Here is a 72,089-nt window from a genome sequence, read left to right as displayed (position 1 = left end):
CTAAAACTGGACTCACTGGAGAGGTTCAAATCATAGATAGTGAGAGTGTCAGTCCTCTTGTACTTAGTTCGGCAGTGTGCCTTTTGTATTAAATTCGGATGCCATTTCTGTGTTTCATCGTCAATAAGAAGGTCCAAGGGATACAGTAAACCTGAAGTGAAGCATCGGAATCTATAACTGGACTCACAGGAGAGGTTGAAATCATAGAAAGTTAGAGTGTCAGTCCCCTTGTACTTAAGTCGGCATTGTGTCTTTTGAATTTAATTCCGATGGAATTTCTGTGCTTCATCGTCAATACGAAGGTAAAAGGGATACATTAAACCTAAAGATAAGCTTCGGAATCTAAAAGTGGACTCACAAGATGGGTTCAAATCATAGAAAGTTAAAGTGTCAGTCCTCTTGTACTTAAGTCGGCATTGTGCCTTTCGTATTAAATTCGGATGCATTTTCTGTGTTTCATCGTCACTAAGAAGGTCCAAGGGATACAGTAAACCTGAAGTGAAGCATCGAAATCCAAAACTGGACTCACAGGAGCTATTCAAACCATAGAAAGTTAGAGTGTCAGTCCTCTTGTACTTAAGTCGGCATTGTGACTTTTGAATTTAATTCTGATGCAATTTCCGTGTTTCATCGTCAATACGAAGGTCCAAGGGATACATTAAACCAGAAGTGAAGCATCGGAATCTAAAACTGGACTCATAGGAGAGGTTCAAATCATAGAAAGTTAGAGTGTCAGTGCTCTTGTACTTAAGTCGGCATTGTGCCATTTGAATTTAATTCCGATGCAATTTCTGTGTTTCATTGTCAATAAGAAGGTCCAAGGGATACAGTAAATCTGAAGTGAAGCATCGTGATTTAAAACTGGACTCACAGGAGAGGTTCAAATCATAGAAAGTTAGAGTGTCAGTCCTCTTGTACTTAAGTCGGCATTGTGCCTTTTGAATTTAATTCCGATGCAATTTCTGTGTTTCATTGTCAATAAGAAGGTCCAAGGGATACAGTAAATCTGAAGTGAAGCATCGTGATCTAAAACTGGACTCACAGGAGAGGTTCAAATCATAGAAAGTTAGAGTGTCAGTCCTCTTGTACTTAAGTCGGCATTGTGCCTTTTGAATTTAATTCCGATGCAATTTCTGTGTTTCATCGTCAATAAGAAAGTCCAAGGGATACAGTAATCCTGAAGTGAAGCATAGGAATCTAAAACTGGACTCACAGGAGAGGTTCAAATCATAGAACGTTAGAGTGTCAGTCCTCTTGTACTTAAGTCGGGATTGTGCCTTTTGAATTTAATTCCTATGCAATTTCTGTGTTTCGTTATCAATAAGAAGGTCCAAGGGATACAGTAAACCTGACGTGAAGCATCGGAATCTAAAACTGGACTCACAGGAGAGGTTCAAATCATAGATAGTTAGAGTGTCAGTCCTCCTGTACTTATGTCGGCATTGTGCCTTTTGAATTTAATTCCGATGCAATTTCTGTGTTTCATTGTCAATAAGAACGTCCCAGGGAAAAAGGAAACCTGAAGGGAAGCATCGGAATCTAAAACTGGACTCACAGAAGTGGTTCAAATCATAGAAAGTTAGCGTGTCAGTCCTCTTGTACTTAAGTCGGCATTGTCCCTTTTGTATTAAATTCGGATGCAATTTCTATGTTTCATCGTCAATACGAAGGTCCAAGGGATACAGTAAACCTGAAGTGAAGCTTCGGAATCCAAAACTGGACTCACAGGTGAGGTTCAAATCATAGAAAGTTAGAGTGTCAGTCCTCTAGTACTTAAGTCGGCATTTTGCCGTTTGAATTTAATTCCGATGCAATTTCTGTGCTTCATCGTCATTAAGAGGGTCATAGGGATACAGTAAACCTGAAGTGAAGCATCGGAATCTGAAACTGGACTCACAGGAGAGGTTCAAATCATAGAAAGATAGAGTGTCGATCCATTTGTACTTAAGTCGTCATTGTGCCTTTTGTATTAAATTCGGATTCAATTTCTGTGTTTCATCGGCAATAAGAAGGTCCAAGGTATATGGTGAATCTGAAGTGAAGCATCAGATTCTAAAACTGGACTCACAGGAGAGGTTCAAATCACAGAAAGTTAGAGTGTCAGTCCTCTTGTACTTAAGTCGGCATTGTGCCTTTTGAGTTTAATTCCGATGCAATTTCTTTGCTTCATCGTCAATAAGAAGGTCCAAGGTATACACTAAACCTGAAATGAATCATCCGAAACTAAGACTGTAATCACAGGAGAGGTTCAAATCATAGAAAGTTAGAATGTCAGTCCACTTGTACTTAAGTCGGCATTGTGCCTTTTGAATTTAATTCCGATGCAATTTCTGTGTTTCATCGTCAATAAGAAGGTCCAAGGTATACAGTGAACCTGAAGTGAAGCGTCGGAATCTAAAACTGGACTCACAGGAGAGGTTCGAATCATAGAAAGTTAGAGTGTCAGTCCGCTTGTACTTAAGTAAGCATTGTACCTTTTGCATTAAATTCGGATGCAATTTCTGTGCTTCATCGTCAATAAGAGGGTCCAAGGGATACAGTAGACCTGAAGTGAAGCATTGGAAATTAAAAGAGTACTCACAGGAGGGGTTCAAATCATAGAAAATTAGAGTGTCAGTCCTCTTGTAGTGAAGTCGGCAATGTGCCTTTTGAATGTAATTCCGATGCAATTACTGTGCTTCATCGTCAATAAGAAGGTCCCTGGGATACAGTAAACCTGAAGTGAAGCATCGGAATCTAAAAATGGACTTACAGGAGACGTTCAAATCATAGAACGTTAGAGTGTCAGTCCTCTTGTACTTAAGTCGGGATTGTGCCTTTTGAATTTAATTCCTATGCAATTTCTGTGTTTCGTTATCAATAAGAAGGTCCAAGGGATACAGTAAACCTGACGTGAAGCATCGGAATCTAAAACTGGACTCACAGGAGAGGTTCAAATCATAGATAGTTAGAGTGTAAGTCCTCTTGTACTTAAGTCGGCATTGTGCCTTTTGAATTTACTTCCGATGCAATTTCTGTGTTTCATCGTCAATAAGAAAGTCCAAGGGATACAGTAATGCTGAAGTGAAGCATAGGAATCTAAAACTGGACTCACAGGAGAGGTTCTAATCTTAGAAAGTTTGAGAGTCAGTCCTTCTGTACTTAAGTCGGCATTGTGCCTTTTGAATTTAGTTCCCATGCAATATCTGTGTATCATCATCAATAAGAAAGTCCAAGGTATACAGTAAACCAGAAGTGAAGCATCGGAATGTAAAACTGGAATCACAGGAGAGGTTCAAATCATAGAAAGTCAGAGTGTGAGTCCTCTAGTACTTGAGTCGGCATTGTGCCTTTTGAATTTAATTCCAATGCAATTTCCGTGCAAAATTGTCAATAAGAAGGTAAATGGGAAACAGTAAACCTGAAGTGAAACATCGGAATCTAAAACTGGACTCACAAGAGAGGTTCAAATCATAGAAAGTTAGAGTGTCAGTCCTCTTGTACTTAAGTCGACATTGTGCTTTTTGAATTTAATTCCGATGCAATTTCTGTGCTTCATCGTCAATAAGAAGGTCCAAGGGATACAGTAAGCCTGAAGTGAAGCATCGGAATCTAAAACTCGACTCACAGATGAGGTTCAAATCATAGAAAGGTAGAGTGTCAGTCCTCTTGTACATAAGTAGGTATTGTGCCTTTTGTATTATATTCGGATGCAATTTTTGTGTTTCATCATCAATAAGAAGGTCCAAGGGATACAGTAAACCTGAAGTGAAGCATCGGAATCTGAAACTGGACTCACAGGTGAGGTTCAAATCATAGAAAGATAGAGTGTCGATCCATTTGTACTTAAGTCGTCATTGTGCCTTTTGTATTAAATTCGGATGCAATTTCTGTGTTTCATCGTCAATAAGAAGGTCCAAGGTATATGGTGAACCTGAAGTGAAGCATCAGATTCTAAAACTGGACTCACAGGAGAGGTTCAAATCACAGAAAGTTAGAGTGTCAGTCCTCTTGTACTTAAGTCGGCATTGTGCCTTTTGAATTTAATTCCGATGCAATTTCTGTGTTTCATCGTCAATAAGAAGGTCCAAGGTAGACAGTGAACCTGAAGTGAAGCATCGGAATCTAAAACTGGACTCACAGGAGAGGTTCGAATCATAGAAAGTTAGAGTGTCAGTCCGCTTGTACTTAAGTAAGCATTGTACCTTTTGCATTAAATTCGGATGCAATTTCTGTGCTTCATCGTCAATAAGAGGGTCCAAGGGATACAGTAGACCTGAAGTGAAGCATCGGAATCTAAAACTGTACTCACAGAAGAGGTTCAAATCATAGAAAGTGAGAGTGTCAGTCCTCTTGTACTTAAGTCAGCATTGTGCATTTTGTATTAAATTCGGATACTGTTTCTGTGCTTCATCGTCAATAAGAAAGTCCATGGGATACAGTAGACCTGAAGTGATGCATCGGAATCTAAAACTGGACTCACTGGAGAGGTTCAAATCATAGATAGTGAGAGTGTCAGTCCTCTTGTACTTAGTTCGGCAGTGTGCCTTTTGTATTAAATTCGGATGCCATTTCTGTGTTTCATCGTCAATAAGAAGGTCCAAGGGATACAGTAAACCTGAAGTGAAGCATCGGAATCTATAACTGGACTCACAGGAGAGGTTGAAATCATAGAAAGTTAGAGTGTCAGTCCCCTTGTACTTAAGTCGGCATTGTGTCTTTTGAATTTAATTCCGATGGAATTTCTGTGCTTCATCGTCAATACGAAGGTAAAAGGGATACATTAAACCTAAAGATAAGCTTCGGAATCTAAAAGTGGACTCACAAGATGGGTTCAAATCATAGAAAGTTAAAGTGTCAGTCCTCTTGTACTTAAGTCGGCATTGTGCCTTTCGTATTAAATTCGGATGCATTTTCTGTGTTTCATCGTCACTAAGAAGGTCCAAGGGATACAGTAAACCTGAAGTGAAGCATCGAAATCCAAAACTGGACTCACAGGAGCTATTCAAACCATAGAAAGTTAGAGTGTCAGTCCTCTTGTACTTAAGTCGGCATTGTGACTTTTGAATTTAATTCTGATGCAATTTCCGTGTTTCATCGTCAATACGAAGGTCCAAGGGATACATTAAACCAGAAGTGAAGCATCGGAATCTAAAACTGGACTCATAGGAGAGGTTCAAATCATAGAAAGTTAGAGTGTCAGTGCTCTTGTACTTAAGTCGGCATTGTGCCATTTGAATTTAATTCCGATGCAATTTCTGTGTTTCATTGTCAATAAGAAGGTCCAAGGGATACAGTAAATCTGAAGTGAAGCATCGTGATTTAAAACTGGACTCACAGGAGAGGTTCAAATCATAGAAAGTTAGAGTGTCAGTCCTCTTGTACTTAAGTCGGCATTGTGCCTTTTGAATTTAATTCCGATGCAATTCCTGTGTTTCATCGTCAATAAGAAAGTCCAAGGGATACAGTAATCCTGAAGTGAAGCATAGGAATCTAAAACTGGACTCACAGGAGAGGTTCAAATCTTAGAATGTTTGAGAGTCAGTCCTTCTGTACTTAAGTCGACATTGTGCCTTCTGAATTTAATTCCCATACAATATCTGTGTATCATCATCAATAAGAAAGTAAAAGGGATACAGTAAACCTGAAGTGAAGCATCGGAATGTAAAACTGGACTCACAGGAGAGGTTCAAATCATAGAAAGTTAGAGTGTGAGTCCTCTAGTACTTGAGTCGGCATTGTGCCTTTTGAATTTAATTCCGATGCAATTTCTGTGCAACATCGTCAATAAGAAGGTAAATGGGAAACAGTAAACCTGAAGTGAAACATCGGAATCTAAAACTGGACTCACAGGAGAGGTTCAAATCATAGAAAGTTAGAGTGTCAGTCCTCTTGTACTTAAGTCGACATTGTGCTTTTTGAATTTAATTCCGATGCAATTTCTTTGCTTCATCGTCAATAAGAAGGTCCAAGGTATACACTAAACCTGAAGTGAAGCATTGGAATCTAAAACAGGACCCACACGAGAGGTTCAAATCATAGAAAGTTAAAGTGTCAGTCCTTTTTGCACTTAAGTGGTCATTGTGCATTTTGTATTAAATTCGGATGCAATTTCTGTGTCTCATCGTCAATAAGGAGGTCCAAGGAATACAGTAAACCTGAAGTGAAGCATCGGAATCTAAAACTGGACTCACAGGAGAGGTTCAAATCATAGAAAGTTAGAGTGTCAGTCCTCTTGTACTTAAGTCAGCATTGTGCATTTTGTATTAAATTCAGATACAATTTCTGTGCTTCATCGTCAATAAGAAAGTCCATGGGATAGAGTAGACCTGAAGTGAAGCATCGGAATCTAAAACTGGACTCACAGGAGAGGTTCAAATCATAGAAAGTTAGAGTGTCAATTCTCTTGTACTTAAGTCAGCATTGTGCATTTTGTATTAAATTCAGATACAATTTCTGTGCTTCATCGTCAATAAGAAAGTCCATGGGATAGAGTAGACCTGAAGTGAAGCATCGGAATCTAAAACTGGACTCACAGGAGAGGTTCAAATCATAGATAGTGAGAGTGTCAGTCCTCTTGTACTTAGGTCGGCAGTGTGCCTTTTGTATTAAATTCGGATGCAATGTCTGTGTTTCATCGTCAATAAGAAGGTCCAAGGGATACAGTAAACCTGAAGTGAAACATCGCAATCTAAAACTGGACTCACAGGAGAAGTTCAAATCATAGAAAGTTAGAGTGTCACTCCTCTTGTAGTGAAGTCTGCACTGTGCCTTATGAATTTTATTCCGATGCAATTTCTGTGCATCATCGTCAATAAGAAGGTCCAAGGTATACAGTAAACCTGAAGTGAAGCATCGGAATCTATAACTGGACTCACAGGAGAGGTTGAAACCATAGAAAGTTAGAGTGTCAGTGCTCTTGTACTTAAGTCGGCATTGTGCCTTTTGAATTTAATTCCGTAGCAATGTCTGTGTTTCATCGTCAATAAGAAGGTCCAAGGGATACAGTAAACGTGAAGTGAAGCATCGGAATCTAAAACAGGACTCACAGGGGAGGTTAAAATCATAGAAAGTTAGAGTGTCACTCCTTTTGTATTTAAGTCGGCACTGTGCCTTTTGAATTTAATTCCGATGCAGTTTCTGTGCTTCTTGGTCAATAAGAAGTGTTTAAGGGATACAGTAAACCTGAAGTTAAGCATCGGAATCTAAAACTAAACTCACAGGAGAGGTTCAAATCATAGAAAGTTAGAGAGTCAGTCCTCTTGTACTTAAGTCGGCATTGTGCCTGTTGAATTAAATTCGGATGCAATTTCTGAGTTTCATCGTCATTAAGAAGGTCGTAGGGATACAGTAAACCTGAAGTGAATCATCGGATTCTAAAACTGGACTCACAGGACAGGATCAATTCATAGAAAATTAGAGCGTCAGTCATCTTGTACTTAAGTCGGCACTGTGCCATTTCAACTTCATTCCGATGCAATTTCTTTGCTTCATCGTCAATAAGAAGGTCCATGGTATACAGTAAACTTGAAGTGAAGCATCGGAAATTAAAACTGGACTCACAGGAGAGGTACAAATCATAGAAAATTAGAGAGTCTGTCCTGTTGTACTGAAGTCGGCATTGTGCCTTTTGAATGTAATTCCGATGCAATTACTGTGCTTCATCGTCAATAAGAAGGTCCCTGGGATACAGTAAACCTGAAGTGAAGCATCGGAATCTAAAACTGGACTCACAGAAGACGTACAAATAATAGAACGTTAGAGTGTCATTCCTCTTGTACTTAAGTCGGCATTGTGCGTTTTGAATTTAATTCCGATGCAATTTCTGTGATTCATCATCAATTAGAAGGTCCAAGGGAAACAGTAAACCTACAGTGAAGCATCGGAATCTAAAAGTGGACTGACGGCTGAGATTCAAATCATAGAATGTTAAAGTGTCAGTCCTCCTGTACTTAAGTCGGCATTGTGCCTTTTGAATTTAATTCCGACGCAATTTCTGTGTTTCATCGTCAATTAGAACGTCCAAGGTATACAGTTATCCTGAAGTGAAGCATCGGAATCTAAATCTAGACTCACAGGAGAGGTTCAAATCATAGAAAGTTAGAGTGTCAGTCCTCTTGTACTTAAGTCGGCAATGTGCCTTTTGAATTAAATTCCGATGCAATTTCCGGGCTTCATCCGCAATAAGAAGGTCCAAAGGATACACTAAACCTGAAGTGAGGCATCGGAATCTAAAACTGGACTCACAGGAGAGGTTCAAATCATAGAAAGTTAGAGTGTCAGTGCTCTTGTACTTAAGTCGGCATTGTGCCTTTTGAATTTAATTCCGTAGCAATGTCTGTGTTTCATCGTCAATAAGAAGGTCCAAGGGATACAGTAAACCTGAAGTGAAGCATCGTAATCTGAAACTGGACTCGCAGTTGAGGTTCAAATCATAGAAAGTTAGAGTGTCAGTCCTCCTGTACTTATGTCGGCATTGTGCCTTTTGAATTTAATTCCGATGCAATTTCTGTATTTCATCGTCTACAAGAATATCCAAGGGATACAGTAAACCTGAAGTGAAGCATCGGAATCTTGTACTGGACTCACAGAAGAGGTTCAAATCATAGAAAGTTATAGTGTCAGTCCTCTTGTACTTAAGTCGGCATTGTGCCTTTTGAATTTAATTCCGATGCAATTTCTGTGATTCATCGTCAATTAGAAGGTCCAAGGGAGACAGTAAACCTAAAGTGAAGCATCGGAATCTAAAACTGGACTGACAGATGAGCTTCAAATCATAGAACGTTAAAGTGTCAGTCCTCCTGTACTTACGTCGGCATTGTGCCTTTTGAATTTAATTGCGATGCAATTTCTGTGTTTCGTCGTCAATAAGAACGTCCAAGGGATACAGTAAACCTGAAGTGAAGCATCGGAATCTAAAACTGGACTCACAGGAAAGATTCAAATCATAGAAAGTTAGTGTGTCAGTCCTCTTGTACTTAAGTCGGCAATATGCCTTTTGAATTTAATTCCGATACAAATTCTGTGCTTCATCGTCAATAAGAAGGTAAAAGGGATACAGTAAACCTGAAGTGAAGCATCGGAATCTAAAACTGGACTCACTGGAGAAGTTCAAATCATAGAAAGTTTTAGAGTGTCAGTCCTCTTGTACTTATGTTGGCATTGTGCCTTTTGAATTTAATTCCGATGCAATTTCTGTGCTTCATCGTCAATAAGAAGGTCCAAGGGATACAGTAAACCTGTAGTGAAGCATCGGAATCTAAAACTGGACTCACAGGAGAGGTTCAAATCATAGAAAGTTAGAGTGTCTGTCCTCTTGTACTTAAGTCGGCATTGTGCCGTTTGAATTTAATTCCGATGCAATTTCTGTGCTTCATCGTCAATAAGAAGGTAAAAGGGATACAGTAACCCTGAAGTGAAGCATCGGAATCTAAAACTGGACTCACAGGAGAGGTTCATATCATAGAAAGTTAGAGTGTCAGTCTTCTTGTACTTAAGTCGGCATTGTGCTTTTTGAATTTAATTCCGATGCAATTTCTGTGCTTCATCGTAAATAAGAAGGTGCAAGGGATACACTAAACCTGAAGTGAAGCATCGGATTCTAAAACTGGACTCACAGGAGAGGTTCAAATCACAGAAAGTTACAGTGTCGGTCCTGTTGTACTTAGGTCGTCATTGTGCATTTTGTATGAAATTCGGATGCAATTTCTGTGTTTCATCGTCAATAAGAAGGTCCAAGGTATATGGTGAACCTGAAGTGAAGCATCGGATTCTAAAACTGGACTCACAGGAGAGGTTCAAATCACAGAAAGTTAGAGTGTCAGTCCTCTTGTACTTAAGTCGGCATTGTGCCTTTTGAGTTTAATTCCGATGCATTTTCTGTGCTACATCGTCAATAAGAAGGTCCAAGGTATACAGCAAATTTGAAGTGAGTCATCCGAAACTAAAACTGGAATCACAGGAAAGGTTCAAATCATAGACAGTTAGAGTGTCAGTCCTCTTGTACTTAAGACGGCATTGTGCCTTTCGAAATTCATTCCGATGCAATTTCTGTGTTTCATCGTCAATAAGAAGGTAAAAGGGTTACAGTAAAACTGAAGTGAAGCATCGGAATCTAAAACTGGACTCACTGGAGAAGTTCAAATCATAGAAAGTTAGAGTGTCAGTCCTCTTGTACTTAAGTCGGCATTGTGCCTTTCGTATTAAATTCGGATGCATTTTCTGTGTTTCATCGTCACTAAGAAGGTCCAAGGGATACAGTAAACCTGAAGTGAAGCATCGAAATCTAAAACTGGACTCACAGGAGCTATTCAAACCATAGAAAGTTAGAGTGTCAGTCCTCTTGTACTTAAGTCGGCATTGTGACTTTTGTATTTAATTCTGATGCAATTTCCGTGTTTCATCGTCAATAAGAAGGTCCAAGGGATACATTAAACCAGAAGTGAAGCATCGGAATCTAAAACTGGACTCATAGGAGAGGTTCAAATCATAGAAAGTTAGAGTGTCAGTGCTCTTGTACTTAAGTCGGCATTGTGCCATTTGAATTTAATTCCGATGCAATTTCTGTGTTTCATTGTCAATAAGAAGGTCCAAGGGATACAGTAAATCTGAAGTGAAGCATCGTGATTTAAAACTGGACTCACAAGGGAGGTTCAAATCATAGAAAGTTAGAGTGTCAGTCCTCTTGTACTTAAGTCGGCATTGTGCCTTTTGAATTTAATTCCGATGCAATTTCTGTGTTTCATCGTCAATAAGAAAGTCCAAGGGATACAGTAATCCTGAAGTGAAGCATAGGAATCTAAAACTGGACTCACAGGAGAGGTTCAAATCTTAGAATGTTTGAGAGTCAGTCCTTCTGTACTTAAGTCGACATTGTGCCTTTTGAATTTAATTCCCATACAATATCTGTGTATCATCATCAATAAGAAAGTAAAAGGGATACAGTAAACCTGAAGTGAAGCATCGGAATGTAAAACTGGACTCACAGGAGAGGTTCAAGTCATAGAAAGTTAGAGTGTGAGTCCTCTAGTACTTGAGTCGGCATTGTGCCTTTTGAATTTAATTCCGATGCAATTTCTGTGCAACATCGTCAATAAGAAGGTAAATGGGAAACAGTAAACCTGAAGTGAAACATCGGAATCTAAAACTGGACTCACAGGAGAGGTTCAAATCATAGAAAGTTAGAGTGTCAGTCCTCTTGTACTTAAGTCGACATTGTGCTTTTTGAATTTAATTCCGATGCAATTTCTTTGCTTCATCGTCAATAAGAAGGTCCAAGGTATACACTAAACCTGAAATGAATTATCCGAAACTAAGGCTGTAATCACAGGAGAGGTTCAAATCATAGAAAGTTAGAATATCAGTCCACTTGTACTTAAGTCGGCATTGTGCCTTTTGAATTTAATTCCGATGCAATTTCTGTGCAACACCGTCAATAAGAAGGTAAATGGGAAACAGTAAACCTGAAGTGAAACATCGGAATCTAAAACTGGACTCACAGGAGAGGTTCAAATCATAGAAAGTTAGAGTGTCAGTCCGCTTGTACTTAAGTCAGCATTATACCTTTTGTATTAAATTCGGATGCAATTTCTGTGCTTCATCGTCAATAAGAGGGTCCAAGGGATACAGTAGACCTGAAGTGAAGCATCGGAATCTAAAACTGTACTCACAGATGAGGTTCAAATCATAGAAAGTGAGAGTGTCAGTCCTCTTGTACTTAAGCCGGCATTGTGCCTTTTGAATTTAATTGCGATGCAATTTCTGTGTTTCATCGTCAGTAAGAAGGTCCAAGGGATACAGTAAACCTGAAGTGAAGCATCGAAATCTAAAACTGGACTCACAGGAGAGGTTCGAATCATAGAATGTTAGAGGGTCAGTCCTCTTGTACTTAAGTCAGCATTGTGCATTTTGTATTAAATTCAGATACAATTTCTGTGCTTCATCGTCAATACGAAAGTCCATGGGATAGAGTAGACCTGAAGTGAAGCATCGGAATCTAAAACTGGACTCACAGGAGAGGTTCAAATCATAGATAGTGAGAGTGTCAGTCCTCTTGTACTTAGGTCGGCAGTGTGCCTTTTGTATTAAATTCGGATGCAATGTCTGTGTTTCATCGTCAATAAGAAGGTCCAAGGGATACAGTAAACCTGAAGTGAAGCATCGGAATCTAAAACTGGACTCACAGGAGAGGTTCATATCATAGAAAGTTAGAGTGTCAGTCCTCTCCTACTTAAGTCGGCATTGTGCCTCTTGAATTTAATTCCGAAGCCATTTCTGTGCTTCATCGTCAATAAGAAGGTCCAAGGTATACAGTAAACCTGAAGCGAAGCATCCAAATCTAAAACTGGACTCACAGGAGAGATTCAAATCACAGAAAGTTAAAGTGTCAGTCCTCTTGTACTTAAGTCGGCATTGTGCCTTTTGAATTTAATTCCGATGCAATTTCTGTGTTTCATCGTCAATAAGAAGGTCCAAGGTATACAGTGAACCTAAAGTGAAGCATCGGAATCAAAAACTAGACTCACAGGAGAGGTTCAAATCATAGAAAGTTAGAGTGTCAGTCCTCTTGTACTTAAGTCAGCATTGTGCATTTTGTATTAAATTCAGATACAATTTCTGTGCTTCATCGTCAATACGAAAGTCCATGGGATAGAGTAGACCTGAAGTGAAGCATCGGAATCTAAAACTGGACTCACAGGAGAGGTTCAAATCATAGATAGTGAGAGTGTCAGTCCTCTTGTACTTAGGTCGGCAGTGTGCCTTTTGTATTAAATTCGGATGCAATGTCTGTGTTTCATCGTCAATAAGAAGGTCCAAGGGATACAGTAAACCTGAAGTGAAACATCGCAATCTAAAACTGGACTCACAGGAGAAGTTCAAATCATAGAAAGTTAGAGTGTTACTCCTCTTGTAGTGAAGTCTGCACTGTGCCTTATGAATTTTATTCCGATGCAATTTCTGTGCATCATCGTCAATAAGAAGGTCCAAGGTATACAGTAAACCTGAAGTGAAGCATCGGAATCTATAACTGGACTCACAGGTGAGGTTGAAACCATAGAAAGTTAGAGTGTCAGTCCTCTTGTACTTAAGTCGGCATTGTGTCTTTTGAATTTAATTCCGATGGAATTTCTGTGCTTCATCGTCAATACGAAGGTAAAAGGGATACATTAAACCTAAAGTTAAGCTTCGGAATCTAAAACTGGACTCACAGGATAGGTTCCAATCACAGAAAGTTAGAGTGTCAGTCCTCTTATACTTAAGTCGGCATTGTGGTTTTTGTATTAAATTCGAATGCAATTACTGTGTTTCATCGTTTATAAGAAGGTCCAAGGGATACAGTAAACGTGAAGTGAAGCATCGGAATCTAAAACTGGACTCACAGGGGAGGTTCAAATCATAGAAAGTTAGAGTGTCACTCCTTTTGTATTTAAGTCGGCACTGTGCCTTTTGAATTTAATTCCGATGCAGTTTCTGTGCTTCTTGGTCAATAAGAAGTGTTTAAGGGATACAGTAAACCTGAAGTTAAGCATCGGAATCTAAAACTAAACTCACAGGAGAGGTTCAAATCATAGAAAGTTAGAGAGTCAGTCCTCTTGTACTTAAGTCGGCATTGTGCCTGTTGAATTAAATTCGGATGCAATTTCTGAGTTTCATCGTCATTAAGAAGGTCGAAGGGATACAGTAAACCTGAAGTGAATCATCGGATTCTAAAACTGGACTCACAGGACAGGATCAATTCATAGAAAATTAGAGCGTCAGTCATCTTGTACTTAAGTCGGCACTGTGCCATTTCAACTTCATTCCGATGCAATTTCTTTGCTTCATCGTCAATAAGAAGGTCCATGGTATACAGTAAACTTGAAGTGAAGCATCGGAAATTAAAACTGGACTCACAGGAGAGGTTCAAATCATAGAAAATTAGAGAGTCTGTCCTCTTGTACTGAAGTCGGCATTGTGCCTTTTGAAAGTAATTCCGATGCAATTACTGTGCTTCATCGTCAATAAGAAGGTCCCTGGGATACAGTAAACCTGAAGTGAAGCATCGGAATCTAAAACTGGACTCACAGAAGACGTACAAATAATAGAACGTTAGAGTGTCATTCCTCTTGTACTTAAGTCGGCATTGTGCGTTTTGAATTTAATTCCGATGCAATTTCTGTGATTCATCATCAATTAGAAGGTCCTAGGGAAACAGTAAACCTACAGTGAAGCATCGGAATCTAAAAGTGGACTGACAGCTGAGATTCAAATCATAGAATGTTAAAGTGTCAGTCCTCCTGTACTTAAGTCGGCATTGTGCCTTTTGAATTTAATTCCGACGCAATTTCTGTGTTTCATCGTCAATTAGAACGTCCAAGGTATACAGTTAACCTGAAGTGAAGCATCGGAATCTAAATCTAGACTCACAGGAGAGGTTCAAATCACAGAAAGTTAGAGTGTCAGTCCTCTTGTACTTAAGTCGGCAATGTGCCTTTTGAATTAAATTCCGATGCAATTTACGGGCTTCATCCGCAATAAGAAGGTCCAAGGGATACACTAAACCTGAAGTGAGGCATCGGAATCTAAAACTGGACTCACAGGAGAGGTTCAAATCATAGAAAGTTAGAGTGTCAGTGCTCTTGTACCTAAGTCGGCATTGTGCCTTTTGAATTTAATTCCGTAGCAATTTCTGTGTTTCATCGTCAATAAGAAGGTCCAAGGGATACAGTAAACCTGAAGTGAAGCATCGTAATCTCAAACTGGACTCGCAGTAGAGGTTCAAATCATAGAAAGTTAGAGTGTCAGTCCTCCTGTACTTATGTCGGCATTGTGCCTTTTGAATTTAATTCCGATGCAATTTCTGTATTTCATCGTCTACAAGAATATCCAAGGGATACAGTAAACCTGAAGTGAAGCATCGGAATCTTATACTGGACTCACAGAAGAGGTTCAAATAATAGAAAGTTATAGTGTCAGTCCTCTTGTACTTCAGTCGGCATTGTGCCTTTTGAATTTAATTCCGATGCAATTTCTGTGATTCATCGTCAATTAGAAGGTCCAAGGGAGACAGTAAACCTAAAGTGAAGCATCGGAATCTAAAACTGGACTGTCAGATGAGCTTCAAATCATAGAACGTTAAAGTGTCAGTCCTCCTGTACTTAAGTCGGCATTGTGCATTTTGAATTTAATTGCGATGCAATTTCTGTGTTTCGTCGTCAATAAGAACGTCCAAGGGATACAGTAAACCTGAAGTGAAGCATCGGAATCTAAAACTGGACTCACAGGAAAGATTCAAATCATAGAAAGTTAGTGTGTCAGTCCTCTTGTACTTAAGTCGGCAATATGCCTTTTGAATTTAATTCCGATACAATTTCTGTGCTTCATCGTCAATAAGAAGGTAAAAGGGATACAGTAAACCTGAAGTGAAGCATCGGAATCTAAAACTGGACTCACTGGAGAAGTTCAAATCATAGAAAGTTTTAGAGTGTCAGTCCTCTTGTACTTATGTTGGCATTGTGCCTTTTGAATTTAATTCCGATGCAATTTCTGTGCTTCATCGTCAATAAGAAGGCCCAAGGGATACAGTAAACCTGTAGTGAAGCATCGGAATCTAAAACTGGACTCACAGGAGAGGTTCAAATCATAGAAAGTTAGAGTGTCTGTCCTCTTGTACTTAAGTCGGCATTTTGCCGTTTGAATTTAATTCCGATGCAATTTCTGTGCTTCATCGTCAATAAGAAGGTAAAAGGGATACAGTAACCCTGAAGTGAAGCATCGGAATCTAAAACTGGACTCACAGGAGAGGTTCATATCATAGAAAGTTAGAGTGTCAGTCTTCTTGTACTTAAGTCGGCATTGTGCTTTTTGAATTTAATTCCGATGCAATTTCAGTGCTTCATCGTCAATAAGAAGGTGCAAGGGATACACTAAACCTGAAGTGAAGCATCGGATTCTAAAACTGGACTCACAGGAGAGGTTCAAATCACAGAAAGTTACAGTGTCGGTCCTGTTGTACTTAGGTCGTCATTGTGCATTTTGTATGAAATTCGGATGCAATTTCTGTGTTTCATCGTCAATAAGAAGGTCCAAGGTATATGGTGAACCTGAAGTGAAGCATCGGATTCTAAAACTGGACTCACAGGAGAGGTTCAAATCACAGAAAGTTAGAGTGTCAGTCCTCTTGTACTTAAGTCGGCATTGTGCCTTTTGAGTTTAATTCCGATGCATTTTCTGTGCTTCATCGTCAATAAGAAGGTCCAAGGTATACAGCAAATTTGAAGTGAGTCATCCGAAACTAAAACTGGAATCACAGGAAAGGTTCAAATCATAGACAGTTAGAGTGTCAGTCCTCTTGTACTTAAGACGGCATTGTGCCTTTCGAAATTCATTCCGATGCAATTTCTGTGTTTCATCGTCAATAAGAAGGTCCAAGGTATACAGTGAACCTGAAGTGAAGCATCGGAATCTAAAACTGGACTCACAGGAGAGGTTCAAATCATAGATAGTTAGAGTGTCAGTCCGCTTGTACTTAAGTCAGCATTGTGCCTTTTGTATTAAATTCGGATGCAATTTCTGTGTTTCATCATCAATAAGAAGGTCCAAGGGATACAGTAAACCTGAAGTGAAGCATCGGAATCCAAAACTGGTCTCACCGGAGAGGTTCAAATCATAGAGGGTTAGAGTGTCAGTCCTCTTGTACTTAAGTCGGTACTGTGCCTTTTGAATTTAATTCCGATGCAATTTCTGTGCCTCATCGTCGATAAGAAGGTCCAAGGGATACAGTAAACCTGAAGTGAAGCATCGGAATCTAAAACTGGACTCACAGGAGAGGTTCACATCATAGAATGTTAGAGTGTCTGCCCCCTTGTACTTAAGTCGTCTTTGTGCCCTTTGATTTTAATTCCGATGCAATTTCTGTGTTCCATCGTCAATACGAACGTCCAAGGGATGCAATAAACCTGAAGTGAAGCTTACGATTCTATTACCAGACTCACAGGAGAGGTTCAAATCATAAAAAATTAGAGTGTCAGTCCTCTTGTACTTAAGTCGTCATTGTGCCTTTTGTATTAAATTCGGATACAATTTCTGTGTCTCATCGTCAATATGAAGGTCCAAGGGTTACAGTAAACCTGAAGTGAAGCATGGGAATCTAAAACTGGACTCACAGGAGAGGTTCAAATCATAGAAAGTTGGAGTGTCAGTCCTCTTGTACTTAAGTCGGCATTGTGCCTTTTGAATTTAATTCCGATGCAATTTCAGTGTTTCATCGGCAATGCGAAGGTCCAAGGTATACAGTGAACCTGAAGTGAAGCATCGGAATATAAAACTGGACTCACAGGAGAGGTACAAATCATAGAAAGTTAGAGTGTCAGACCTCTTGTACTTAAGTCAGCATTGTGCCTTTTGTAATTGATTCGGATGCAATTTCAGTGCTTCATCGTCAAAAAGAAAGTCCCTGAGATACAGTAAACCTGAAGTGAAGCATTGGAATCTAAATCTGGACTCACAGGAGAGGTTCAAATTATAGAAAATTAGAGTTTCAGTCCTCTTGTACATTAGTCAGCATTGTGCCTTTTGAATTTAATTCCGATGCAATTTCTGTGTTTCATCGTCAATAAGAAGGTCCAAGGGATACAGTAAACCTGAAGTGAAGGATCCGAATCTAAAACTGGACTCACAGGAGAGGTTCAAGTCAAAGAAAGATAGAGTGTCAGTCCTCTTGTACTTAAGTCGGCATTGTGCCTTTTGAATTTAATTCCGATGGAATTTCTGTGTTTCATCGTCAATAAGAAGGTCCAAGGTCTACAGTGAACCTGAAGTGAAGCATCGGAATCTATGGCTGGACTCACAGGAGAGGTTCAAATCATAGAAAGTTAGAGTGTCAGACCTCTTGTACTTAAGTCAGCATTGTGCATTTTGTATTAAATTCGGATGCAATTTCAGTGCTTCATCGTCAATAAGAAGCTCCAAGGTATACAGTAAACCTGAAGTGAAGCATCGGAATCTAAAACTGGCCTCACAGGAGAGGTTCAAATCATAGAAAGTTTGAGTGTCAGTCCTCTTGTACTTTAGTCGGCATTGTGCCTTTTGAATTTAATTCCGATGCAATTTCTGTGTTTCAACGTCAATAAGAAGGTCCAAGGTATACAGTAAACCTGAAGTGAAGCATCGGAATCTAAAACTTGATTCACAGGAGAGGTTCAAATCATATAAAGTTAGAGTGTCCGTCCTCTTGTACTTAAGTTGACACTGTGCCATTTGAATTTAATTCCGATGCAATTTCTGTGTTTCATCGTCAATAGGAAGGTCCAAGGGATACAGTAAACCTGAAGTGATGCATCGGAATCTAAAACTGGACTTACAGGAGAGGTTCAAATCATAGAAAGTTAGAGTGTCAGTCTTCTTGTACTTAAGACGGCATTGTGCCTTTTGCATTAAATTCGGATGCAATTTCTGTGTTTCATCGTCAATACGAAGGTCCAAGGTATACAGTAAATATGAAGTGAAGCATCGGAATCTAAAACTGGCCTCACAGGAGAGGTTCAAATCATAGAAAGTTAGAGTTTCAGTCCTCTTGTACTTTAGTCGGCATTGTGCCTTTTGAATTTAATTCCGAAGCAATGTCTGTGCTTCATCGTCAATAAGAAGGTCCAAGGTATACAGTAAACCTGATGGGAAGCATCCAAATCTAAAACTGGACTCACAGGAGAGGTTCAAATCATAGAAAGTTAGAGTGTCACTCCTCTTGTACTTAAGTCGGCATTGTGCCTTTTGTATTAAATTAGGATGCAATTTCTGTGTTTCATCGTCAATAAGAAGGTCCAAGGGATACAGTAAACCTGAAGAGAAGCATCGGAAGCTAAAACTGGACTCACAGGAGAGGTTCAAATCATAGAAACTTAGAGTGTCAGTCCTCTTGTACTTAAGTCGTCATTGTGCCTTTTGAATTTAATGCCGATGCAATTTCTGTGCTTCATCGTCAAAATGAAGGTCAAAGGGATACAGTAAACCTGAAGTGAGGCATCAGAATCTAAAACTGGAATAACAGGAGAGGTTCAAATCATAGAAAGTTAGAGTGTCAGTCCTCTTGTACTTACGCCGGCATTGTGCCTTTTGTATTAAATTAAGATGCAATATCTGTATTTCATCGTCAATAAGAAGGTCCAAGGTATACAGTAAACCTGAAGTAAAGAATCGGAATCTAAAACTGGACTCACAGGAGAGATTCCATTCATAGAAAGATAGAGAGTCAGTCTTCTTGTACTTAAATCGGCATTGTGCCTTTTGATTTTCATTCCGATGCCATTTCTGTGCTTCATTGTCAAGAAGAACGTCCATGGTATACAGTAAACCTGAAGTGTAGCATCGGAATCTAAAACTGGACTCACAGGAGAGGTTCAAATCATAGAAAGTTAGAGTGTCCGTCCTCTTGGACTTACGTAGCATTGTGCCTTTTGAATTTAATTCCGATGCAATTCCTGTGCTTCACCGGCAATAAGAAGGTCTATGGTATACAGTAAACCTGAAGTGTAGCATCGGCATCTAAAACTGTACCCACAGGAGAGGTTCAAATCTTAGAAAGTTAGAGTGCCAGTCCTCTTGTACTTAAGTCGGCATTGTGCCCTTTGAAATTAATTCCGATGCAATTTCTATGTTTCATCGTCAATAAGAAGGTCCAAGGTATACAGTAAACCTGAAGTGATGCTTCGGAATCTAAAACTGGACTCACAGGAGAGGTTAAAATCTTAGAAAGTTAGAGTGTGAGTCCTCTTGTTCTTAAGTCGGCATTGTGCCTTTTGTATTAAATTCGGATGCAATTTCTGTGTTTCATCGTCAATAAGAAGGTCCAAGGGATACAGTAAACCTGAAGTGAAGCATCGGAGTCTAAAACTCGACTAACAGGAGAGGCTCAAATCATAGAAAGTTAGAGTGTCGGTAATATTTTACTTAAGACGTCATTGCGCCATTTAATTTTAATTCCGATGCAATTTCTGTGCTTCATCGTCAAAAAGAAAGTCCAAGGGATACATTAAACCTGAGGTGAAGCATTTTAATCTAAAATTGGACTCACAGGAGAGGTTCAAGTCATAGAATGTGAGAGTGTCAGTCCTCTTGTACCTAAGTCGGAATTGTGCCTTTTGTATTAAATTCGGATGCAATTTCCGTGTTTCATCGTCAATAAGAAGGTCCAATTCATACAGTAAACCTGAAGTGAAGCATCTGAATCTAAAACTTGACTCACAGGAGAGGTTCAAATCATTGAAAGTTAGAGTGTCCGTCCTCTTGTACCAAAGTCGGCACTGTGCCATTTGAATTTAATTCCGATGCAATTTCTGTGTTTTATCGTCAATAAGAAGGTCCAATGGATACAGGAAACCTGCAGTGAAGCATCGGAATCTAAAACTGGACTTACAGGAGAGGTTCCTATCATAGAAAGTTAGAGTATCAGTCCTCTTGTACTTAAGTCGGCATTGTGCCTTTTGAATTTAATTCCGATGCAATTTCTGTGTTTCATCGTCAATAAGAAGGTCCAAGGGACACATTAAACCTGAAGTGAAGCATCGGAATCTAAAAGTGGACTCACAGGAGAGGTTTAAATCATAGAAAGTTTGAGTTTCAGTCCTCTTGTACTTAAGTCGGCATTGTGTCTTTTGTATTAAATTCGGATGCAATTTCTGTGTTTCATCGTCAATAAGAAAGTCCAAGGTAAACAGTAAACCTGAAGTGAAGCATCGGAATCTAAAAGTGGACTCACAGGAGAGGTTTAAATCGTAGAAAGTTTGAGTTTCAGTCCTCTTGTACTTAAGTCGGCATTGTGTCTTTTGTATTAAATTCGGATGCAATTTCTGTGTTCCATCGTCAATAAGAAAGTCCAAGGTATACAGTAAACCTGAAGTGAAGCATCGGAATCTAAAACTGGACTCACGGGAGAGGTTCAAATCATAGATAGTTAGAGTGTCAGTCCTCTTGTACTTAAGTCGGCATTGTGCGTTTTGTATTATATTCGGAAGTAATTTCTGTGTTTCATCGTCAATAAGAAGGTCCAAGGTATACAGTAAACCTGAAGTGAAGCATCGGAAACTAAAGCTGGACTCACAGGAGAGGTCCAGATCATAATAAGTTAGAGTGTCCGTCCTCTTGTACTTAAGTCGGCATTGTGCCTTTTGAAATTAATTCCGATGCAATTTCTGTGCTTCATCGTCAATAAGAAGGTCCAAGGGACACAGTAAACCTGAAGTGAAGCATCGGAATCTAAAACTGGACTCACAGGAGATGTTCAGATCATAGAAAGTTAGTGTGTCAGTCCTCTTGTACTTAAATCGGCATTGTGCCTTTTGTATTAAATTCGGATGCAATATCTGTGTTTCATCGTCGATAAGAAGGTCCAAGGTATACAGTAAACCTGATGTGAAGCATCGAAAAGTAAAACTGGACTCATAGGAGTGGTTCAAATCATAGAAAGTTAGAGGTACAGTCCTCTTGTACTCAAGTCAGCATTGTGCCTTTTGTATTAAATTCTGATGCGATTTCTGTGTTTCATCGTCTATAAGAAGGTCCAAGGGATACAGTAAACCTGAAGTGAAGGATCCGAATCTAAAACTGGACTCACAGGAAAGGTTCAAATCATAGAAAGTTAGAGTGTCAGTCCTCTTGTACTTAAGTCGGCATTGTGCCTTTTGAATTTAATTCCGAAGCAATTTCTGTGCTTCATCGTCAATAAGAAGGTCTAAGGTATACAGTAAACCTGAAGTGAAGGATCCGAATCTAAAACTGGACTCACAGGAGAGGTTCAAGTCAAAGAAAGATAGAGTGTCAGTCCTCTTGTACTTAAATCGGCATTGTGGCTTTTGAATTTAATTCCGATGGAATTTCTGTGTTTCATCGTCAATAAGAAGGTCCAAGGTCTACAGTGAACCTGAAGTGAAGCATCGGAATCTATGGCTGGACTCACAGGAGAGGTTCAAATCATAGAAAGTTAGAGTGTCAGACCTATTGTACTTAAGTCAGCATTGTGCCTTTTGTATTAAATTCGGATGCAATTTCAGTGCTTCATCGTCAATAAGAAGGTCCAAGGTATACAGTAAACCTGAAGTGAAGCATCGGTATCTAAAACTGGCCTCACAGGAGAGGTTTAAATCATAGAAAGTTAGAGTGTCAGTCCTCTTGTACTTTAGTCGGCATTGTGCCTTTTGAATTTAATTCCGATGCAATTTCTGTGTTTCATCGTCAATAAGAAGGTCCAAGGTATACAGTAAACCTGAAGTGAAGCATCGGAATCTAAAACTTGATTCACAGGAGAGGTTCAAATCATATAAAGTTAGAGTGTCCGTCCTCTTGTACTTAAGTTGACACTGTGCCATTTGAATTTAATTCCGATGCAATTTCTGTGTTTCATCGTCAATAAGAAGGTCCAAGGTATACAGTAAACCTGATGGGAAGCATCCAAATCTAAAACTGGACTCACAGGAGAGGTTCAAATCATAGAAAGTTAGAGTGTCACTCCTCTTGTACTTAAGTCGGCATTGTGCCTTTTGTATTAAATTCGGATGCAATTTCTGTGTTTCATCGTCAATAAGAACGTCCAAGGGATACAGTAAACCTGAAGAGAAGCATCGGAAGCTAAAACTGGACTCACAGGAGAGGTTCAAATCATAGAAACTTAGAGTGTCAGTCCTCTTATACTTAAGTCGTCATTGTGCCTTTTGAATTTAATGCCGATGCAATTTCTGCGCTTCATCGTCAAAATGAAGGTCCAAGGGATACAGTAAACCTGAAGTGAGGCATCAGAATCTAAAACTGGAATAAAAGGAGAGGTTCAAATCATAGAAAGTTAGAGTGTCAGTCTTCTTGTACTTACGCCGGCATTGTGCCTTTTGTATTAAAATCAGATGCAATATCTGTATTTCATCGTCAATAAGAAGGTCCAAGGTATACAGTAAACCTGAAGTAAAGCCTCGGAATCTAAAACTGGACTCACAGGAGAGATTCCATTCATAGAAAGTTAGAGAGTCAGTCTTCTTGTACTTAAATCGGCATTGTGCCTTTTGATTTTCATTCCGATTCCATTTCTGTGCTTCATTGTCAAGAAGAACGTCCATGGTATACAGTAAACCTGAAGTGTAGCATCGGAATCTAAAACTGGACTCACAGGAGAGGTTCAAATCATAGAAAGTTAGAGTGTCCGTCCTCTTGGACTTACGTAGCATTGTGCCTTTTGAGTTTAATTCCGATGCAATTCCTGTGCTTCACCGGCAATAAGAAGATCCATGGTATACAGTAAACCTGAAGTGTAGCATCGGCATCTAAAACTGTACCCACAGGAGAGGTTCAAATCTTAGAAAGTTAGAGTGCCAGTCCTCTTGTACTTAAGTCGGCATTGTGCCCTTTGAAATTAATTCCGATGCAATTTCTATGTTTCATCGTCAATAAGAAGGTCCAAGGTATACAGTAAACCTGAAGTGATGCTTCGGAATCTAAAACTGGACTCACAGGAGAGGTTCCTATCATAGAAAGTTAGAGTGTCAGTCCTCTTGCACTTAAGTCGGCATTGTGCCTTTTCTATTAAAATCGGATGCTATTTCTATGTTTCATCGTCAATAAGAAGGTCCAAGGTATGCAGTAAACCTGAAGTGAGGCATCGTAATCTAAAACTGGACTAACAGGAGAGGTTCAAATCACAGAAATTTAGAGTGTCAGTCCTCTTGTACTTAATCGGCATTGTGTGTTTTTGAATTTAATTCCGATGCAATTTCCGTGTTTCATCGTCAATAAGAAGGTCCAATTCATACAGTAAACCTGAAGTGAAGCATCTGAATCTAAAACTTGACTCACAGGAGAGGTTCAAATCATTGAAAGTTAGAGTGTCCGTCCTCTTGTACCAAAGTCGGCACTGTGCCATTTGAATTTAATTCCGATGCAATTTCTGTGTTTTATCGTCAATAAGAAGGTCCAATGGATACAGGAAACCTGCAGTGAAGCATCGGAATCTAAAACTGGACTTACAGGAGACGTTCCTATCATAGAAAGTTAGAGTATCAGTCCTCTTGTACTTAAGTCGGCATTGTGCCTTTTGAATTTAATTCCGATGCAATTTCTGTGTTTCATCGTCAATAAGAAGGTCCAAGGGACACATTAAACCTGAAGTGAAGCATCGGAATCTAAAAGTGGACTCACAGGAGAGGTTTAAATCATAGAAAGTTTGAGTTTCAGTCCTCTTGTACTTAAGTCGGCATTGTGTCTTTTGTATTAAATTCGGATGCAATTTCTGTGTTTCATCGTCAATAAGAAAGTCCAAGGTATACAGTAAACCTGAGGTGAAGCATTGGAATCTAAAACTGGACTCACAGGAGAGGTTCAAGTCATAGAATGTGAGAGTGTCAGTCCTCTTGTACCTAAGTCGGAATTGTGCCTTTTGTATTAAATTCGGATGCAATTTCTGTGTTTCATCGTCAATATGAAGATCCAAGGGATACAGTAAAGCTGAAGTGAAGCATCGGAATCAGAAACTGGACTCACAGGACAGGTTCAAATCATAGAAAGTTAGAGTGTCAGTCCTTCTGTACTTAAGTCGGCATTGTGCCTTTTGTATTAAATTTGGATGCAATATCTGTGTTTCATCGTCAATAAGAAGGTCCAAGGGATACAGTAAACCTGAAGTGAAGCATCGGAATCTAATACTGGACTCACAGGATAGGTTCAAATCACAGAAAGTTAGAGAATCCGTCCTCTTGTACTGAAGTCGGCATTGTGCCTTTTGAATTTAATTCCGATGCAATTTCTGTGCTTCATCGTCAATAAGAAGGTCCAAGGGACACAGTAAACCTGAAGTGAAGCATCGGAATCTAAAACAGGACTCACAGGAGAGGTTCAGATCATAGGAAGTTAGTGTGTCAGTCCTCTTGTACTTAAATCGGCATTGTGCCTTTTGTATTAAATTCGGATGCAATTTCTGTGTTTCATCGTCGATAAGAAGGTCCAAGGTATACAGTAAACCTGATGTGAAGCATCGAAATGTAAAACTGGACTCATAGGAGTGGTTCAAATCATAGAAAGTTAGAGGTTCAGTCCTCTTGTATTTAAGTCAGCATTGAGCCTTTTGTATTAAATTCGGATGCGATTTCTGTGTTTCATCGTCTATAAGAAGGTCCAAGGGATACAGTAAACCTGAAGTGAAGCATCAGAATCTAACACTGGACTCACAGGAGAGGTTCAAACCATAGAAAGTTAGAGTGTCAGTCCTCTTGTACTTAAGTCGGCATTGTGCCTTTTGTATTAAATTCGGATGAAATCTCTGTGTTTCATCGTCAATAAGAAGGTCCAAGGGATACAGTAAACCAGAAGTGAAGCTTCGGAATCTAAAACTGGACTCACAGGAGAGGTTCCTATCATAGAAAGTTAGAGTTTCAGTCCTCTTGCACTTAAGTCGGCATTGTGCCTTTTCTATTAAAATCGGATGCTATTTCTATGTTTCATCGTCAATAAGAAGGTCCAAGGTATGCAGTAAACCTGAAGTGAGGCATCGTAATCTAAAACTGGACTCACAGGAGAGGTTCAAATCACAGTAATTTAGAGTGTCAGTCCTCTTGTACTTAATCGGCATTGTGCCTTTTGAATTTAATTCCGATGCAATTTCCGTGTTTCATCGTCAACAAGAAGGTCCAATTCATACAGTAAACCTGAAGTGAAGCATCTGAATCTAAAACTTGACTCACAGGAGAGGTTCAAATCATTGAAAGTTAGAGTGTCCGTCCTCTTATACCAAAGTCGGCACTGTGCCATTTGAATTTAATTCCGATGCAATTTCTGTGTTTTATCGTCAATAAGAAGGTCCAATGGATACAGGAAACCTGCAGTGAAGCATCGGAATCTAAATCTGGACTTACAGGAGAGGTTCCTATCATAGAAAGTTAGAGTATCAGTCCTCTTGTACTTAAGTCGGCATTGTGCCTTTTGAATTTAATTCCGATGCAATTTCTGTGTTTCATCGTCAATAAGAAGGTCCAAGGGACACATTAAACCTGAAGTGAAGCATCGGAATCTAAAAGTGGACTCACAGGAGAGGTTTAAATCATAGAAAGTTTGAGTTTCAGTCCTCTTGTACTTAAGTCGGCATTGTGTCTTTTGTATTAAATTCGGATGCAATTTCTGTGTTTTATCGTCAATAAGAAAGTCCAAGGTATACAGTAAACCTGAAGTGAAGCATCGGAATTTAAAAGTGGACTCACAGGAGATGTTTAAATCATAGAAAGTTTGAGTTTCAGTCCTCTTGTACTTAAGTCGGCATTGTGTCTTTTGTATTAAATTCGGATGCAATTTCTGTGTTTCATCGTCAATAAGGAAGTCCAAGGTATACAGTAAACCTGAAGTGAAGCATCGGAATCTAAAACAGGACTCACGGGAGAGGTTCAAATCATAGATAGTTAGAGTGTCTGTCCTCTTGTACTTAAGTCGGCATTGTGCCTTTTGTATTATATTCGGAAGTAATTTCTGTGTTTCATCGTCAATAAGAAGGTCCAAGGTATACAGTAAACCTGAAGTGAAGCATCGGAAACCAAAGCTGGACTCACAGGAGAGGTCCAGATCATAATAAGTTAGAGTGTCCGTCCTCTTGTACTTAAGTCGGCATTGTGCCTTTTGAATTTAATTCCGATGCAATTTCTGTGCTTCATCGTCAATAAGAAGGTCCAAGGGACACAGTAAACCTGAAGTGATGCATCGGAATCTAAAACTGGACTCACAGGAGTGGTTCAGATCATAGAAAGTTAGTGTGTCAGTCCTCTTGTACTTAAATCGGCATTGTGCCTTTTGTATTAAATTCGGATGCAATTTCTGTGTTTCATCGTCGACAAGAAGGTCCAAGGTATACAGTAAATATGATGTGAAGCATCGAAATGTAAAACTGGACTCATAGGAGCGGTTCAAATCATAGAAAGTTAGAGGTTCAGTCCTCTTGTACTTAAGTCAGCATTGTGCCTTTTGTATTAAATTCGGATGCGATTTCTGTGTTTCATCGTCTATAAGAAGGTCCAAGGGATACAGTAAACCTGAAGTGAAGCATCAGAATCTAACACTGGACTCACAGGAGAGGTTCAAACCATAGAAAGTTAGAGTGTCAGTCCTCTTGTACTTAAGTCGGCATTGTGCTTTTGTATTAAATTCGGATGAAATCTCTGTGTTTCATCGTCAATAAGAAGGTCCTAGGGATACAGTAAACCAGAAGTGAAGCTTCGGAATCTAAAACTGGACTCACAGGAGAGGTTCCTATCATAGAAAGTTAGAGTGTCAGTCCTCTTGCACTTAAGTCGGCATTGTGCCTTATCTATTAAAATGGGATGCTATTTCTATGTTTCATCGTCAATAAGAAGGTCCAAGGTATGCGGTAAACCTGAAGTGAGGCATCGTAATCTAAAACTGGACTCACAGGAGAGGTTCAAATCACAGAAATTTAGAGTGTCAGTCCTCTTGTACTTAATCGGCATTGTGCCTTTTGAATTTAATTCCGATGCAATTTCCGTGTTTCATCGTCAATAAGAAGGTCCAATTCATACAGTAAACCTGAAGTGAAGCATCTGAATCTAAAACTTGACTCACAGGAGAGGTTCAAATCATTGAAAGTTAGAGTGTCCGTCCTCTTGTACCAAAGTCGGCACTGTGCCATTTGAATTTATTTCCGATGCAATTTCTGTGTTTTATCGTCAATAAGAAGGTCCAATGGATACAGGAAACCTGCAGTGAAGCATCGGAATCTAAAACTGGACTTACAGGAGAGGTTCCTATCATAGAAAGTTAGAGTATCAGTCCTCATGTACTTAAGTCAGCGTTGTGCCTTTTGAATTTAATTCCTATGCAATTTCTGTGTTTCATCGTCAATAAGAAGGTCCAAGGGACACATTAAACCTGAAGTGAAGCATCGGAATCTAAAAGTGGACTCACAGGAGAGGTTTAAATCATAGAAAGTTTGAGTTTCAGTCCTCTTGTACTTAAGTCGGCATTGTGTCTTTTGTATTAAATTCGGATGCAATTTCTGTGTTTCATCAATAAGAAAGTCCAAGGTATACAGTAAACCTGAAGTGAAGCATCGGAATCTAAAAGTGGACTCACAGGAGAGGTTTAAATCATAGAAAATTTGAGTTTCAGTCCTCTTGTACTTAAGTCGGCATTGTGTCTTTTGTATTAAATTCGGATGCAATTTCTGTGTTTCATCGTCAATAAGAAAGTCCAAGGTATACAGTAAACCTGAAGTGAAGCATCGGAATCTAAAACTGGACTCACGGGAGAGGTTCAAATCATAGATAGTTAGAGTGTCAGTCCTCTTGTACTTAAGTCGGCATTGTGCCTTTTGTATTATATTCGGAAGTAATTTCTGTGTTTCATCGTCAATAAGAAGGTCCAAGGGACACAGTAAGCCTAAAGTGAAGCATCGGAATCTAAAAGTGGACGCACAGGAAAGGTTCAGATCATATAGAAGTTAGAGTGTCAGTCCTCTTGCACTTAAGTCAGCATTGTGCCTTTTGTATTAAATTCGGATGCAATTTCTGTGTTTCATCGTCGATAAGAAGGTCCAAGGTATACAGTAAACCTGAAGTGGAGCATCGGAATCTAAAACTGGACTCACAGGAGAGGTTATAATCATAGAAAGTTTGAGGTTCAGTCCTCTTGTACTTAAGTCGGCATTGTGACTTTTGTATTAAATTCGGATGCAATTTCTGTGTTTCATCGTCAATACGAAGGTCCAAGGGATACAGTAAACCTGAAGTAAAGCATCGGAATAAAACACTGGACTCACAGGAGAGGTTCAAATCATAGAAAGTTAGAGGTTCAGTCCTATTGTACTTAAGTCGGCATTGTGCCTTTTGTATTAAATTCGGATGCAATTTCTGTGTTTCAGCGTCTATAAGAAGGTCCAAGGGATACAGTAAACCTGAAGTAAAGCATCGGAATCTAACACTGGACTCACAGGAGAGGTTCAAATCATAGAAAGTTAGAGTGTCAGTCCTCTTGTACTTAGGTCGGCATTGTGCCTTTTGTATTAAATTCGGATGAAATTTCTGTGTTTCATCGTCAATAACAAGGTCCAAGGTATACAGTAAACCTGAAGTGAAGCATCGGAATCTAAAACTGGACTCACAGGAGAGGTTCAAATCATAGAAAGTTAGAGTGTCAGTCCTCTTCTACTTTAGTCGGCATTGTGCCTTTTGAATTTAATTACGATGCAATTTCTGTGTTTCATCGTCAATAAGAGGGTCCAAGGTATACAGTAAAGCTGAATGAAGCATCGGAATCTAAAACTTGACTCACAGGAGAGGTTCAAATCATAGAAAGTCAGAGTGTCCGTCCTCTTGTACTTAAGTCGGCATTGTGCCTTTTCAATTTAATTCCGATGCAATTTCTCTGTCTCATCGACAATAAGAAGGTCCAAGGGATACAGTAAACCTGAAGTGAAGCATCGGAATCTAAAACTGGACTCACAGGAGAGGTCGAGATCATAATAAATTAGGGTGTCAGTCCTCTTGTACTTAAGTCGGCTTTGTGCCTCTTCTATTAAATTCGGATGCTATTTCTATGTTTCATCTTCAATAAGAAGGTCCAATTCATACAGTAAACCTGAAGTGAAGCATCGGAATCTAAAACTGGACTCACAGGAGAGGTTCAAATCATTGAAAGTTAGAGTGTCCGTCCTCTTGTCCTAAAGTCGGCACTGTGCCATTTGAAATTAATTCCGATGCAATTTCTGTGTTTCATCGTCAATAAGAAGGTCCAATGGATACAGGAAACCTGAAGTGAAGCATCGGAATCTAAAACTGGACTTACAGGAGAGGTTCCTATCATAGAAAGTTAGAGTATCAGTCCTCTTGTACTTAAGTCGGCGTTGTGCCTTTTGAATTTAATTCCGATGCAATTTCTGTGTTTAATCGTCAATAAGAAGGTCCAAGGAATACTGTATAAATGAATTGAAGCAACGAAATCTAAAACTGGACTCACAGGAGGGGTTCAAATCATAGGAAGTTAGAGTGTCAGTCCTCTTGTACTTAAGTCCGCATTGTTGCTTTTGTATTAAATTCGGATGCAATTTCTGTGTTTCATCGTCAATAACAAGGCCCAAGGTATACAGTAAACCTGAAGTGTAGCATCAGAATCTAAGACTGGACTCACAGGAGAGGTTTAAATCATAGAAAGTTTGAGTTTCAGTCCTCTTGTACTTAATTCGGCATTGTGTCTTTTGTATTAAATTCGGATGCAATTTCTGTGTATCATCGTCAATAAGAAAGTCCAAGGTATACAGTAAACCTGAAGTGAAGCAACGGAATCTAAAACTGGACTCACGGGAGAGGTTCAAATCATAGATAGTTAGAGTGTCAGTCCTCTTGTACTAAAGTCGGCATTGTGCCTTTTGTATTATATTCGGAAGTAATTTCTGTGTTTCATCGTCAATAAGAAGGTCCAAGGTATACAGTAAACCTGAAGTGAAGCATCGGAATCTATAACTGGACTCACAGGAGTGGTCCAGATCATAGGAAGTTAGAGTGTCAGTCCTCTTGTACTTAAGTCGGCATTGTGCATTTTCAATTTAATTCCGATGCAATTTCTGTGCTTCATCGTCAATAAGAAGGTCCAAGGGACACAGTAAACCTGAAGTGAAGCATCGGAATCTAAAAGTGGACCCACAGGAAAGGTTCAGATAATAGAAAGTTAGAGTGTCAGTCCTCTTGTACTTAAGTCAGCATTGTGCCTTTTGTATTAAATTCGGATGCAATTTCTGTGTTTCATCGTCGATAAGAAGGTCCAAGGTATACAGTAAACCTGAAGTGAAGCATCGGAATCTAAAACTTTACTCACAGGAGAGGTTCAAATCATAGAAAGTTTGAGGTTCAGTCCTCTTGTACTTAAGTCGGTATTGTGCCTTTTGTATTAAATTCGGATGCAATTTCCGTGTTTCATCGTCAATACGAAGGTCCAAGGGATACAGTAAACCTGAAGTAAAGCATCGGAATAAAACACTGGACTCACAGGAGAGGTTCAAATCAAAGAAAGTTAGAGTGTCAGTCCTCTTGTACTTTAGTCGGCATTCTGCCTTTTGAATTTAATTACGATGTAATTTCTGTGTTTCATCGTCAATAAGAGGGTCCAAGGTATACAGTAAAGCTGAATGAAGCATCGGAATCTAAAACTTGACTCACAGGAGAGGTTCAAATCATTGAAAGTTAGAGTATCCGTCCTCTTGTACTAAAGTCGGCACTGTGCCATTTGAATTTAATTCCGATGCAATTTCTGTGTTTCATCGTCAATAAGAAGGTCCAATGGATACAGGAAACCTGAAGTGAAGCATCGGAATCTAAAACTAGACTTACAGGAGAGGTTCAAATCACAGAAAGTTAGAGTATCAGTCCTCTTGTACTTATGTCGGCATTGTGCCTTTTCAATTTAATTCCGATGCAATTTCTCTGTCTAATCGTCAATATGAAGGTCCAAGGGATACAGTAAACCTGAAGTGGTGCATCGTAATCTAAAACTGCACTCACAGGAGAGGTTCAAATCATGGAAAGTTAGAGTGTGAGTCCTCTTGTACTTAAGTCGGCATTGTGCCTTTTGTATTAAATTCGGATGCAATTTCTGTTTTTCATCGTCAATAAGAAGGTCCAAGGGATACAGTAAACCTGAAGTGAAGCATCGGAATCTAAAACTCGACTCAGAGGAGAGGTTCAAATCATAGAAAGTTAGAGTGTTGGTCCTCATTTACTTAAAACGGCATTGTGATATTTAAATTTAATTCCGATGCAATTTCTGTGCTTCATCGTCAAAAAGTAGGTCCAAGGGATACAGTAAACCTGAGGTGAAGCATTGAAATCTAAAACTGGACTCACAGGAGAGGTTCAAGTCATAGAAAGTGAGACTGTCAGTCCTCTTGTACTTAAGTCGGCATTGTGCTTTTGTATTAAATTTGGATGCAATATCTGTGTTTCATCGTCAATAAGAAGGTCCAAGGGATACAGTAAACCTGAAGTAAAGCATCGGAATCTAATACTGGACTCACAGGATAGGTTCAAATCATAGAAAGTTAGAGAATCCGTCCTATTGTACTTAAGTCGGCATTGTGCCTTTTGAATTTAATTACGATGCAATTTCTGTGTTTCATCGTCAATAAGGTCCAAGGGATACAGTAAACCTGAAGTGAAACATCGGAATCTAAAACTGGACTCACAGGAGCGGTTTAAATCATAGAAAGTTAGTGTGTCAGTCCTCTTGTACTTAAGTCGGCATTGTGCCTTTTGTATTAAATTCGGATGCAATTTCTGTGCTTCATCGCCAATAAGAAGGTCCGAGGTATACAGTAAACCTGAAGTGAAGCATCGGAATCTAAAACCGGACTCACAGGAGAGGTTCAAATCATAGAAATTTAGAGTATCAGTCCTCTTGTACTTAAGTCGGCATTGTGCCTTTTGTATTAAATTCGGATGCAATTTCTGTGTTTCATCGTCGATAAGAAGGTCCAAGGTATACAGTAAACATGAAGTGAAGCATCGGAATCTAAAACTTTACTCACAGGAGAGGTTCAAATCATAAAAAGTTTGAGGTTCAGTCCTCTTGTACTTAAGTCGGTATTGTGCCTTTTGTATTAAATTGGGATGCAATTTCCGTGTTTCATCGTCAATACGAAGGTCCAAGGGATACAGTAAACCTGAAGTAAAGCATCGGAATAAAACACTGGACTCACAGGAGAGGTTCAAATCAAAGAAAGTTAGAGTGTCAGTCCTCTTGTACTTAAGTCGACATTGTGCCTTTTGTAGTAAATGCGGATGAAATTTCTGTGTTTCATCGTCAATAACAAGGTCCAACGTATACAGTGAACCTGAAGTGAAGCATCGGAATCTAAAACTGGACTCACAGGAGAGGTTCAAATCATGGAAAGTTAGAGTGTCAGTCCTCTTGTACTTTAGTCGGCATTCTGCCTTTTGAATTTAATTACGATGTAATTTCTGTGTTTCATCGTCAATAAGAGGGTCCAAGGTATACAGTAAAGCTGAATGAAGCATCGGAATCTAAAACTTGACTCACAGGAAAGGTTCAAATCATTGAAAGTTAGAGTATCCGTCCTCTTGTACTAAAGTCGGCACTGTGCCATTTGAATTTAATTCCGATGCAATTTCTGTGTTTCATCGTCAATAAGAAGGTCCAATGGATACAGGAAACCTGAAGTGAAGCATCGGAATCTAAAACTAGACTTACAGGAGAGGTTCAAATCACAGAAAGTTAGAGTATCAGTCCTCTTGTACTTATGTCGGCATTGTGCCTTTTCAATTTAATTCCGATGCAATTTCTCTGTCTCATCGTCAATAAGAAGGTCCAAGGGATACAGTAAACCTGAAGTGGTGCATCGGAATCTAAACTGCACTCACAGGAGAGGTTCAAATCATAGAAAGTTAGAGTGTGAGTCCTCTTGTACTTAAGTCGGCATTGTGCCTTTTGTATTAAATTCGGATGCAATTTCTGTTTTTCATCGTTAATAAGAAGGTCCAAGGGATACAGTAAACCTGAAGTGAAGCATCGGAATCTAAAACTCGACTCAGAGGAGAGGTTCAAATCATAGAAAGTTAGAGTGTTGGTCCTCATTTACTTAAAACGGCATTGTGATATTTAAATTTAATTCCGATCCAATCTCTGTGCTTCATCGTCAAAAAGTAGGTCCAAGGGATACAGTAAACCTGAGGTGAAGCATTGAAATCTAAAACTGGACTCACAGGAGAGGTTCAAGTCATAGAAAGTGAGACTGTCAGTCCTCTTGTACTTAAGTCGGCATTGTGCTTTTGTATTAAATTTGGATGCAATATCTGTGTTTCATCGTCAATAAGAAGGTCCAAGGGATACAGTAAACCTGAAGTAAAGCATCGGAATCTAATACTGGACTCACAGGATAGGTTCAAATCATAGAAAGTTAGAGAATCCGTCCTATTGTACTTAAGTCGGCATTGTGCCTTTTGAATTTAATTACGATGCAATTTCTGTGTTTCATCGTCAATAAGGTCCAAGGGATACAGTAAACCTGAAGTGAAGCATCGGAATCTAAAACAGGACTCACAGGAGGGGTTCAAATCACAGGAAGTTAGAGTGTCAGTCCTCTTGTACTTAAGTCTGCATTGTGCCTTTTGTATTAAATTCGGATGCAATTTCTGTGTCTCATCGTCAATAAGAAGGTCCAAGGTATACAGTAAACCTGAAGTGAAGCATCAGAATCTAACACTGGACCCACAGGAGAGGTTCATATCATACATAGTTAGAGTGTCAGTCCTCTTGTACTTAAGTCGGCATTGTGCATTTTGTATTAAATTTGGATGCAATTTCTGTGTTTCATCGTCAATTAGAAGGTCCAAGGTATACAGTAAACCTGAAGTGAAGCATCGGAATCTAAAACTGGACTCACAGGAGAGGTCCAGATCATAATAAGTTAGAGTGTCAGACCTCTTGTACTTAAGTCGGCATTGTGTCTTTTGAATTTAATTCCCATGCAATTTCTGTGCTTCATCGTCAATAAGAAGGTCCAAGGGACACAGTAAACCTGAAGTGAAGCATCGGAATCTAAAACTGGACTCACAGGAGAGGTTCAGATCATAGAAAGTTAGTGTGTCAGTCCTCTTGTACTTAATTCGGCATTGTGCCTTTTGTATTAAATTCGGATGCAATTTCTGTGTTTCATCGTCGATACGAAGGTCCAAGGTATACAGTAAACCTGATGTGAAGCATCGGAATGTAAAACTGGACTCATAGGAGTGGTTCAAATCATAGAAAGTTAGAGGTTCAGTCCTCTTGTACTTAAGTCGGCATTGTGCCTTTTGTATTAAATTCGGATGCGATTTCTGTGTTTCATCGTCTATAAGAAGGTCCAAGGGATACAGTAAACCTGAAGTGAAGCATCGGAATTAAACACTGGACTCACAGGAGAGGTTCAAATCATAGAAAGTTAGAGTGTCGGTCCTCTTGTACTTAAGTCGGCATTGTGCCTTTTGTATTAAATTCGGATGCAATTTCTGTGTTTCATTGTCAATAAGAAGGTCCAAGGTATACAATAAACCTTAAGTGAAGCATCAGAATCTAAAACTGGACTCACAAGAGAGGTTTAAATCATATAAAGTTAGAGTTTCAGTCCTCTTGTACTTAAGTCCGCATTGTGTCTTTTGTATTAAATTCGGATGCAATTTCTGTGTTTCATCGTCAATAAGATGGTCCAAGGTATACAGTGAACCTGAAGTGAAGCATCGGAATCTAAAACTGGACTCACAGGAGAGGTTCAAATCACAGAAATTTAGAGTGTCAGTCCTCTTGTACTTAAGTCGGCATTGTGCCTTTTGAATTTAATTCCGATGCAATTTCTGTGCTTCATCGTCAATAACAAGGTCCAAGGGACACAGTAAACCTGAAGTGAAGCATCGGAATCTAAAACTGGACTCACAGGAGAGGTTCAGATCATAGAAAGTTAGTGTGTCAGTCCTCCTGTACTTAAATCGGGATTGTGCCTTTTGTATTAAATTCGGATGCGATTTCTGTGTTTCATCGTCGATAAGAAGGTCCAAGGTATACAGTAAACCTGATGTGAAGCATCGGAATGTAAAACTGGACTCATAGGAGTGGTTCAAATCATAGAAAGTTAGAGGTTCAGTCCTCTTGTACTTAAGTCGGCATTGTGCCTTTTGTATTAAATTCGGATGCGATATCTGTGTTTCATCGTCTATAAGAAGGTCCAAGGGATACTGTAAACCTGAAGTGGTGCATCGGAATCTAAAACTGCACTCACAGGAGAGGTTCAAATCATAGAAAGTTAGAGTGTGAGTCCTCTTGTACTTAAGTCGGCATTGTGCCTTTTGTGTTAAATTCGGATGCAATTTCTGTGTTTCATCGTCAATAAGAAGGTCCAAGGGATACAGTAAACCTGAAGTGAAGCATCAGAATCTAAAACTCGACTCACAGGAGAGGTTCAAATCTTAGAAAGTTAGAGTGTCGGTCCTCATTTACTTAAAACGGCATTGTGCCATTTAAATTTAATTCCGATGCAGTTTCTGTGCTTCATCGTCAAAAAGATGGTCCAAGGGATACAGTAAACCTGAGGTGAAGCATTGGAATCTAAAACTGGACTCACAGGAGAGGTTCAAGTCATAGAAAGTGAGAGTGTCAGTCCTCTTGTACCTAAGTCGGAATTGTGCCTTTTGTATTACAATCGGATGCAATTTTTGTGTTTCATCGTCAATATGAAGATCCAAGGGATACAGTAAAGCTGAAGTGAAGCATCGTAATCTAAAACTGGACTCACAGGAGAGGATCAAATTATAGAAAGTTAGAGTGTCAGTCCTCTTGTGCTTAAGTCGGCATTGTGCTTTTGTATTAAATTTGGATGCAATATCTGTGTTTCATCGTCAATAAGAAGGTCCAAGGGATACAGTAAACCTGAAGTAAAGCATCGGAATCTAATACTGGACTCACAGGATAGGTTCAAATCATAGAAAGTTAGAGAATCCGTCCTATTGTACTTAAGTCGGCATTGTGCCTTTTGAATTTAATTACGATGCAATTTCTGTGTTTCATCGTCAATAAGGTCCAAGGGATACAGTAAACCTGAAGTGAAGCATCGGAATCTAAAACAGGACTCACAGGAGGGGTTCAAATCACAGGAAGTTAGAGTGTCAGTCCTCTTGTACTTAAGTCTGCATTGTGCCTTTTGTATTAAATTCGGATGCAATTTCTGTGTCTCATCGTCAATAAGAAGGTCCAAGGTATACAGTAAACCTGAAGTGAAGCATCAGAATCTAACACTGGACCCACAGGAGAGGTTCATATCATACATAGTTAGAGTGTCAGTCCTCTTGTACTTAAGTCGGCATTGTGCATTTTGTATTAAATTTGGATGCAATTTCTGTGTTTCATCGTCAATTAGAAGGTCCAAGGTATACAGTAAACCTGAAGTGAAGCATCGGAATCTAAAACTGGACTCACAGGAGAGGTCCAGATCATAATAAGTTAGAGTGTCAGACCTCTTGTACTTAAGTCGGCATTGTGTCTTTTGAATTTAATTCCCATGCAATTTCTGTGCTTCATCGTCAATAAGAAGGTCCAAGGGACACAGTAAACCTGAAGTGAAGCATCGGAATCTAAAACTGGACTCACAGGAGAGGTTCAGATCATAGAAAGTTAGTGTGTCAGTCCTCTTGTACTTAATTCGGCATTGTGCCTTTTGTATTAAATTCGGATGCAATTTCTGTGTTTCATCGTCGATACGAAGGTCCAAGGTATACAGTAAACCTGATGTGAAGCATCGGAATGTAAAACTGGACTCATAGGAGTGGTTCAAATCATAGAAAGTTAGAGGTTCAGTCCTCTTGTACTTAAGTCGGCATTGTGCCTTTTGTATTAAATTCGGATGCGATTTCTGTGTTTCATCGTCTATAAGAAGGTCCAAGGGATACAGTAAACCTGAAGTGAAGCATCGGAATTAAACACTGGACTCACAGGAGAGGTTCAAATCATAGAAAGTTAGAGTGTCGGTCCTCTTGTACTTAAGTCGGCATTGTGCCTTTTGTATTAAATTCGGATGCAATTTCTGTGTTTCATTGTCAATAAGAAGGTCCAAGGTATACAGTAAACCTGAAGTGAAGCATCAGAATCTAAAACTGGACTCACAAGAGAGGTTTAAATCATATAAAGTTAGAGTTTCAGTCCTCTTGTACTTAAGTCCGCATTGTGTCTTTTGTATTAAATTCGGATGCAATTTCTGTGTTTCATCGTCAATAAGATGGTCCAAGGTATACAGTGAACCTGAAGTGAAGCATCGGAATCTAAAACTGGACTCACAGGAGAGGTTCAAATCACAGATATTTAGAGTGTCAGTCCTCTTGTACTTAAGTCGGCATTGTGCCTTTTGAATTTAATTCCGATGCAATTTCTGTGCTTCATCGTCAATAACAAGGTCCAAGGGACACAGTAAACCTGAAGTGAAGCATCGGAATCTAAAACTGGACTCACAGGAGAGGTTCAGATCATAGAAAGTTAGTGTGTCAGTCCTCCTGTACTTAAATCGGGATTGTGCCTTTTGTATTAAATTCGGATGCGATTTCTGTGTTTCATCGTCGATAAGAAGGTCCAAGGTATACAGTAAACCTGATGTGAAGCATCGGAATGTAAAACTGGACTCATAGGAGTGGTTCAAATCATAGAAAGTTAGAGGTTCAGTCCTCTTGTACTTAAGTCGGCATTGTGCCTTTTGTATTAAATTCGGATGCGATATCTGTGTTTCATCGTCTATAAGAAGGTCCAAGGGATACTGTAAACCTGAAGTGGTGCATCGGAATCTAAAACTGCACTCACAGGAGAGGTTCAAATCATAGAAAGTTAGAGTGTGAGTCCTCTTGTACTTAAGTCGGCATTGTGCCTTTTGTGTTAAATTCGGATGCAATTTCTGTGTTTCATCGTCAATAAGAAGGTCCAAGGGATACAGTAAACCTGAAGTGAAGCATCAGAATCTAAAACTCGACTCACAGGAGAGGTTCAAATCTTAGAAAGTTAGAGAGTCGGTCCTCATTTACTTAAAACGGCATTGTGCCATTTAAATTTAATTCCGATGCAGTTTCTGTGCTTCATCGTCAAAAAGATGGTCCAAGGGATACAGTAAACCTGAGGTGAAGCATTGGAATCTAAAACTGGACTCACAGGAGAGGTTCAAGTCATAGAAAGTGAGAGTGTCAGTCCTCTTGTACCTAAGTCGGAATTGTGCCTTTTGTATTACAATCGGATGCAATTTTTGTGTTTCATCGTCAATATGAAGATCCAAGGGATACAGTAAAGCTGAAGTGAAGCATCGTAATCTAAAACTGGACTCACAGGAGAGGATCAAATTATAGAAAGTTAGAGTGTCAGTCCTCTTGTGCTTAAGTCGGCATTGTGCTTTTGTATTAAATTTGGATGCAATATCTGTGTTTCATCGTCAATAAGAAGGTCCAAGGGATACAGTAAACCTGAAGTGAAGCATCGGAATCTAATACTGGACTCACAGGATAGGTTCAAATCATAGAAAGTTAGAGAATCCGTCCTCTTGTACTTGAGTCGGCATTGCTCCTTTTGAATTTAATTCCGATGCAATTTCTGTGTTTCATCGTCAATAAGAAGGTCCAAGGGATACAGTAAACCTGAAGTGAAGCATCGGAATCTAAAACTTGACTCACTGGAGCGGTTCAAATCACAGGAAGTTAGAGTGTCAGTCCTCTTGTACTTAAGTCTGCATTGTGCCTTTTGTATTAAATTCGGATGCAATTTCTGTTTTTCATCGTCAATAAGAAGGTCCAAGGGATACAGTAAACCTGAAGTGAAGCATCGGAATCTAAAACTCGACTCACAGGAGAGGTTCAAATCATAGAAAGTTAGAGTGTCGGTCCTCATTTACTTAAGACGGCATTGTGCCATTTAAATTTAATTCCGATGCAATTTCTGTGCTTCATCGTCAAAAAGAAGGTCCAAGGGATACAGTAAACCTGAGGTGAAGCATTGGAATCTAAAACTGGACTCACAGGAGAGGTTCAAGTCATAGAAAGTGAGAGTGTCAGTCCTCTTGTACCCAAGTCGGAATTGTGCCTATTGTATTAAATTCGGATGCAATTTCTGTGTTTCATCGTCAATATGAAGATCCAAAGGAATCAGTAAAGCTCAGGTGAAGCATCGGAATCTAAAACTGGACTCACAGGAGAGGATCAAATCATAGAAAGTTAGAGTGTCAGTCCTCTTGTACTTAAGTCGGCATTGTGCTTTTGTATTAAATTTGGATGCAATATCTGTGTTTCATCGTCAATAAGAAGGTCCAAGGGATACAGTAAACCTGAAGTGAAGCATCGGAATCTAATACTTGACTCACAGGATAGGTTCAAATCATAGAAAGTTAGAGAATCCATCCTCTTGTACTTAAGTCGGCATTGTGCCTTTTAAATTTAATTCCGATGCAATTTCTGAGTTTCATCGTCAATAAGAAGGTCCAAGGGATACAGTAAACCTGAAGTGAAGCATCGGAATCTAAAACTGGACTCACAGGAGAGGTCCAGATCATAATAAGTTAGAGTGTCAGTCCTCTTGTACTTAAGTCGGCATTGTGCCTTTGGAATTTAATTCCGATGCAATTTCTGTGCTTCATCGTCAATAAGAAGGTCCAAGGGACACAGTAAACCTGAAGTGAAGCATCGGAATCTAAAACTGGACTCACAGGAGAGGTTCAGATCATAGAAAGTTAGTGTGTCAGTCCACTTGTACTTAAATCGGCATTGTGCCTTTTGTATTAAATTCGGATGCAATTTCTGTGCTTCATCGTCAATAAGAAGGTCCAAGGTATACAGTAAACCTGATGTGAAGCATCGGAATGTAAAACTGGACTCATAGGAGTGGTTCAAATCATAGAAAGTTAGAGGTTCAGTCCTCTTGTACTTAAGTCGGCATTGTGCCTTTTGTATTAAATTCGGATGCGATTTCTGTGTTTCATCGTCTATAAGAAGGTCCAAGGTATACAGTAAACCTGAAGTGGTGCATCGGAATCTAAAACTGCACTCACAGGAGAGGTTCAAATCATAGAAAGTTAGAGTGTGAGTCCTCTTGTACTTAAGTCGGCATTGTGCTTTTTGTATTAAATTCGGATGCAATTTCTGTGTTTCATCGTCAGTAAGAAGGTCCAAGGGATACAGTAAACCTGAAGTGAAGCATCGGAATCTAAAACTCGACTCACAGGAGAGGTTCAAATCATAGAAAGTTAGAGTGTCGGTCCTCATTTACTTAAAACGGCATTGTGCCATTTAAATTTAATTCCGATGCAATTTCTGTGCTTCATCGTCAAAAAGAAGGTCCAAGGGATACAGTAAACCTGAGGTGAAGCATTGGAATCTAAAACTGGACTCACAGGAGAGGTTCAAGTCATAGAAAGTGAGAGTGTCAGTCCTCTTGTACCTAAGTCGGAATTGTGCCTTTTGTATTAAATTCGGATGCAATTTCTGTGTTTCATCGTCAATATGAAGATCCAAGGGATACAGTAAAGCTGAAGTGAAGCATCGGAATCTAAAACTGGACTCACAGGAGAGGATCAAAACATTGAAAGTTAGAGTGTCAGTCCTCTTGTGCTTAAGTCGGCATTGTGCTTTTGTATTAAATTTGGATGCAATATCTGTGTTTCATCGTCAATAAGAAGGTCCAAGGGATACAGTAAACCTGAAGTGAAGCATCGGAATCTAAAATTGGACTCACAGGAGGGGTTCAAATCACAGGAGGTTAGAGAGTCAGTCCTCTTGTACTTAAATCTGCATTGTGCCTTTTGTATTAAATTCGGATGCAATTTCGGTATCTCATCGTCAATAAGAAGGTCCAAGGTATACAGTAAACCTGAAGTGAAGCATCAGAATCTAACACTGGACCCACAGGAGAGGTTCATATCATACATAGTTAGAGTGTCAGTCCTCTTGTACTTAAGTCGGCATTGTGCATTTTGTATTAAATTTGGATGCAATTTCTGTGTTTCATCGTCAATAAGAAGGTCCAAGGTATACAGTAAACCTGAAGTGAAGCATCGGAATCTAAAACTGGACTCACAGGAGAGGTCCAGATCATAATAAGTTAGAGTGTCAGTCCTCTTGTACTTAAGTCGGCATTGTGCCTTTTGAATTTAATTACGATGCAATTTCTGTGTTTCAGCGTCAATAAGAGGGCCCAAGGTATACAGTAAAGCTGAATGAAGCATCGGAATCTAAAACTTGACTCACAGGAGAGGTTCAAGTCATAGAAAGTCAGAGTGTCCGTCCTCTTGTACTAACGTCGGCACTGTGCCATTTGAATTTAATTCCGATGCAATTTCTGTGTTTCATCGCCAATAAGAAGGTCCAATGGATACAGGAATCCTGAAGTGAAGCATCGGAATCTAAAACTGTACTTACAGGAGCGGTTCAAATCATAGAAAGTTAGAGTATCAGTCCTCTTGTACTTAAGTCGGCATTGTGCCTTTTCAATTTAATTCCGATGCAATTTCTCTGTCTCATCGTCAATAAGAAGGTCCAAGGTATACAGCAAACCTGAAGTGAAGCATCAGAATCTAAAACTGGACTCACAGGGGAGGTCCAGATCATAATAAGTTAGAGTGTCAGTCCTCTTGTACTTAAGTCGGCACTGTGCCTTTTGAATTTAATTCCGATGCAATTTATGTGTTTCATCGTCAATAAGAAGGTCCAAGGAATACAGTAAACCTGAATTGAAGCAACGGAATCCAAAACTGGACTCGCAGGAGAGGTTCCTATCAAATAAAGTTAGAGTGTCAGTCCTCTTGCACTTAAGTGGGCATTGTGCCTTTTCTATTAAATTCGGATGCTATTTCTATGTTTCATCGTCAATAAGAAGGTCCAAGGTATACAGTAAACCTGAAGTGAGGCATCGTAATCTAAAACTGGACTCACAGGAGAAGTTCAAATCACAGAAATTTAGAGTGTCAGTCCTCTTCTACTTAAGTCGGCATTGTGCCTTTTGAATTTAATTCCGATGCAATTTCCGTGTTTCATCCTCAATAAGAAGGTCCAATTCATACAGTAAACCTGAAGTGAAGCATCGGAATCTAAAACTGGACTCACAGGAGAGGTTCAAATCATTGAAAGTTAGAGTGTCCGTCCTCTTGTCCTAAAGTCGGCACTGTGCCATTTGAAATTAATTCCGATGCAATTTCTGTGTTTCATCGTCAATAAGAAGGTCCAATGGATACAGTAAACCTGAAGTGAAGCAACGGAATCTAAAACTGGACTCACGGGAGAGGTTCAAATCATAGATAGTTAGAGTGTCAGTCCTCTTGTACTTAAGTCGGCATTGTGCCTTTTGTATTATATTCGGAAGTGATTTCTGTGTTTCATCGTCAATAAGAAGGTCCAAGGTATACATTAAACCTGAAGTGAAGCATCGGAATCTAAAACTGGACTCACAGGAGTGGTCCAGATCATAGGAAGTTAGAGTGTCAGTCCTCTTGTACTTAAGTCGGCATTGTGCATTTTCAATTTAATTCCGATGCAATTTCTGTGCTTCATCGTCAATATGAAGGTCCAAGGGACACAGTAAACCTGAAGTGAAGCATCGGAATCTAAAAGTGGACCCACAGGAAAGGTTCAGATCATAGAGAGTTAGAGTGTCAGTCCTCTTGTACTGAAGTCAGCATTGTGCCTTCTGTATTAAATTCTAATGCAATTTCTGTGTTTCATCGTCGATAAGATGGTCCAAGGTATACAGTAAACCTGAAGTGAAGCATCGGAATAAAACACTGGACTCACAGGAGAGGTTCAAATCATAGAAATTTAGAGTGTCAGTCCTCTTGTACTTAAGTCGACATTGTGCCTTTTGTATTAAATACGGATGCAATTTCTGTGTTTCATCGTCGATAAGAAGGTCCACGGTATACAGTAAACCTGATGAGAAGCATCGGAATCTAAAACTGGACTCACAGGAGTGGTTCAAATCATAGAAAGTTAGAGGTTCAGTCCTCTTGTACTTAAGTCGGCATTGTGCCTTTTGTATTAAATTCGGATGCAATTTCTGTGTTTCATCGTCTATAAGAAGGTCCAACGGATACAGTAAACCTGTAGTGAAACATCAGAATCTAGAACTGGACTCACAGGAGAGGTTCAAGTCATAGAAAGTGAGAGTGTCAGTCCTCTTGTACCTAAGTCGGAATTGTGCCTTTTGTATTAAATTCGGATGCAATTTCTGTGTTTCATCGTCAATATGAAGATCCCAGGGATACAGTAAAGCTGAAGTGAAGCATCGGAATCTAAAACTGGACTCACAGGAGAGGATCAAATCATAGAAAGTTAGAGTGTCAGTCCTCTTGTGCTTAAGTCGGCATTGTGCTTTTGTATTAAATTTGGATGCAATATCTGTGTTTCATCGTCAATAAGAAGGTCCAAGGGATACAGTAAACCTGAAGTGAAGCATCGGAATCTAATACTGGACTCACAGGATAGGTTCAAATCATAGAAAGTTAGAGAATCCGTCCTCTTGTACTTAAGTTGGCATTGCTCCTTTTGAATCTAATTCCGATGCAATTTCTGTGTTTCATCGTCAATAAGAAGGTCCAAGGGATACAGTAAACCTGAAGTGAAGCATCGGAATCTAAAACTGGACTCACAGGAGGGGTTCAAATCACAGGAGGTTAGAGAGTCAGTCCTCTTGTACTTAAGTCTGCATTGTGCCTTTTGTATTAAATTCGGATGCAGTGTCGGTATCTCATCGTCAATAAGAAGGTCCAAGGTATACAGTAAACCTGAAGTGAAGCATCAGAATCTAACACTGGACCCACAGGAGTGTTTCATATAATACATAGTTAGAGTGTCAGTCCTCTTGTACTTAAGTCGGCATTGTGCATTTTGTATTAAATTTGGATGCAATTTCTGTGTTTCATCGTCAATAAGAAGGTCCAAGGTATACAGTAAACCTGAAGTGAAGCATCGGAATCTAAAACTGGACTCCCAGGAGAGGTCCAGATCATAATAAGTTAGAGTGTCAGTCCTCTTGTACTTAAGTCGGCATTGTGCCTTTTGAATTTAATTACGATGCAATTTCTGTGTTTCAGCGTCAATAAGAGGGTCCAAGGTATACAATAAAGCTGAATGAAGCATCGGAATGTAAAACTTGACTCACAGGAGAGGTTCAAGGCATAGAAAGTCAGAGTGTCCGTCCTCTTGTACTAAGGTCGGCACTGTGCCATTTGAATTTAATTCCGATGCAATTTCTGTTTTTCATCGCCAATAAGAAGGTCCAATGGATACAGGAAACCTGAAGTGAAGCATCGGAATCTAAAACTGTACTTACAGGAGAGGTTCAAATCATAGAAAGTTAGAGTATCAGTCCTCTTGTACTGAAGTCGGCATTGTGCCTTTTCAATTTAATTCCGATGCAATTTCTCTGTCTCATCGTCAATAAGAAGGTCCAAGGTATACAGTAAACCTGAAGTGAAGCATCGGAATCTAAAACTGGACTCACAGGAGAGGTCCAGATCATAATAAGTTAGAGTGTCAGTCCTCTTGTACTTAAGTCGGCATTATGCCTTTTGAATTTAATTCCGATGCAATTTATGTGTTTCTTCGTCAATAAGAAGGTCCAAGGAATACAGTAAACCTCTATTGAAGCAACGGAATGTAAAACTGGACTCTCAGGAGAGGTTCCTATCAAAGAAAGTTGGAGTGTCAGTCCTCTTGCACTTAAGTGGGCATTGTGCCTTTTCTATTAAATTCGGATGCTATTTCTATGTTTCATCGTCAATAAGAAGGTCCAAGGTATACAGTAAACCTGAAGTGAGGCATCGTAATCTAAAACTGGACTCACAGGATAAGTTCAAATCACAGAAATTTAGAGTTTCTGTCCTCTTGTACTTAAGTCGGCATTGTGCCTTTTGAATTTAATTCCGATGCAATTTCCGTGTTTCATCCTCAATAAGAAGGTCCAATTCATACAGTAAACCTGAAGTGAAGCATCGGAATCTAAAACTGGACTCACAGGAGAGGTTCAAATCATTGAAAGTTAGAGTGTCCGTCCTCTTGTCCTAAAGTCGGCACTGTGCCATTTGAAATTAATTCCGATGCAATTTCTGTGTTTCATCGTCAATAAGAAGGTCCAATGGATACAGGAAACCTGAAGTGAAGCATCGGAATCTAAAACTGGACTTACAGGAGAGGTTCCTATCATAGAAAGTTAGAGTATCAATCCTCTTGTACTTAAGTCGGTATTGTGCCTTTTGAATTTAATTCCGATGCAATTTCTGTGTTTCATCGTCAATAAGAAGTTCCTGGGAATACAGTATACCTGAATTGAAGCGACGGAATCTAAAACTGGACTCACAGGAGAGGTTTAAATCATAGAAAGTTTGAGTTTCAGTCCTCTTGTACTTAATTCGGCATTGTGTCTTTTGTATTAAATTCGGATGCAATTTCTGTGTTTCATCGTCAATAAGAAAGTCCAAGGTATACACTAAACCTGAAGTGAAGCAACGGAATCTAAAACTGGACTCACGGGAGAGGTTCAAATCATAGATAGTTAGAGTGTCAGTCCTCTGGTACTTAAGTCGGCATTGTGCCTTTTGTATTATATTCGGAAGTAATTTCTGTGTTTCATCGTCAATAAGAAGGTCCAAGGTATACATTAAACCTGAAGTGAAGCATCGGAATCTAAAACTGGACTCACAGGAGTGGTCCAGATCAGAGGAAGTTAGAGTGTCAGTCCTCTTGTACTTAAGTCGGCATTGTGCATTTTCAATTTAATTCCGATGCAATTTCTGTGCTTCATCGTCAATAAGAAGGTCCAAGGGACACAGTAAACCTGAAGTGAAGCGTCGGAATCTAAAAGTGGACCCACAGGAAAGGTTCAGATCATAGAAAGTTAGAGTGTCAGTCCTCCTGTACGTAAGTCAGCATTGTGCCTTTTGTATTAAATTCGGATGCAATTTCTGTGTTTCATCGTCGATAAGAAGGTCCAAGGGATACAGTAAACCTGAAGTGAAGCATCGGAATAAAACACTGGACTCACAGGAGAGGTTTAAATCATAGAAAGTTAGAGTGTCAGCCCTCTTGTACTTAAGTCGACATTGTGCCTTTTGTATTAAATACGGATGCAATTTCTGTGTTTCATCGTCGATAAGAAGGTCCACGGTATACAGTAAACCTGATGAGAAGCATCGGAATCTAAAACTGGACTCACAGGAGAGGTTCTAGTCATAGAAAGTGAGAGTGTCAGTCCTCTTGTACCTAAGTCGGAATTGTGCCTTTTGTATTAAATTCGGATGCAATTTCTGTGTCTCATCGTCAATAAGAAGGTCCAAGGGATACAGTAAACCTGAAGTGAAGCATCGGAATCTAATACTGGACTCACAGGATAGGTTCAAATCATAGAAAGTTAGAGAATCCGTCCTCTTGTACTTAAGTCGGCATTGCTCCTTTTGAATTTAATTCCAATGCAATTTCTGTGTTTCATCGTCAATAAGAAGGTCCAAGGGATACAGTAAACCTGAAGTGAAGCATCGGAATCTAAAACTGGACTCACAGGAGGGGTTCAAATCACAGGAGGTTAGAGAGTCAGTCCTCTTGTACTTAAGTCTGCATTGTGCCTTTTGTATTAAATTCAAATGCAATTTCGGTATCTCATCGTCAATAAGAAGGTCCAAGGTATACAAGAAACCTGAAGTGAAGCATCAGAATCTAACACTGGACCCTCAGGAGAGGTTCATATCATACATAGTTAGAGTGTCAGTCCTCTTGTACTTAAGTCGGCATTGTGCAATTTGTATTAAATTTGGATGCAATTTCTGTGTTTCATCGTCAATAAGAAGGTCCAAGGTATACAGTAAACCTGAAGTGAAGCATCGGAATCTAAAACTGGACTCCCAGGAGAGGTCCAGATCATAATAAGTTAGAGTGTCAGTCCTCTTGTACTTAAGTCGGCATTGTGCCTTTTGAATTTAATTACGATGCAATTTCTGTGTCTCAGCGTCAATAAGAGGGTCCAAGGTATACAGTAAAGCTGAATGAAGCATCGGAATCTAAAACATGACTCACAGGAGAGGTTCAAGTCATAGAAAGTCAGAGTGTCCGTCCTCTTGTACTAAGGTCGGCACTGTGCCATTTGAATTTAATTCCGATGCAATTTCTGTGTTTCATCGTCAATAAGAAGGTCCAGGGAATACAGTATACCTGAATTGAAGCGACGGAATCTAAAACTGGACTCACAGGAGGGGTTCAAATCATAGGAAGTTAGAGTGTCAGATCTCTTGTACTTAAGTCTGCATTGTGGCTTTTGTATTAAATTCGGATGCAATTTCTGTGTTTCATCGTCAATAAGAAGGTCCAAGGTATACAGTAAACCTGAAGTGAAGCATCAGAATCTAAAACTGGAGTCACAGGAGAGGTTTAAATCATAGAAAGTTTGAGTTTCAGTCCTCTTGTACTTAATTCGGCATTGTGCCTTTTGTATTAAATTCGGATGCACTTCCTGTGTTTCATCGACAATAAGAAAGTCCAAGGTATACAGTAAACCTGAAGTGAAGCAACGGAATCTAAAACTGGACTCACGGGAGAGGTTCAAATCATAGATAGTTAGAGTGTCAGTCCTCTTGTACTTAAGTCGGCATTGTGCCTTTTGTATTATATTCGGAAGTAATTTCTGTGTTTCATCGTCAATAAGATAGTCCAAGGTATACATTAAACCTGAAGTGAAGCATCGGAATCTAAAACTGGACTCACAGGAGTGGTCCAGATCGTAGGAAGTTAGAGTGTCAGTATTCTTGTACTTAAGTCGGCATTGTGCATTTTCAATTTAATTCCGATGCAATTTCTGTTCTTCATCGTCAATAAGAAGGTCCAAGGGACACAGTAAACCTGAAGTGAAGCATCGGAATCTAAAAGTGGACCCACAGGAAAGGTTCAGATCATAGAAAGTTAGAGTGTCAGTCCTCTTGTACTTAAGTCATTATTGTGCCTTTTGTATTAAATTCGGATGCAATTTCTGTGTTTCATCGTCGATACGAAGGTCCAAGGTATACAGTAAACCCGAAGTGAAGCATCGGAATCTAAAACTTTACTCACAGGAGAGGTTCAAATCATAGAAAGTTTGAGGTTCAGTCCTCTTGTACTTAAGTCGGCATTGTGCCTTTTGTATTAAATTCGGATGGAATTTCTGTGTTTCATCGTCAATACGAAGGTCCAAGGGATACAGTAAACCTGAAGTAAAGCATCGGAATAAAACACTGGACTCACAGGAGAGGTTCAAATCATAGAAAGTTAGAGTGTCAGTCCTCTTGTACTTAAGTCGACATTGTGCCTTTTGTATTAAATACGGATGCAATTTCTGTGTTTCATCGTCGATAAGAAGGTCCACGGTATACAGTAAACCTGATGAGAAGCATCCGAATCTAAAACTGGACTCACAGGAGTGGTTCAAATCATAGAAAGTTAGAGGTTCAATCCTCTTGTATTTAAGTCGGCATTGTGCCTTTTGTATTAAATTCGGATGCAATTTCTGTGTTTCATCGTCTATAAGAAGGTCCAACGGATACAGTAAACCTGTAGTGAAACATCAGAATCTAAAACTGGACTCTCAGGAGAGGTTCAAGTCATAGAAAGTGAGAGAGTCAGTCCTCTTGTACCTAAGTCGGAATTGTGCCTTTTGTATTAAATTCGGATGCAATTTCTGTGTTTCATCGTCAATATGAAGAACCAAGGGATACAGTAAAGCTGAAGTGAAGCATCGGAATCTAAAACTGGACTCACAGGAGAGGATCAAATCATAGAAAGTTAGAGTGTCAGTCCTCTTGTGCTTATGTCGGCATTGTGCTTTTGTATTAAATTTGGATGCAATATCTGTGTTTCATCGCCAATAAGAAGGTCCAAGGGATACAGTAAACCTGAAGTGAAGCATCGGAATCTAATACTGGACTCACAGGATAGGTTCAAATCATAGAAAGTTAGAGAATCCGTCCTCTTGTACTTAAGTCGGCATTGCTCCTTTTGAATTTAATTCCGATGCAATTTCTGTGTTTCATCGTCAATAAGAAGGTCCAAGGGATACAGTAAACCTGAAGTGAAGCATCGGAATCTAAAACTGGACTCACAGGAGGGGTTCAAATCACAGGAGGTTAGAGAGTCAGTCCTCTTGTACTTAAGTCTGCATTGTGCCTTTTGTATTAAATTCGGATGCAATTTCGGTATCTCATCGTCAATAAGAAGGTCCAAGGTATACAGTAAACCTGAAGTGAAGCATCAGAATCTAACACTGGACCCACAAGAGAGGTTCATACCATACATAGTTAGAGTGTCAGACCTCTTGTACTTAAGTTGGCATTGTGCATTTTGTATTAAATTTGGATGCAATTTCTGTGTTTCATCGTCAATAAGAAGGTCCAAGGTATACAGTGAACCTGAAGTGAAGCATCGGAATCTAAAACTGGACTCCCAGGAGAGGTCCAGATCATAATAAGTTAGAGTGTCAGTCCTCTTGTACTTAAGTCGGCATTGTGCCTTTTGAATTTAATTACGATGCAATTTCTGTGTTTCAGCGTCAATAAGAGGGTCCAAGGTATATAGTAAAGCTGAATGAAGCATCTGAATCTAATTCTTGACTCACAGGAGAGGTTCAAGTCATAGAAAGTCAGAGTGTCCGTCCTCTTGTACTAAGGTCGGCACTGTGCCATTTGAATTTAATTCCGATGCAATTTCTGTGTTTCATCGCCAATAAGAACGTCCAATGGATACAGGAAACCTGAAGTGAAGCATCGGAATCTAAAACTGTACTTACAGAAGAGGTTCAAATCATAGAAAGTTAGAGTATCAGTCCTCTTGTACTTAAGTCGGCATTGTGCCTTTTCAATTTAATTCCGATGCAATTTCTCTGTCTCATCGTCAATAACAAGGTCCAAGGTATACAGTAAACCTGAAGTGAAGCATCGGAATCTAAAACTGGACTCACAGGAAAGGTCCAGATCATAATAAGTTAGGGTGTCAGTCCTCTTGTACTTAAGTCGGCATTGTGCCTTTTGAATTTAATTCCGATGCAATTTATGTGTTTCATCGTCAATAAGAAGGTCCAAGGAATACAGTAAACCTGAAGTGAAGCATCAGAATCTAAAACTGGAGTCACAGGAGAGGTTTAAATCATAGAAAGTTTGAGTTTCAGTCCTCTTGTACTTAATTCGGCATTGTGCCTTTTGTATTAAATTCGGATGCACTTCCTGTGTTTCATCGACAATAAGAAAGTCCAAGGTATACAGTAAACCTGAAGTGAAGCAACGGAATCTAAAACTGGACTCACGGGAGAGGTTCAAATCATAGATAGTTAGAGTGTCAGTCCTCTTGTACTTAAGTCGGCATTGTGCCTTTTGTATTATATTCGGAAGTAATTTCTGTGTTTCATCGTCAATAAGATAGTCCAAGGTATACATTAAACCTGAAGTGAAGCATCGGAATCTAAAACTGGACTCACAGGAGTGGTCCAGATCGTAGGAAGTTAGAGTGTCAGTATTCTTGTACTTAAGTCGGCATTGTGCATTTTCAATTTAATTCCGATGCAATTTCTGTTCTTCATCGTCAATAAGAAGGTCCAAGGGACACAGTAAACCTGAAGTGAAGCATCGGAATCTAAAAGTGGACCCACAGGAAAGGTTCAGATCATAGAAAGTTAGAGTGTCAGTCCTCTTGTACTTAAGTCATTATTGTGCCTTTTGTATTAAATTCGGATGCAATTTCTGTGTTTCATCGTCGATACGAAGGTCCAAGGTATACAGTAAACCCGAAGTGAAGCATCGGAATCTAAAACTTTACTCACAGGAGAGGTTCAAATCATAGAAAGTTTGAGGTTCAGTCCTCTTGTACTTAAGTCGGCATTGTGCCTTTTGTATTAAATTCGGATGGAATTTCTGTGTTTCATCGTCAATACGAAGGTCCAAGGGATACAGTAAACCTGAAGTAAAGCATCGGAATAAAACACTGGACTCACAGGAGAGGTTCAAATCATAGAAAGTTAGAGTGTCAGTCCTCTTGTACTTAAGTCGACATTGTGCCTTTTGTATTAAATACGGATGCAATTTCTGTGTTTCATCGTCGATAAGAAGGTCCACGGTATACAGTAAACCTGATGAGAAGCATCCGAATCTAAAACTGGACTCACAGGAGTGGTTCAAATCATAGAAAGTTAGAGGTTCAATCCTCTTGTATTTAAGTCGGCATTGTGCCTTTTGTATTAAATTCGGATGCAATTTCTGTGTTTCATCGTCTATAAGAAGGTCCAACGGATACAGTAAACCTGTAGTGAAACATCAGAATCTAAAACTGGACTCTCAGGAGAGGTTCAAGTCATAGAAAGTGAGAGAGTCAGTCCTCTTGTACCTAAGTCGGAATTGTGCCTTTTGTATTAAATTCGGATGCAATTTCTGTGTTTCATCGTCAATATGAAGAACCAAGGGATACAGTAAAGCTGAAGTGAAGCATCGGAATCTAAAACTGGACTCACAGGAGAGGATCAAATCATAGAAAGTTAGAGTGTCAGTCCTCTTGTGCTTATGTCGGCATTGTGCTTTTGTATTAAATTTGGATGCAATATCTGTGTTTCATCGCCAATAAGAAGGTCCAAGGGATACAGTAAACCTGAAGTGAAGCATCGGAATCTAATACTGGACTCACAGGATAGGTTCAAATCATAGAAAGTTAGAGAATCCGTCCTCTTGTACTTAAGTCGGCATTGCTCCTTTTGAATTTAATTCCGATGCAATTTCTGTGTTTCATCGTCAATAAGAAGGTCCAAGGGATACAGTAAACCTGAAGTGAAGCATCGGAATCTAAAACTGGACTCACAGGAGGGGTTCAAATCACAGGAGGTTAGAGAGTCAGTCCTCTTGTACTTAAGTCTGCATTGTGCCTTTTGTATTAAATTCGGATGCAATTTCGGTATCTCATCGTCAATAAGAAGGTCCAAGGTATACAGTAAACCTGAAGTGAAGCATCAGAATCTAACACTGGACCCACAAGAGAGGTTCATACCATACATAGTTAGAGTGTCAGACCTCTTGTACTTAAGTTGGCATTGTGCATTTTGTATTAAATTTGGATGCAATTTCTGTGTTTCATCGTCAATAAGAAGGTCCAAGGTATACAGTGAACCTGAAGTGAAGCATCGGAATCTAAAACTGGACTCCCAGGAGAGGTCCAGATCATAATAAGTTAGAGTGTCAGTCCTCTTGTACTTAAGTCGGCATTGTGCCTTTTGAATTTAATTACGATGCAATTTCTGTGTTTCAGCGTCAATAAGAGGGTCCAAGGTATATAGTAAAGCTGAATGAAGCATCTGAATCTAATTCTTGACTCACAGGAGAGGTTCAAGTCATAGAAAGTCAGAGTGTCCGTCCTCTTGTACTAAGGTCGGCACTGTGCCATTTGAATTTAATTCCGATGCAATTTCTGTGTTTCATCGCCAATAAGAACGTCCAATGGATACAGGAAACCTGAAGTGAAGCATCGGAATCTAAAACTGTACTTACAGAAGAGGTTCAAATCATAGAAAGTTAGAGTATCAGTCCTCTTGTACTTAAGTCGGCATTGTGCCTTTTCAATTTAATTCCGATGCAATTTCTCTGTCTCATCGTCAATAACAAGGTCCAAGGTATACAGTAAACCTGAAGTGAAGCATCGGAATCTAAAACTGGACTCACAGGAAAGGTCCAGATCATAATAAGTTAGGGTGTCAGTCCTCTTGTACTTAAGTCGGCATTGTGCCTTTTGAATTTAATTCCGATGCAATTTATGTGTTTCATCGTCAATAAGAAGGTCCAAGGAATACAGTAAACCTGAATTGAAGCAACGGAATCTAAAACTGGACTCAAAGGAGAGGTTCCTATCAAAGAAAGTTGGAGTGTCAGTCCTCTTGCACTTAAGTGGGCATTGTGCCTTTTCTATTAAATTCGGATGCAATTTCTATGTTTCATCGTCAATAAGAATGTCCAAGGTATACAGTATACCTGAATTGAAGCGACGGAATCTAAAACTGGACTCACAGGAGGGGTTCAAATCATAGGTAGTTAGAGTGTCAGTCCTCTTGTACTTACGTCTGCATTGTGGCTTTTGTATTAAATTCGGATGCAATTTCTGTGTTTCATCGTCAATAAGAACGTCCAAGGTATACAGTAAACCTGAAGTGAAGCATCGGAATCTAAAAGTGGACCCACAGGAAAGGTTCAGATCATAGAAAGTTAGAGTGTCAGTCCTCTTGTATTTACGTCGGCATTGTGCCTTTTGTATGAAATTCGGATGCAATTTCTGTGTTTCATTGTCAATAAGAAGGTCCAAGGTATACAGTAAACCTGAAGTGAAGCATCAGAATCTAAAACTGGACTCACAGGAGAGGTTTAAATCATAGAAAGTTATAGTTTCAGTCCTCTTGTACTTAAGTCGGCATTGTGTCTTTTGTATTAAATTCGGATGTAATTTCTGTGTTTCATCGTCAATAAGATGGTGCAAGGTATACAGTGAACCTGAAGTGAAGCATCGGAATCTAAAACTGGACTCACAGGAGAGGCCCACATCATAATAAGTTAGAGTGTCAGTCCTCTTGTACTTAAGTCGGCATTGTGCCTTTTGAATTTAATTCCGATGCAAATTCTGTGCTTCATCGTCAATAAGAAGGTCCAAGGGACACAGTAAACCTGAAGTGAAGCATCGGAATCTAAAACTGGACTCACAGGAGAGGTTCAGATTATAGAAAGTTAGTGTGTCAGTCCTCTTGTACTTAAATCGGCATTGTGCCTTTTGTATTAAATTCGGATGCAATTTCTGTGTTTCATCGTCGATAAGAAGGTCCAAGGTATACAGTAAACCTGATGTGAAGCATCGGAATGTAAAACTGGACTCATAGGAGTGGTTCAAATCATAGAAAGTTAGAGGTTCAGTCCTCTTGTACTTAAGTCGGCATTGTGCATTTTTTATTAAATTCGGATGCGATTTCTGTGTTTCATCGTCTATAAGAAGGTCCAAGGGATACAGTAAACCTGAAGTGGTGCATCGGAATCTAAACCTGCACTCACAGGAGAGGTTCAAATCATAGAAAGTTAGAGTTTGAGTCCTCTTGTACTTTAGTCGGCATTGTGCCTTTTGTATTAAATTCGGATGCAATTTCTGTGTTTCATCGTCAGTAAGAAGGTCCAAGGGATACAGTAAACCTGAAGTGAAGCATCGGAATCTAAAACTCGACTCACAGGAGAGGTTCAAATCATAGAAAATTAGAGTGTCGGTCCTCATTTACTTAAAACGGCATTGTGCAATTTAAATTTAATTCCGATGCAATTTCTGTGCTTCATCGTCAAAAGGAAGGTCCAAGGGATACAGTAAACCTCAGGTGAAGCATTGGAATCTAAAACTGGACTCACAGGAGAGGTTCAAGTCATAGAAAGTGAGAGTGTCAGTCCTCTTGTACCTAAGTCGGAACTGTGCCTTTTGTATTAAATTCGGATGCAATTTCTGTGTTTCATCGTCAATAAGAAGGTCCAAGGGATACAGTAAACCTGAAGTGAAGCATCGGAATCTAAAACTGGAATCACTGGAGGGGTTCAAATCACAGGAAGTTAGAGTGTCAGTCCTCTTGTACTTAAGTCTGCATTGTGCCTTTTGTATTAAATTCGGATGCAATTTCTATGTCTCATCGTCAATAAGAAGGTCCAAGGTATACAGTAAACCTGAAGTGAAGCATCAGAATCTAACACTGGACCCACAGAAGTGGTTCATATCATACATAGTTAGAGTGTCAGTCCTCTTGTACTTAAGTCGGCATTGTGCATTTTGTATTAAATTTGGATGCAATTTCTGTGTTTCATCGTCAATAAGAAGGTCCAAGGTAACAGTAAACCTGAAGTGAAGCATCGGAATCTAAAACTGGACTCACAGGAGAGGTCCAGATCATAATAAGTTAGAGTGTCAGTCCACTTGTACTTAAGTCGGCATTGTGCCTTTTGATTTAATTCCGATGCAATTTCTGTGCTTCATCGTCAATAAGAAGGTCCAAGGGACACAGTAAACCTGAAGTGAAGCATCGGAATCTAAAATGGACTCACAGGAGAGGTTCAGATCATAGAAAGTTAGTGTGTCAGTCCTCTTGTACTTAAATCGGCATTGTGCCTTTTGTATTAAATTCGGATGCAATTTCTGTGTTTCATCGTCGATAAGAAGGGTCAAGGTATACAGTAAACCTGATGTGAAGCATCGGAATGTAAAACTGGACTCATAGGAGCGGTTCAAATCATAGAAAGTTAGAGGTTCAATCCTCTTGTACTTAAGTTGGCATTGTGCCATTTGTATTAAATTCGGATGCGATTTCTGTGTTTCATCGTCTATACGAAGGTCCAAGGGATACAGTAAACCTGAAGTGAAGCATCGGAATCTAACACTGGACTCACAGGAGAGGTTTAAATCATAGAAAGTTAGAGTTTCAGTCCTCTTGTACTTTAGTCGGCATTGTGTCTTTTGTATTTAATTCGGATGCAATTTCTGTGTTTCATCGTCAATAAGATGGTCCAAGGTATACAGTGAACCTGAAGTAAAGCATCGGAATCTAAAACTGGACTCACAGGAGAGGTTCAAATCACATAAAGTTAAAGTAACTTTCCTCTTGAACTTCAGTCAGCATGTTGCCTTTTGTATTAAATTCGGATGCAATTTCTGTGCTTTATCGTCAATAAGAAGGTCCAAGGGATACAGTAAACCTGAAGTGAAGCATCGGAATCTAAAACTGGACTCACAGGAGTGGTCCAGATCATAGGAAATTAGAGTGTCAGTCCTCTTGTACTTAAGTCGGCATTGTGCATTTTCAATTTAATTTAAATGCAATTTCTGTGCTTCATCGTCAATAAGGAGGTCCAAGGGACACAGTAAACCTGAAGTGAAGCATCGGAATCTAAAAGTGGACCCACAGGAAAGGTTCAGATCATAGAAAGTTTGAGGTTCAGTCCTCTTGTACTTAAGTCGGCATTGTGCCGTTTGTATTACATTCGGATGCAATTTCTGTGTTTCATCGTCAATACGAATGTCCAAGGGATACAGTAAACCTGAAGAAAAACATCGGAATAAAACACTGGACTCACAGGAGAGGTTCAAATCATAGAAAGTTAGAGTGTCAGTCCTCTTGTACTTAAGTCGACATTGTGCCTTTTCTATTAAATTCGGATGCAATTTCTATGTTTCATCGTCAATAAGAAGGTCCAAGGTATACTGTAAACCTGAAGTGAGGCATCGGAATCTAAAACTGGACTCACAGGAGAGGTTCAAATCATTGAAATTTAGAGTGTCAGTCCTCTTGTACTTAAGTCGGCGTTGTGCCTTTTATATTAAATTCGGACGCAATTTGTGTGTTTCATCGTCAATAAGAAGGTCCAAGGTATACAGTAAACCTGAAGTGAAGCATCGGAATCTAAAACTGGACTCACTGGAGAGGTTCAAATCATAGAAAATTAGAGTGTCGGTCCTCATTTACTTAAAACGGCATTGTGCAATTTAAATTTAATTCCGATGCAATTTCTGTGCTTCATCGTCAAAAGGAAGGTCCAAGGGATACAGTAAACCTGAGGTGAAGCATTGGAATCTAAAACTGGACTCACAGGAGAGGTTCAAGTCATAGAAAGTGAGAGTGTCAGTCCTGTTGTACCTAAGTCGGAATTGTGCCTTTTGTATTAAATTCGGATGCAATTTCTGTGTTTCATCGTCAATAAGAAGGTCCAAGGGATACAGTAAACCTGAAGTGAAGCATCGGAATCTAAAACTGGACTCACTGGAGGGGTTCAAATCACAGGAAGTTAGAGTGTCAGTCCTCTTGTACTTAAGTCTGCATTGTGCCTTTTGTATTAAATTCGGATGCAATTTCTATGTCTCATCGTCAATAAGAAGGTCCAAGGTATACAGTAAACCTGAAGTGAAGCATCAGAATCTAACACTGGACCCACAGAAGTGGTTCATATCATACATAGTTAGAGTGTCAGTCCTCTTGTACTTAAGTCGGCATTGTGCATTTTGTATTAAATTTGGATGCAATTTCTGTGTTTCATCGTCAATAAGAAGGTCCAAGGTAACAGTAAACCTGAAGTGAAGCATCGGAATCTAAAACTGGACTCACAGGAGAGGTCCAGATCATAATAAGTTAGAGTGTCAGTCCACTTGTACTTAAGTCTGCATTGTGCCTTTTGATTTAATTCCGATGCAATTTCGGTGCTTCGTCGTCAATAAGAAGGTCCAAGGGACACAGTAAACCTGAAGTGAAGCATCGGAATCTAAAACTGGACTCACAGGAGAGGTTCAGATCATAGAAAGTTAGTGTGTCAGTCCTCTTGTACTTAAATCGGCATTGTGACTTTTGTATTAAATTCGGATGCAATTTCTGTGTTTCATCGTCGATAAGAAGGTCCAAGGTATACAGTAAACCTGATGTGAAGCATCGGAATGTAAAACTGGACTCATAGGAGCGGTTCAAATCATAGAAAGTTAGAGGTTCAATCCTCTTGTACTTAAGTTGGCATTGTGCCTTTTGTATTAAATTCGGATGCGATTTCTGTGTTTCATCGTCTATAAGAAGGTCCAAGGGATACAGTAAACCTGAAGTGAAGCATCGGAATCTAACACTGGACTCACAGGAGAGGTTTAAATCATAGAAAGTTAGAGTTTCAGTCCTCTTATACTTTAGTCGGCATTGTGTCTTTTGTATTAAATTCGGATGCAATTTCTGTGTTTCATCGTCAATAAGATGGTCCAAGGTATACAGTGAACCTGAAGTAAAGCATCGGAATCTAAAACTGGACTCACAGGAGAGGTTCAAATCACATAAAGTTAAAGTAACTTTCCTCTTGAACTTCAGTCAGCATGTTGCCTTTTGTATTAAATTCGGATGCAATTTCTGTGCTTCATCGTCAATAAGAAGGTCCAAGGGATACAGTAAACCTGAAGTGAAGCATCGGAATCTAAAACTGGACTCACAGGAGTGGTCCAGATCATAGGAAATTAGAGTGTCAGTCCTCTTGTACTTAAGTCGGCATTGTGCATTTTCAATTTAATTCCAATGCAATTTCTGTGCTTCATCGTCAATAAGAAGGACCAAGGGACACAGTAAACCTGAAGTGAAGCATCGGAATCTAAAAGTGGACCCACAGGAAAGGTTCAGATCATAGAAAGTTTGAGGTTCAGTCCTCTTGTACTTAAGTCGGCATTGTGCCTTTTGTATTACATTCGGATGCAATTTCTGTGTTTCATCGTCAATACGAATGTCCAAGGGATACAGTAAACCTGAAGAAAAACATCGGAATAAAACACTGGACTCACAGGAGAGGTTCAAATCATAGAAAGTTAGAGTGTCAGTCCTCTTGTACTTAAGTCGACATTGTGCCTTTTCTATTAAATTCGGATGCAATTTCTATGTTTCATCGTCAATAAGAAGGTCCAAGGTATACAGTAAACCTGAAGTGAGGCATCGGAATCTAAAACTGGACTCACAGGAGAGGTTCAAATCATAGAAATTTAGTGTGTCAGTCCTCTTGTACTTAAGTCGGCGTTGTGCCTTTTATATTAAATTCGGACGCAATTTGTGTGTTTCATCGTCAATAAGAGGGTCCAAGGTATACAGTAAACCTGAAGTGAAGCATCGGAATCTAAAACTGGACTCACAGGAGAGGTTCAAATCATAGAAAGTTAGAGTGTCAGTCCTCTTGTACTTTAGTCGGCATTGTGCCTTTTGAATTTAATTCAGATGCAATTTCTGTGGTTCATCGTCAATAAGTTGGTCTAAGGTATACAGTGAAGCTGAAGTGAAGCATCGGAATGTAAAACTTGACTCACAGGAGAGGTTCAAATCATTGAAAGTTGGAGTGTCCGTCCTCTTGTACTAAAGTCGACACTGTGCCATTTGAATTTAATTCCGATACAATTTCTGTGTTTCATCGTCAATAAGAAGGTCCAATGGATACAGGAAACCTGAAGTGAAGCATCGGAATCTAAAACTGGACTTACAGGAGAGGTTCAAATCATAGAAAGTTAGAGTATCAGTCCTCTTGAACTTAAGTCGGCATTGTGCCTTTTCAATTTAATTCCGATGCAATTTCTCTGTTTCATCGTCAATAAGACGGTCCAAGGGATACAGTAAACCTGAAGTGAAGCATGGGAATCTAAAATGGACTCACAGGAGAGGTTCAGATCATAGAAAGTTAGTGTGTCAGTCCTCTTGTACTTAAATCGGCATTGTGCCTTTTGTATTAAATTCGGATGCAATTTCTGTGTTTCATCGTCGATAAGAAGGGTCAAGGTATACAGTAAACCTGATGTGAAGCATCGGAATGTAAAACTGGACTCATAGGAGCGGTTCAAATCATAGAAAGTTAGAGGTTCAATCCTCTTGTACTTAAGTTGGCATTGTGCCATTTGTATTAAATTCGGATGCGATTTCTGTGTTTCATCGTCTATACGAAGGTCCAAGGGATACAGTAAACCTGAAGTGAAGCATCGGAATCTAACACTGGACTCACAGGAGAGGTTTAAATCATAGAAAGTTAGAGTTTCAGTCCTCTTGTACTTTAGTCGGCATTGTGTCTTTTGTATTTAATTCGGATGCAATTTCTGTGTTTCATCGTCAATAAGATGGTCCAAGGTATACAGTGAACCTGTAGTAAAGCATCGGAATCTAAAACTGGACTCACAGGAGAGGTTCAAATCACATAAAGTTAAAGTAACTTTCCTCTTGAACTTCAGTCAGCATGTTGCCTTTTGTATTAAATTCGGATGCAATTTCTGTGCTTTATCGTCAATAAGAAGGTCCAAGGGATACAGTAAACCTGAAGTGAAGCATCGGAATCTAAAACTGGACTCACAGGAGTGGTCCAGATCATAGGAAATTAGAGTGTCAGTCCTCTTGTACTTAAGTCGGCATTGTGCATTTTCAATTTAATTCCAATGCAATTTCTGTGCTTCATCGTCAATAAGGAGGTCCAAGGGACACAGTAAACCTGAAGTGAAGCATCGGAATCTAAAAGTGGACCCACAGGAAAGGTTCAGATCATAGAAAGTTTGAGGTTCAGTCCTCTTGTACTTAAGTCGGCATTGTGCCGTTTGTATTACATTCGGATGCAATTTCTGTGTTTCATCGTCAATACGAATGTCCAAGGGATACAGTAAACCTGAAGAAAAACATCGGAATAAAACACTGGACTCACAGGAGAGGTTCAAATCATAGAAAGTTAGAGTGTCAGTCCTCTTGTACTTAAGTCGACATTGTGCCTTTTCTATTAAATTCGGATGCAATTTCTATGTTTCATCGTCAATAAGAAGGTCCAAGGTATACTGTAAACCTGAAGTGAGGCATCGGAATCTAAAACTGGACTCACAGGAGAGGTTCAAATCATTGAAATTTAGAGTGTCAGTCCTCTTGTACTTAAGTCGGCGTTGTGCCTTTTATATTAAATTCGGACGCAATTTGTGTGTTTCATCGTCAATAAGAAGGTCCAAGGTATACAGTAAACCTGAAGTGAAGCATCGGAATCTAAAACTGGACTCACTGGAGAGGTTCAAATCATAGAAAATTAGAGTGTCGGTCCTCATTTACTTAAAACGGCATTGTGCAATTTAAATTTAATTCCGATGCAATTTCTGTGCTTCATCGTCAAAAGGAAGGTCCAAGGGATACAGTAAACCTGAGGTGAAGCATTGGAATCTAAAACTGGACTCACAGGAGAGGTTCAAGTCATAGAAAGTGAGAGTGTCAGTCCTGTTGTACCTAAGTCGGAATTGTGCCTTTTGTATTAAATTCGGATGCAATTTCTGTGTTTCATCGTCAATAAGAAGGTCCAAGGGATACAGTAAACCTGAAGTGAAGCATCGGAATCTAAAACTGGACTCACTGGAGGGGTTCAAATCACAGGAAGTTAGAGTGTCAGTCCTCTTGTACTTAAGTCTGCATTGTGCCTTTTGTATTAAATTCGGATGCAATTTCTATGTCTCATCGTCAATAAGAAGGTCCAAGGTATACAGTAAACCTGAAGTGAAGCATCAGAATCTAACACTGGACCCACAGAAGTGGTTCATATCATACATAGTTAGAGTGTCAGTCCTCTTGTACTTAAGTCGGCATTGTGCATTTTGTATTAAATTTGGATGCAATTTCTGTGTTTCATCGTCAATAAGAAGGTCCAAGGTAACAGTAAACCTGAAGTGAAGCATCGGAATCTAAAACTGGACTCACAGGAGAGGTCCAGATCATAATAAGTTAGAGTGTCAGTCCACTTGTACTTAAGTCTGCATTGTGCCTTTTGATTTAATTCCGATGCAATTTCGGTGCTTCATCGTCAATAAGAAGGTCCAAGGGACACAGTAAACCTGAAGTGAAGCATCGGAATCTAAAACTGGACTCACAGGAGAGGTTCAGATCATAGAAAGTTAGTGTGTCAGTCCTCTTGTACTTAAATCGGCATTGTGACTTTTGTATTAAATTCGGATGCAATTTCTGTGTTTCATCGTCGATAAGAAGGTCCAAGGTATACAGTAAACCTGATGTGAAGCATCGGAATGTAAAACTGGACTCATAGGAGCGGTTCAAATCATAGAAAGTTAGAGGTTCAATCCTCTTGTACTTAAGTTGGCATTGTGCCTTTTGTATTAAATTCGGATGCGATTTCTGTGTTTCATCGTCTATAAGAAGGTCCAAGGGATACAGTAAACCTGAAGTGAAGCATCGGAATCTAACACTGGACTCACAGGAGAGGTTTAAATCATAGAAAGTTAGAGTTTCAGTCCTCTTATACTTTAGTCGGCATTGTGTCTTTTGTATTAAATTCGGATGCAATTTCTGTGTTTCATCGTCAATAAGATGGTCCAAGGTATACAGTGAACCTGAAGTAAAGCATCGGAATCTAAAACTGGACTCACAGGAGAGGTTCAAATCACATAAAGTTAAAGTAACTTTCCTCTTGAACTTCAGTCAGCATGTTGCCTTTTGTATTTAATTCGGATGCAATTTCTGTGCTTCATCGTCAATAAGAAGGTCCAAGGGATACAGTAAACCTGAAGTGAAGCATCGGAATCTAAAACTGGACTCACAGGAGTGGTCCAGATCATAGGAAATTAGAGTGTCAGTCCTCTTGTACTTAAGTCGGCATTGTGCATTTTCAATTTAATTCCAATGCAATTTCTGTGCTTCATCGTCAATAAGAAGGACCAAGGGACACAGTAAACCTGAAGTGAAGCATCGGAATCTAAAAGTGGACCCACAGGAAAGGTTCAGATCATAGAAAGTTTGAGGTTCAGTCCTCTTGTACTTAAGTCGGCATTGTGCCTTTTGTATTACATTCGGATGCAATTTCTGTGTTTCATCGTCAATACGAATGTCCAAGGGATACAGTAAACCTGAAGAAAAACATCGGAATAAAACACTGGACTCACAGGAGAGGTTCAAATCATAGAAAGTTAGAGTGTCAGTCCTCTTGTACTTAAGTCGACATTGTGCCTTTTCTATTAAATTCGGATGCAATTTCTATGTTTCATCGTCAATAAGAAGGTCCAAGGTATACAGTAAACCTGAAGTGAGGCATCGGAATCTAAAACTGGACTCACAGGAGAGGTTCAAATCATAGAAATTTAGTGTGTCAGTCCTCTTGTACTTAAGTCGGCGTTGTGCCTTTTATATTAAATTCGGACGCAATTTGTGTGTTTCATCGTCAATAAGAGGGTCCAAGGTATACAGTAAACCTGAAGTGAAGCATCGGAATCTAAAACTGGACTCACAGGAGAGGTTCAAATCATAGAAAGTTAGAGTGTCAGTCCTCTTGTACTTTAGTCGGCATTGTGCCTTTTGAATTTAATTCAGATGCAATTTCTGTGGTTCATCGTCAATAAGTGGGTCTAAGGTATACAGTGAAGCTGAAGTGAAGCATCGGAATGTAAAACTTGACTCACAGGAGAGGTTCAAATCATTGAAAGTTGGAGTGTCCGTCCTCTTGTACTAAAGTCGACACTGTGCCATTTGAATTTAATTCCGATACAATTTCTGTGTTTCATCGTCAATAAGAAGGTCCAATGGATACAGGAAACCTGAAGTGAAGCATCGGAATCTAAAACTGGACTTACAGGAGAGGTTCAAATCATAGAAAGTTAGAGTATCAGTCCTCTTGAACTTAAGTCGGCATTGTGCCTTTTCAATTTAATTCCGATGCAATTTCTCTGTTTCATCGTCAATAAGACGGTCCAAGGGATACAGTAAACCTGAAGTGAAGCATCGGAATCTAATAGTGGACTCACAGGAAAGGTTCAGATCATAGAATGTTAGAGTGTCAGTCCTCTTGTACTTAAGTCAGCATTGTGCCTTTTGTATTAAATTCGGATGCAATTTCTGTGTTTCATCGTCAATACGAAGGTCCAAGGAATACAGTAAACCTGAAGTAAAGCGTCGGAATCTAACACTGGACTCACAGGAGAGGTTCAAATCATAGAAAGCTAGAGTGTCAGTCCTCTTGTACTTAAGTCGGCATTGTGCCTTTTGTATTAAATTTGGATGAAATTTCTGTGTTTCATCGCCAATACGAAGGTCCAAGGGATACAGTAAACCAGAAGTGAAGCTTCGGAATCTGAAACTGGACTCACAGGAGAGGTTCAAATCATAGAAAGTTAGAGTGTCAGTCCTCTTGTACTTAAGTCGGCATTGTGCCTTTTCTATTAAATTCGGATGCAATTTCTATGTTTCATCGTCAATAAGAAGGTCCAAGGTATAAGGTAAACCTGAAGTGAGGCATCGGAATCTAAAACTGGACTCACAGGAGAGGTTCAAATCATAGAAATTTAGAGTGTCAGTCCTCTTGTACTTAAGTCGGCATTGTGCCTTTTGTATTAAATTCGGTCGCAATTTGTGTGTTTCATCGTCAATAAGAAGGTCCAAGGTATACAGTAAACCTGAAGTGAAGCATCGGAATCTAAAACTGGACTCACAGGAGAGGTTCAAATCATAGAAAGTTAGAGAGTCAGTCCTCTTGTACTTTAGTCGGCATTGTGCCTTTTGAATTTAATTCTGATGCAATTTCTGTGTTTCATCGTCAATAAGTGGGTCCAAGGTATACAGTAAAGCTGAAGTGAAGCATCGGAATCTAGAACTTGACTCACAGGAGAGGTTCAAATCATTGAAAGTTGGAGTGTCCGTCCTCTTGTACTAAAGTCAGCACTGTGCCATTTGAATTTAATTCCGATACAATTTCTGTGTTTGATCGTCAATAAGAAGGTCCAATGGATACAGGAAACCTGAAGTGAAGCATCGGAATCTAAAACTGGACTTACAGGAGAGGTTCAAATCATAGAAAGTTAGAGTATCAGTCCTCTTGTACTTAAGTCGGCATTGTGCCTTTTCAATTTAATTCCGATGCAATTTCTCTGTTTCATCGTCAATAAGAAGGTCCAAGGGATACAGTAAACCTGAAGTGAAGTATCAGAATCTAAAACTGGACTCACAGGAGAGGTGTAAATCATAGAATGTTAGAGTTTCAGTCCTCTTGTACTTAAGTCGGCATTGTGTCTTTTGTATTACATTCGGATGCAATATCTGTGTTTCATCGTCAATACGAAAGTCCAAGGTATACAGTAAACCTGAAGTGAAGCATTGGAATCTAAAACTGGACTCACGGGAGAGGTTCAAATCATAGAAAGTTAGAGTGTCAGTCCTCTTGTACTTAAGGCGGCATTGTGCCTTTTGTATTAAATTTGGACGAAATTTCTGTGTTTCATCGTCAATACGAAGGTCCAAGGGATACAGTAAACCAGAAGTGAAGCTTCGGAATCTGAAACTGGACTCACAGGAGAGGTTCAAATCATAGAAAGTTAGAGTGTCAGTCCTCTTGTACTTAAGTCGGCATTGTGAATTTTCTATTAAATTCGGATGCAATTTCTATGTTTCATCGTCAATAAGAAGGTCCAAGGTATACAGTAAAGCTGATGTGAAGCATCGGAATCTAAAACTTGACTCACAAAAGAGGTTCAAATCATTGAAAGTTAGAGTGTCCGTCCACTTGTACTTAAGTTGGCACGGTGCCATTTGAATTTAATTCCGATGCAATTTCTGTGTTTCATCGTCAATAAGAAGGTCCAAGGGATACAGTAAACCTGAAGTGAAGCATCGGAATCTAAAACTGGACTCACAAGAGAGGTTCAAATCATTGAAAGATAAAGTGTAAGTTCTCTTGTACTTAAGTCGTCATTGTGGCTTTTGAATTTCATTCCGATGCAATTTCTGTGCTTCATCGTCAAAAAGAAGGTCCAAGGGATACAGTAAACCTGAAGTGAAGCATCAGAATCCAAAACTGGACTTACAGGAGAGGTTCAAATCATAGAAAGTTAGAGTGTCAGCCCTCTAGTACTTAAGCCGGCATTATGCCTTTTGCATTAAATTCGGATGCAATATCTGTATTTCATCGTCAATAAGAAGGTCCAAGGGATACAGTAAACCTGAAGTGAAGCATCAGAATCTAAAACTGGACTTACAGGAGAGGTTCAAATCATGGAAAGTTAGAGCGTCAGTCCTCTTGTACTTAAGTCGGCATTGTGCCTTTTGTATTAAATTCGGATGCAATTTCTGTGTTTCATCGTCAGTACGAATGTCCAAGGGATACAGTAAACCTGAAGTAAAGCATCGGAATCTAACACTGGACTCACAGGAGAGGTTCATATCATAGAAAGTTAGAGTGTCAGTCCTCTTGTACTTAAGTCGGCATTGTGGGTTTTGTATTAAATTCGGATGATATTTCTGTGTTTCATCGTCAATGAGAAGGTCCAAGGTATACAGTAAACCTGAAGTGAAGCATCGGAATCTAAAACTGGACTCACAGGAGAGGATCCATTCATGGAAAGTTAGGGAGTCTGTCCTGTTGTACTCAATTCGGCATTGTGTGTTTTGAATTTCATTCCGATGCAATTTCTGTGCTTCATTGTCAATAAGAACGGCCATGGTATACAGTAAACCTGAAGTGTAGCATCGGAATCTAAAACTGGACTCACAGGAGAGGTTCAGATCACAGTAAGTTAGAGTGTCAGTCCTCTTGTACTTAAGTCGGCATTGTGCCTTTTGTATTAAATTCGGATGCAATTTCTGTGTTTCATCGTCGAAAAGAAGGTCCAAGGTATACAGTAAACCTGAAGTGAGGCATCGGAATCTAAAACTGGACTCACGGGAGAGGTTCAAATCATAGATAGTTAGAGTGTAAGTCCTCTTGTACTTAAGTCGGCATTGTGCCTTTTGTATTATATTCGGAAGTAATTTCTGTGTTTCATCGTCAATACGAAGGTCCAAGGTATACAGTAAACCTGAAGTGAAGCATCGGAATTCTCAAACTGGACTCACAGGAGTGGTCCAGATCATAGGAAGTTAGAGTGTCAGTCCTCTTGAACTTAAGTCGGCATTGTGCATTTTGAATTTAAATCCGATGCAATTTCTGTGTTTCATCGTCAATAAGAAGGTCCAAGGAATACAGTAAACCTGAATTGAAGCAACGGAATCCTAAACTGGACTCACAGGAGGGGTTCAAATCATAGGAAGTTAGAGTGTCAGTCCTCTTGTACTTAAGTCTGCATTGTGGCTCTTGTATTAAATTCGGATGCAATTTCTGTGTTTCATCGTCAATAAGAAGGTCCAAGGTATACAGTAAACCTGAAGTGAAGCATCAGAATCTAAAACTGGACTCACAGGAGAGGTTCAAACCATAGAATCTTAGAGTGTCAGTTCTCTTGTAGTTAAAACGGCATTGTGCCTTTTGAATTTAATTCCGCTGCAATATCTGTGTTTCATCGTCAATAAGAAAGTCCAAGGGATACAGTAAACCTGAAGTGAAGCATCGGAATCTAAAACTGAACTCACGGGAGAGGTTCAAAACATAGATAGTTAGAGTGTCAGTCCTCTTGTACTTAAGTTGGCATTGTGCCTTTTATATTATATTCGGTAATAATTTCTGTGTTTCATCGTCAATAAGAAGGTCCAAGGTATACAGTAAACCTGAAGTGAAGCATCGGAATCTAAAACTGGACTCACAGGAGTGGTCCAGATCTTAGGAAGTTAGAGTGTCAGTCCTCTTGTACTTAAGTCGGCATTGTGCGTTTTCAATTTAATTCCGATGCAATTTCTGTGCTTCATCGTCAATAAGAAGGTCCAAGGGACACAGTAAACCTGACGTGAAGCATCGGAATGTAAAAGTGGACTCACAGGAAAGGTTCAAATCATAGAAAGTTAGAGTGTCAGTCCTCTTGTACTTAAGTCAGCATTGTGCCTTTTGTATTAAATTCGGATGCAATTTCTGTGTTTCATCGTCGATAAGAAGGTCCAAGGTATACAGTAAACCTGAAGTGAAGCATCGGAATCTAAAACTGGACTTACAGGTGAGTTTCAAATAATAGAAAGTATGAGGTTCAGTCCTCTTGTACTTAAGTCGGCATTGTGCCTTTTGTATTAAATTCGAATGCAATTTCTGTGTTTCATCGTCAATACGAAGGTCCAAGGGATAAAGTAAACCTGAAGTAAAGCATCAGAATAGAACACTGGACTCACAGAAGAGGTTCAAATCATAGAAAGTTAGAATGTCAGTCCTCTTGTACTTAAGTCGACATTGTGCCTCTTGTATTAAATTCGGATGCAATTTCTGTGTTTCATCGTCTGTAAGAAGGTCCAAGGGATACAGTAAACCTGAAGTGAAGCATCGGAATCTAACACTGGACTCACAGGCGAGGTTAAATCATAGAAAGTTAGAGTGTCAGTCCTCTTGTACTTAAGTCGGCATTGTGCCTTTTGTATTAAATTCGGATGAAATTTCTGTGTTTCATCGTCAATAAGAAGGTCCAAGGGATACAGTAAACCAGAAGTGAATCTTCGAAATCTAAAACTGGACTTACAGGAGAGGTTCCTATCATAGAAAGTTAGAGTGTCAGTCCTCTTTCACTTAAGTCGGCATTGTGCCTTTTCTATTAAATTCGGATGCAATTTCTATGTTTCATCGTCAATAAGAAGGCCCAAGGTATACAGTTAACCTGAAGTGAGGCATCGGAATCTAAAACTGGACTCACAGGAGAGGTTCAAATCATAGAAATTTAGAGTGTCAGTCCTCTTGTACTTAAGTCGGCATTGTGCCTTTTGTATTAAATTCGAACGCAATTTGTGTGTTTCATCGTCAGTAAGAAGGTCCAAGGTATACAGTAAACCTGAAGTAAAGCATCGGAATCTAAAACTGGACTCACAGCAGAGGTTCAAATCATAGAAAGTTAGAGTGTCAGTCCTCTTGTACTTTAGTCGGCATTGTGCCTTTTGAATTTAATTCCGATGCAATTTCTGTGTTTCATCGTCAATAAGAGGGTCCAAGGTATACAGTAAAACTGAAGTGAAGCATCGGAATCTAACACTTGACTCAAAGGAGAGGTTCAAATCATTGAAAGTTAGTGTGTCCGTCCGCTTGTACTAAAGTCGGCACTGTGCCATTTGAATTTAATTCCGATGCAATTTCTGTGTTTGATCGTCAATAAGAAGGTCCAATGGATACAGGAAACCTGAAGTGAAGCATCGGAATCTAAAACTGGACTTACAGGAGAGGTTCAAATCATAGAAAGTTAGAGTATCAGTCCTCTTGTACTTAAGTCGGCACTGTGATTTTTCAATTTAATTCCGATGCAATTTCTCTGTTTCATCGTCAATAAGAAGGTCCAAGGGATACAGTAAACCTGAAGTGAAGCATCAGAATCTAAATCTGGACTCACAGGAGAGGTTTAAATCATAGAAAGTTAGAGATTCAGTCCTCTTGTACTTAAGTCGGCATTGTGTCTTTTGTATTAAATTCGGAAGCAATTTCTGTGTTTCTTCGTCAATAAGAAGGTCCAAGGTATACAGTAAACCTGAAGTGAAGCATCGGAATCTAAAAGTGGACTCACAGGAGAGGTACAGATCATCGGAAGTTAGAGTGTCAGTCCTGTTGTACTTAAGTCGGCATTGTGAATTTGGAATTTCATTCCGATGCAATTTCTGTGCTTCATTGTCAATAAGAACGGCCATGGTATAGAGTAAACCAGAAGTGTAGCATCGGAATCTAAAACTGGACTCACAATACAGGTTCAGATCATAGAAAGTTAGAGTGTCAGTCCTCTTGTACTTAAGTCGGTATTTTTGTGCCTATTGTATTAAATTCGGATGCAATTTCTGTGTTTCATCGTCGAAAAGAAGGTCCAAGGTATACAGTAAAGCTGAAGTGAAGCATCAGAATCTAAAACTGGACTCACAGGAGAGGTTCAGATCATAGAAAGTTAGAGGGTCAGTCCTCTTGTACTTAAGTCGGCATTGTGCCTTTTGTATTAAATTCGGATGCAATTTCTGTGTTTCATCGTCAATAAGAAGGTCCAAGAGATACAGTAAACCTGAAGTGAAGCATCAGAATCTAAAACTTGACTCACAAGAGAGGTTCAAATCGTAGAAAGTTAAAGTGTCAGTCCTCTTGTAGTTATGTCGTCATTGTGCCTTTTGAATTTGATTCCGATGCAATTTCTGTGCTTCATCGTCTATAAGAAGGTCCAAGGGACACAGTAAACCTGAAGTGAAGCATCGGAATCTAAAACTGGACTCACAGGAGAGGTTCAGATCATAGAAAGTTAGAGTGTCAGTCCTCTTGTACTTAAGTCGGCATTGTGCCTTTTGTATTAAATTCGGATGCAATTTCTGAGTTTCATCGTCATTGAGAAGGTCCATGGTATACAGTAAACCTGAAGTGAAGCATCGGAATCTAAAACTGAACTCTCAGGAGAGGTTCAAATCATAGAAAGTTAGAGTGTCAGTCCTCTTGCACTTAAGTCGGCATTGTGCCTTTTGAATTTAATTCCGATGCAATTTCTGTGCCTCATCGTCAATATGAAGGTCCAAGGGACACAGTAAATCTGAAGTGAAGCATCGGAATTTAAACTGGACTCACAGGAGAGGTTCAGAACATAGAAAATTAGCGTGTCAGTCCTCTTGCACTTAAGTCGTCATTGTGCCTTTTGTATTAAATTCGGATGCAATTTCTGCGTTTCATCGTCAATAAGATGGTCCAAGGGATACAGTAAACCTGAAGTGAAGCATCGGAATCTAATACTGGACTCACAGAAGAGGTTCAAATCCTAGAAAGTTAGAGTGTCAGTCCTCTTGCACTTAAGTCGGCATTGTGCCTTTTGAATTTAATTCCGAAGCACTTTCTGTGCTTCATCGTCGATAAGAAGGTCCAACGGATACAGTAAACCTGAAGAGAAGCATCGGAATCTAACACTGGCCTGACAGGAGTGGTTCAAATCATAGAAAGTAAGAGTGTCAGTCCTCTTTTACTTAAGTCGGCATTGTGCCTTTTGAATTTAATTCCGATGCAATTTATTTGATTCATCGTCAATAAGAAGGTCCAAGGGATACAGTAAACCTGAAGTGAAGCATCGGAATCTAAAACTGGACTAACAGGAGAGGTTCAAATCATAGAAAGTTAGAGTGTCCGTCCTCTTGTACTTAAGTCGGCACTGTGCCATTTGAATTTAATTCCTATGCAATATCTGTGTTTCATCGTCAATAAGAAGGTCCAAGGGATGCAGCAAACCTGAAGTGATGCATCGGAATCTAAAACTGAACTCACGGGATAGGTTCAAATCATAGAAAGTTGGAGCGTCAGTCCTCTTGTACTTAAGTCGGCATTGTGCCTTTTGAATTTAACTCCGATGCAATTTCTGTGCTTCATCGTCAATAAGGTCATAGGGATACAGTAAACCTGAAGTGAAGCATCGGAATCTAAAACTGGACTCACAGGAGACGTTCAAATCATAGAAAGTGAGAGTGTCAGTCCTCTTGTACTTAAGTCGGCATTGTGCCTTTTGTATTAAATTCGGATGCAATTTCTGTGTTTCATCGGCAATAAGAAGGTCCAAGGGATACTGTAAACCTGAAGTGAAGCATGGGAATCTAAAACTGGACTCACAGGAGAGGTTCAAATTAGAGAGAGTTAGAGTGTCAGTCCTCTTTCACTTAAGTCTGCATTGTGCTTTTTGAATTTAATTCCGATGTAATTTCTGTGCTTCCTCCTCAAAAAGAAGGTCCAAGGTACACAGCAAACCTGAAGTGAAGCACCGCAATCTAAAACTGGACTCACAGATGAGGTTCAAATCATAGAAAGTTAGATAGTCAGTCCTCTTGTACTGAAGTCTCATTGTGCCTTTTGTATTAAATTCGGATGCAATTTCTGTGTTTCATTGTCAATAATAAGGTCCAAGGTATACAGTAAACCTGAAGTGAAGCATCGGAATTTAAACTGGACACACAGGAGAGGTTCAAATCATAGAAAGTTAGAGTGTCAGTCCGCTAGTAAGTAAGTCGGCATGTGCCTTTTGAATTTAATTCCGATGCAATTTCTGTGCTTCATCGTCAGCAAGAAGTTCCAAGGGATACACTAAACCTGAAGTGAAGCATCGGAATCTAATACTGGACTGACAGGAGAGGTTCTAATCATAGAAAGTTAGAGTGTCAGTCCTTTTGTACTTATGTCGTCATTGTGCCTCTTGTATTAAATTCGCATGCAATTTCTGTGTTTCATCGTCAATACGATGGTCCAA

The sequence above is a fragment of the Schistocerca americana genome, unplaced genomic scaffold (genome assembly GCF_021461395.2).
Source record: "Schistocerca americana isolate TAMUIC-IGC-003095 unplaced genomic scaffold, iqSchAmer2.1 HiC_scaffold_25, whole genome shotgun sequence".
Lineage (NCBI taxonomy): Eukaryota > Metazoa > Arthropoda > Insecta > Orthoptera > Acrididae > Schistocerca > Schistocerca americana.
Note: the sequence above shows the minus strand (reverse complement) of the source record.